This window comes from Lygodium microphyllum, unplaced genomic scaffold (genome assembly GCF_053477565.2).
Source record: "Lygodium microphyllum isolate KBCC unplaced genomic scaffold, Lygodium_microphyllum_v1.1.10 scaffold_251, whole genome shotgun sequence".
Lineage (NCBI taxonomy): Eukaryota > Viridiplantae > Streptophyta > Polypodiopsida > Schizaeales > Lygodiaceae > Lygodium > Lygodium microphyllum.
The window spans coordinates 1-56,217 of NW_028229734.1; the positions used below are offsets into that span (position 1 = coordinate 1).

The 56,217-nt window shown below is 39.2% G+C and overlaps 1 protein-coding gene across 4 annotated transcripts; it reads right to left on the bottom strand.

The window, feature by feature from the left end:
* Positions 1 to 16,227: 16,227 nt before the first annotated feature.
* Positions 16,228 to 28,690, bottom strand: LOC148008226 (uncharacterized). Of its 4 annotated transcripts, none has more exons than XR_015690195.1 (3): positions 28,153 to 28,690; positions 20,592 to 20,696; positions 20,370 to 20,503 (listed from the first exon to the last, which is right to left on the bottom strand). XR_015690195.1 is itself a non-coding variant. In XM_087674388.1 (3 exons), the coding sequence occupies exons 1-2, from the start codon at positions 28,582 to 28,584 to the stop codon at positions 20,685 to 20,687; spliced, it is 444 nt and encodes a 147-aa protein (XP_087530514.1). In that variant the 5' UTR covers positions 28,585 to 28,690; the 3' UTR covers positions 20,379 to 20,503; positions 20,643 to 20,684. The 4 variants fall into 4 exon arrangements, 3 of the variants coding, with proteins under 3 accessions (XP_087530515.1, XP_087530513.1, XP_087530514.1); XM_087674388.1 differs by having other exon boundaries at positions 20,379 to 20,503; positions 20,643 to 20,696; XM_087674389.1 differs by lacking the exons at positions 20,370 to 20,503; positions 20,592 to 20,696 and adding an exon at positions 16,228 to 16,653.
* Positions 28,691 to 56,217: the final 27,527 nt, after the last annotated feature.

The following is a 56,217-nucleotide window of genomic DNA, read 5'->3' on the forward strand; positions in this document are numbered from 1 at the left end:
ATGTGTTAGTCTGCTTGGCTCAGTTAGTGCTTGCTCTTCAAGAAGTTCTCTGCAAAAGCAGGGGAGCATGTCTTATGAAATACAATAATGTCGTTGACAAGCTGCCCAACATACTCCTTCAATGCCGAGTCTTGCACCCTTCCTTGGCTACCAGATCGGCCACCCTGCCTAGATGAAAACTCATCTATATAGACAATCTCCTGCAACACACAAGTTCAGTATCAGACTCACTATGCATGGAGTGTGCTGAAGATATATAAATCATATTCATATGAAACTTAACCAGTAGGGCCTCTAGGGCATCGGGAGCACACACATGTGTTTTTGTCGGGATCGGGCCCCCAGAAGTGCCCTGGCCGGAGGCTCGCGTCTGGGGGCCTGAATCTGCACACACATGTGTTTTTGTCGGGATCGGGCCCCCAGACGCGTGCCTCTGGCCGGAGGCTCGCGTCTGGGGGCCTGAAACTGCAGATTCAGGCCCCCAGACGCGAGCCTCCGGCCAGGGCACTTTTGGGGGCCCGATCCCGACAAAAACACATGTGTGTGCTCCCGATGCCCTAGAGGCCCTACTGGTTAAGTTTCATATGAAACCAAGAACATTACCTTCTCTGCATCATCTATATGCCGCTGTAATGGAGCATCCAGGTCTGCTCCTGCCACTGGGCTGCCCTCGTCTCTCTCCTGGGAAGGCACTGCATAGTCGGGTCGAGGACCAAAAAGGCTTTCCTGCAACCGCTCGAACTCCTCATCAGAGATCTGATACTGTGGCGCCGCATCCTCAATCTGCTCCTGGATGCTCACAATGGCAGAGATGTCATCGATGCTCATGCCATCATAACGAGCCACCTCATCAACATGTGGTGGGGCATCCTGTAAATCAAAATCTATGAAATCACTAGGTGCATCACGCACCATGATACAGTATAGTTCTTCTTCCCTAAGCTCCAACAACTCTAGCACATCCTGCATGAGTAGATATTCCACCCCCTCGATGGTGATAGCATGGAGAGAAGAGAGGGGTGGCTCTTCGCTCGTGGGCATCTCATCAGGGCAGGGAGGTGGGTGCACAATGGCCAAGCTCTGTGCTGCCTCAACACTCAGATCGAGAGTGATCTCCTCAGGCTCCCTCTCAAAGTACTCTAATAGTGGCCGAGAGGGTGCGTCGATGTCCTCGTCACTGTCCTCTTGCACCTCAGTGCACATAACATATATGGCAAAGGCGGCATCCCTCTCAATGAGATCCATCGTGACGTGGTCCTGTGACGAGGTGGGCACTGCTCTAGCGCGGAGATGTTGCCCCACATGCACCAGGGCTCGACTTATCACCTTTGCATGGCTGGATCCGGCACACAAACTATACAAAAAATCCATGGGAACCCACCTGAGAGTGGAGTCGGGAATAGAGCAAGTGAGAGGGTTCACTGCATCACAAAACGATGCTAGTATACTAGAGTCAGGGTCTACAGCGGAAAGCGAGCTCTCTAGACTCAAGGTCACGCAAAACCTAGGGTATATCTGGTCCCCTATGTGCGCGTAGCATGTGGAACTGATCCATGCGGCGAAGGCGGGAGTGGTAGCCATGGCACACAAAGAGAGAAGGAATGAGAGCACAAGTGTAGGGAAGTGGAGAATGAAAGCGAAAATGAGTTTGGAGTTATAGCTTTTATGTGTCTAGGGTTTTAAATAAAGGTTCTTTATAAAGTTATTAATTCTAAAGTTTCAAATTAAAACTCTTACCTTAGTTTCTTTATTTCAGTACTTTAAAGTCACTGTTAAAATTACTCATACAGACAAACGCTTCGTTCTACATTATTATATCCTCGAATATGTTTGGGTCGCTGAGTATATTCAAGTCTAACGAGAGAAAATATATAATTTTTTAAAGAAAATAAATCTAAAAGGCCTTGAAATTCCCTTTGGATCCAATTTAATATTAAAATGTAATAAACGAGCAGCAGAGATGCGCTACAATATATCATTGTGCAAAGACAATATTCTCTAGATTATAGACCTCTAACCTGCAATTTAATTATGATTTTTAACTGCACGATTGAGTAATTACAGTATGTATTATCGCATGCTTGGATCACAGTAAACTAAAATTTAAAGTACTTAGAAGTTCAAAAAAGGTATGTATTCGCTTTTTATAAAGTTTTTTTACAAGGATTCCACTATCTCAAGGATATGTGGAGAAGCACATTGTTTACATGTCATGGATTGCTCACTACGAGTCCTGACTTTTCTATTATCTAACTTGAAATAGAAGTTGTAGAGGGGCTCACTAGACATTAATTGGATTTCTTGTCTCAGAAAATAAATGGGCCAATGACTCTCTGCACTGACTACGAAAGGATTATGACCACTCCACAAGATTACCACATCTACGAGCGCTGTATGTGTGTCATCTCGGATATCTTGATCCAAGCTGATCCACTCCCCTCGCAAAAGTCGCCATCTTCTATATCGAAAGCGAACGCACAGAGTTTGTCTAGCAATGAAATACCTGTAATAAAAACAAAAATAATGGTAAGTGATCAATGCGACTAACATAACAATTCATCTAAGCGAGACCTATGTCAATTAAATCAAGGTATGCAAAGTAGTAAAAAAGTTTTACCTGAATGTAATATCAGATTGGTTGACCCTGCACTCAATCGTCTCATCAAAATGTGTTCTTTTGACTTCCCAAGACTCACCCAATAGCTGACTCATCCATTCCTCGGATGGACACTTGCATTGATAAGTAATCTTTGTTTTCTTCAAAACATCACATGAACCAAACAAATGTGCAAACAATGAGAATGGAATAAACCAATTAAGATGCACATCTTTGGAGCCTGTGGTGGGTTTCATAGCACTATTGATGTCAGATTTTATCTTCGACTTGCAAGCTCCTGACAACTCCAAGCTACCAATGAACCATTCACCACTAGACAATGGCGGCAACGGGACATGCTGCAATCTCTGGCTTTCTACCACATACAATGAATTATAAAAAAAGATATTTTGAGTGGCAAGTTGACTTGTAGAGGTATTATCATAGATCAAAGAACCTATCTCTTCATGCCAAACATGTATCTTGCCGCTTAAACATTCCACATTCTGCCATTCATGCAAAGTCGATGGATATAGAGCTGTCAATCAAACAAGACTGAATTAGAATACTGCAAAGACTTTTAAAAACAACTCTGATACAAAAGAATAATCAATGATAAAATTTAACAACTTACTGTTTTGTTTATAATTTGCAATGTTGTTCTCGTCGTGTACAGAGATTTGTTTATGCGTATAAACATGTTGAATCAACACTTCTGTTACTGCACTTGTGCCATTAAACACTTTTCTGAACTCTAGAATTCTACCTTTCCAATGTTTGCTAGGGTTTGCAACATCCTTGCGCTTGACCTTGAAACTCCCTCGAGTACTTGGGTGCATCAAAATCCAATCCAACTTATAATACTTATCACAAATCCAATTACCGCCATTATCTTTCCTATTGAAGACCTCCACTGCAAGTATGCTACTGATATTTTTCCTCCGTGAAGACATCTGTAACAACCAAATACAAAAGTTACCTATTAACATGTGTATAATTTGCAAATGTTATCTCCAAATGAAATTAAATTTAAATGGATCAATTTAAAAAAGAAACATTGTACCTGTAATTTCTTTCACAAAGATCCCTAGATATGTTGAACAAGAAGTTGACTTATAGCAAGACCATTGTTCCTTCACTGACAGATTCCTGTAGTACAAAAACAAAAGAAATATTGGGTCAACACATACATGTAACTTATATAGGCTTTGTCCAAATGCGTTGAAATTTAACCATGGAACAGTAGTAAAAAATGGCAATATACCTGTGGCTTTCTCTGCAAAAAATCCCAAAGATATTGTAGAAGTTGAGTTCTTAATAAATCATTGTTCTTCACCCTCGGAGATTCTTGGAGTAAAAAAACAAAGGAAAGCTCAGTATGCATGTAACTTGTATACATTTTGTCTAAACGAGATAAAATTTAACAGTGGAGCAACAAAAAAACAAGACAATATACCTGTAACTTTGTTTACAGAGAAACCCTAAGATGTTGAAGAAGAAGTTGAGTGTTCAAAATCCCAAAGATGTTGTAGAAGTTGAGTTCTTAATAAATCATTGTTCTTCACCCTCGGAGATTCTTGGAGTAAAAAAACAAAGGAAAGCTCAGTATGCATGTAACTTGTATACATTTTGTCTAAACGAGATAAAATTTAACAGTGGAGCAACAAAAAAACAAGACAATATACCTGTAACTTTGTTTACAGAGAAACCCTAAGATGTTGAAGAAGAAGTTGAGTGTTCAAAATCCCAAAGATGTTGTAGAAGTTGAGTTCTTAATAAATCATTGTTCTTCACCCTCGGAGATTCTTGGAGTAAAAAAACAAAGGAAATCTCAGTATGCATGTAACTTGTATACATTTTGTCTAAACGAGATAAAATTTAACAGTGGAGCAACAAAAAAACAAGACAATATACCTGTAACTTTGTTTACAGAGAAACCCTAAGATGTTGAAGAAGAAGTTGAGTATTCAAAACGTCACTATTATTGACTGTAAGAGACTCCTAGAGCATCAAAACAAAAGAAATTACATGTCAGAGAATGCACATAACTTGCACAGGTTTTCTCCAAACGAGATAAAACTTTACCATAGAACATCTATGGAAGAGAAAAATATACCTGTAGAGTTTTGTGAAGAGAATCTTAGGGCTTTGGTAAAACAAGCTCTGCTCTCATGAAACACATGAATCTCTCTCTGTGCTTGTGCAAAGCAAATGAAATTTTACAGGGTTACAGACATGGCAAGAAACAGTGAGGCTGTAAAATTTCGTCAGGAAAGAAGAAGCAGGGAAAGAGATATGACAAATTTGAGTTCCGCCTAAAAAAGAGGGGGAAACTGAAAAGGGGAGAAAAGAAAAGTCAAACATTAAAAATAAGAAAATGAAAATTCGAGGCACAAACTTCCAAGAAGTGACAGCTTTGTACTCCCCTTTTCCCTTATTTTATTGCTGAGGGAAGATTTGGTCCAAGATATGGCTAGAAGATTCATGTTACATGAATCTGGAATCCCAGCTCTCTCATTGGTTAGGCCTATATTTGTTTATTCACTCCTTAAGGGGCAAAAAAGAGAGTCCATATTTCTCCTAATGTTAAAAACATAGGAAGATAGGTATTGCCTTGATGAATTCACAATCAAGGTATGAGAAAGAACAAAATATGAAGTTTATTGTCTCTCACGCACCTTGAATGCGGAGTCCACATCATCATAATCAAAGAAAATCTCAAGGTTGGGAGTAAGCTCATCCTTCCTAGCCATGTGAACACCCCCGATGATGGCGGTCTCGTGTTGATCCAGAGGCATAAAAGCTAAGGTAGTTTGGCCAGGCTCCAACTCTCACCACCTTCTTATAAACACATAGACACGTGTGAGCACACACGCACACACAAAGTAAGTGTAAAATTTTAAAATTTACACATCAAATCTTATGTCACACACATGCATGTATGGTAAACCATAGGCAAGGTGCAGCATGGAAACATGTGTTCAAACCCGAGGGCATAAGCACACCAAAGCACATCAAATGTTTGACATCCACCAAGGCTCAAAGGAAGGTAGGCTTGGCAATAAAATATATTATGCGCATGCTTATAAGTTCTCATATATTAATCACACCCGATCTTCTCAGCGTATCTGACAGGTCGTGCTCACGTATGCATCCTCGTGAATCGATTCATGCATTGAACAAGGGCAGATTGTACATGAAATTGTTTGGCTCTCTCTCTCTCTCTCTCTCTCTCTCTCTCTCTCTCTCTCTCTCTCTCTCTCTCTCTCTCTCTCTCTCTCTCTCTCTCTCTCTCTCTCTCTCTCTCTCTCTCTCTCTCTCTCTCTCTCTCTCTCTCTCTCTCTCTCTCTCTCTCTCTCTCTCTCTCTCTCTCTCTCTCTCTCTCTCTCTCTCTCTCTCTCTCTCTCTCTCTCTCTCTCTCTCTTTGTGGCAACATAGTAATTACCCCTAAATATTCACCCTAGTGGAATTTTGAAATTAAATTGTATGTATCTACCATATTTATGGCTAAATTTTTAGTATAGTACAAGGTTTTAGACCTTCCTTTATAACTTTTGAAGGTTTTTTTTTTTGAATTTTTTTGAAATTCATTAACCTACACAACTAAGGATTGCTATAATTGATACATGTAGATTGAGTAGATGTTTGAGGTAATAATAATGACACTCCAAAATGCTAATCAATACACTCATTGTTGCTATATTAATCCATTAGAATGTTAATTCTTCTCTCGGAGATAATAATATGATGTTGAAATGCTCAGGATTGAATTTTTTTATCTTAATTGTTAGAAATAGTTATGATGTTAATCCTACTATTCAAATGAGACAAAAATAAGGTATTAGATTGGATACATACAATCTCATGTCTTGAGATAATAAAACATTCAATGACACCATCAACACAATCTTATTCATGTCGGTGTAATTGTAATTTTAACAAGCATGTAAATGCACAACTTTGTATATGTTCAAGGTGAGCTTTAACCATCTTAGGACCCCTAGGTGAGCACCCCCAACTATTGATCATTCGCATAGGTAACCCTATGTGACCACCCCAACTATTGATCAATCACCTAGGTATCCCTAGGTAAGCGCTCCCAACTATTGGTTAATTGCCTAGGTGCTTCTAAGTGAGGACCCCCAACTATTGACCAATTTTCTTATATTAATATCTTACATAAATACATTCATGTAAACATCCCCTCCCCAATTATTTAAAACTAGGTGTATTTGCAACTATGATTATGGGCATCACAAAATCCTGGTTAAATTAAGCATGTTTTTAGATGTAGGTATGTCATAAATTATTTAGCATACGTTTTGAGGTATTACACATCACTAACATATTTTGTGCAAATCCCTAGTAGATACAATATTTTTTGATATATTATGTCGCTAATATATTCCACACAAATCCCTAACAGATAGACATGAAAGCTTTAATAATTTTTATTTCTCATATGGATGTAAAATGTAAGCTTAACAAGCATATCAAATCACCCATATAACTTTGAATAAATATATGCTCCAGCACCTAAAATACCCCTACATAAGCACCCCCAACTATTGATTCATAACCTTGTGTAAATACATTAGGTAAATAAATTTAGATAAATTTTCCCTCTACAATGATGGATCAATAACCTTAGGAGAAAAAACTTAGATAATCCCCCTTCATCCCCCATCCTCAAGCCCCAATCCTAAACTATAGGTATGATGGGTAGAGTGAATTGAGGTGCAAACTTGAAGTACTCAAATAGATCTCCCTTCAACAATATTTGTATATGTGTGGCATGTTCTCATAATTTCTTTATATAGATGTGATTGAACTTTGAAAGACATGGGATGACATGCTAGAATGAATTATGTGAAAACATGTGTGGCATGTTCTCATAATTTCTTTATATAGATGTGATTGAACTTTGAAAGACATGGGATGACATGCTAGAATGAATTATGTGAAAATATGTGTGGCATGTTCTCATAATTTCTTTATATATATGTGATTGAACTTTGAAAGACATGGGATGACATGCTAGAATGAATTATGTGAAAATATTGATACATAACAATAAAAGGACATGTCTAGAAGTAAAAAAGCATGTATTAGAGTTTTTTCCTTTTATGTGTGCCAATTTGGGTATATTTATTACTTGTCGGATTTTCATCAGTAGAGGTGCCGAGCCATGGTGCAATAGCTAGGAGGATTCAATTGGTCAATTGATTGAAACTCACACACCCACCTCTACCAACTGGGCTACAAGTTGCAACTACATTGATTTCACCCTCATGTTTATTACACTTGTAGAATATTGTAACTTTATTCATTAGGATGCTCAAAGTCATACGAGACCATTTCTTTGCAAGATGGCAAGGGACATTGCAAATCTTGGTTGTCTCACTTGATGTGCCTTATGAAGCATCTCCTTAAATGCATAAAACACAAATGCTTTACAATATTTTCTTAGATAGTACACTATACTTTATTATACATAAATCCCTGGTAGATAGATATTAAACAGTTTATTTAGGTCTTCTTAGGAAAGGAAAATGATGGGAAATTTTTTTAAGCTTGGACTAAGGACTAAAGATAACATGCAAATTTAGAAAAAAAAAACATGTTCCTAATTGCATACATAAAAGATAGAGAATGAGATAATGAGACATTGAGTGACATAATAAACACAATTTTATTCATGTGGATACTCAAAATAAGGTGAATGTACATTTAATCTCAAGAAGCATGTAAAAGCACTCGTAATGTTGACTTAAATTATGCTCCAAATGATGTTTACCACCTTAGTACCCCTAGGTAAGCACAGGAACTATTCAATTACCTTATGTAGATACCTCATGTAAGTAGCTTTTGTAAACACCCCCTCCCTGATGATAGATCAATTAGCTTGGCAAAAAGGTTACACAATCATCCCCCCCAACCATAAATTGTAGGTCAAGGTGCATAATGTGAACCAAGGTAAAATCCTTAATTATTTATTATGGATCTACTATTTTCCATTCCATAAGATATACATTTATTTATATATTTATTTATATCAATTTTATGTTCTCAAAAGTCACACTGATTGCACCATTACGAATGGATATTGTAGTTACAAGGTCATGTGAAGAGAAAGTTGCAAATTGAAAATGTAATATTATTTCCACAGTGGTGAAATATTTATAAAAAACTTTGATGGAACCACTATTATTTATTATACTCATCACTTTTGTAGTATACTCATCACTTCTTTAACAGAGGGAATAGAACATTTTTCACATTTGGTTTTGCTTCTAATCATACCATTGCTAGAGCTTATAGTCTTATACTATAGTTCAATAAGGCAATCAAGCTCAAAGGCAATAGTATTATTTACTCATCTCCATTATATCTCTTACTCAATTACATCTGTTACACTGCAAATAGAACCACTTTCATGACACACCTTTCAATTCCATAATGGCACAAAGGAAGACATATCACACCATTCATAACCTCCTATTTCACAGTATTTGAATCTTTTGTCATACCTAGTCGAGCCACTCTTCAAAATCATAACATCATGGTTAAGGCACACCATTGCCATTAGACCTCCCCTTGAAAATCCTATCGTTTCAAACTTTATCCAAACCACTATTTTTTCCTCTTTCAATACACATAGTGAAGAGCATTGTTATGGCACAAGGAAGACACATTGCACAATTCAAAAGGGCCCCTTTTTCATGGTTTTTAGACCTTTTGTCTTACCTAGTTGAGCCACTCTTCAAGGTCACAACAACGTAGTTTAGGCATATCATAGCCATCAAACACCCTTGAAATCATGTCATTTTGACATTTATCTCAACAACACTTTTTTTAGTCCTATCTCCTAGGAATCTCTATACTCTTTGCCATTTTCCCTTTCAACCACCATCGCTAAGACCAAGTAAACATCTCACAAACAGTATATGTCTAAGAAAGCACTACTAGAAGCCCCAACAAATGGCCCATTAGAAGGCCCAATAGTTGTTAAAGCTACAACCCTACCAACTATGAGGATTACGAGAAAGTCGAGAGATGGTATTACATGTAGAGATGCTTTAGGGAAATAAGAAAGTCTCAAGAAGCAACTCATCATATGATTCCTAGGGTAGCATTTATAAGGCTTGTTAGTAAATTTCTGATAGGATTGCCAATTATCATGGAGTGAAGACCCTCATAAGAAGTGGCAAGTATTAGCTATTCTTGACTTTATGAATGACGCATACATGCTGTTGCTCATGCATAGAGGATCACATTAATGAACAAGGACTTTAGCATGGTAAGCATGCTTAGATCTAATTTGACAAAGTTTTGAAGCACTTTCCCACTATTAATGCCAAGTCCTTTGACATCCTTAACATTACTCCAAATTTGTTAAGGAAAGAGAAAGAGGTGAATGTTGAGGATATCACTCATGAGTATAGCACAAGGACTGCAAATGGGCACACTTTCTTCAACACCTACTCAATATAACCAAAACTGAGAGAAGATAGAAAATGCTCTATTGCTTAGCTATAATGCCTATATTACTATCCATATATTGTGAAATTCATTGCATATGGTTAAAACTTATGATATTAGAGCATTAATGTTTCCTTAGAAATATGGCAACATAACATCATCCAATTGTTCAAAAGTACATGAGAGTACTGATATCCTCGAAACCTCTACAATACATCAAAGAATAGTATTCCTACTCATTCATGAGCAATGTGTATGGAGAGTATGACAATCTATGTAGCCCAAGAATTGCTCCAACATATACATCAAAGTCTCTACTCTAGTAACACTTGCTATATACCATAACAACCAAGAGCAACCTCCAAAATTGTAAAATCTGCAATCAACAACCTGTATCTAGTAGCATGCAAGCTGGACATGCTTGTTTCTAATATTTATCTCACCAGTTAGCAATGCCCTCTAACCTATATATAGTATCTCTATAGTGGACCCTATAATCCTTGACCTCTTTCATAGTTTTGAACATGTTATGCAGAATTGCAAAAAAGACAAAACAGTCTATGTAGCACTTACAGGTCAAAAATAGAGCTCGAAATAGCCTCAGAACAAAAAATGGAGTAGATGTACTATTTTGGGCTTACCCTAAGAATTTGTCAACCCTTTCGTACATGCCTAATCTAGACTAAAATGGAGACGTTTTGGAGACCATGAAAATTTCTATTGGCACTACTAGATGGAGACTCTCTCATGATCAAATACCAGTTGTTGAAGTTTACAACAAGGAGAACACACACACACACACACACAATACTATGTTTGTAGTGTCTCCAACAGCTCTTGTGAGTAGCACCTTATTGTTTTGTTACTAAAAGAATAAAGAATGAGTATGTATATATATAATTAGAGTTAGTGAGAGTAAGATGGCGGCCACGTTGGACTTTACCCCAAGAAATAAGACATTAGCTACTTGATAAGGACATGAATCAACAACATGTGATAATACAATATAAACACATCAAGTTGTCCATTTCAAATGTCTTGTGTGGTGTTGCATCCAATTAGATTAGTATGTACATATTGATCCTAATTTGGTTAAGCACTTATATTCAAATAATGTCACTTTGATACATGAAATGAGAATGGTCTTTTGTGCCATTGGTGTTACTTGTGCACGTTTAAGCTAGGGCAATGGCTCACTTAGTTCATGAGAATATGAATTTGTTACTAGTGGAGCAAAGTCACAACGACTTAGCTTCACTTAAAAGGGTCCCTTCCCCAAAATTGGTTCACAGATAGGACATAATTACATATCAGTTGATATCAATAATACATTGAGTGTCAAGTGGCATTATATGTGAAAGAAATATATATATGACCATATAATTATAAAGTACAATGTCAAAACTAGATTAAGCAACAAATGAAGATTAAAATCAATTATATATAATTTATAAGAGCTTTATTTTTTTAGCATGAGCTTGATATGTTAGCATAGGTATATTGATGATTATATACATCAAAGATATTCTAAATTAATGCCACCATGATTTGTGAGTGTTGTACATCATCCTTATTTTTTTGTAGCATTGTTATATGTAGATCAATATTATTGAAAGATGGAGTATACAATGGCATTGTATGTGAAAGAAATATACATAAACCACACAATTGAACACTTGTAAGTACATTGTAAAACTAAATAAAGCAAGTAATGAATATTAAAATCAAGTAAATATCATTTAGTAGAGCTTTCTTTCAAAGCATGAGGTTGATAACTCGACAAGGGCACATTGATAATGATAAGCATCATAAATGATGTTTTAAATTCTTCATATATATTGATACACCATTACTTGCAGTAACATTAGACTTCATATGCCTTCTTATTCCTAAAATGACATACATGACATGAGTGATTAATAATCTAACTAAAATGATTTTAGAAAGATGTATCATCTATACCACTCTTATTGATGACATTGGGGTCCTTGATACACACTAACTAAGCATGGTAAATTAACAAACTCATGACGTTTCCAAAAGTGTGATTTGTGAGTGTCAACCTCATCTAATGGAGCTATTACATAAAAAGACTAGTTGCATGTTTTATAGTATATCTCTGCATATCACATATCACTAGATGTATGTCCCATAGTACATCTATACATGTACACTTATCGAAATAGTTAAGCATGGTAGCATAGAGAGGTACTCAATGTGACACATCCAAGCCTCCTACACATGATGTCATATGTAAGACATGAACAAGTTTGTGTCTATAATTGTAGTTGTGTTAAAGAAGCATGATAATACTGAAACACATGAACTATATGAAAAGTAAAAAGAAGACAAAAACTTGGGAGCTCCATTTCTTATGTATCTCTTGATTAAGAAATGGACTAAACATAGTTTTCCATGCATACAAGAATATGGTATTCTTGTCTCTACTTTGGAGATAATAGAGTCTATTTCATGGTTCTCCACTCTATTTTAGCCCAAAATCTCAAAAATTTGATATGTTGTGGTTGTCCCAACATTTCTATTTATTGATTAAGCCATCGAAATATATAAAAAAGATGGTGTAAAATTAATACTAAAGGTTTTGAAGATCGGGAGTTCTAAGGACAATATTCTTGCTAATGCAATACCATTTTCATTCTCTTTCTATTAGCTCTCTCATTTTGCTCATTCCATTCTCTTTCTTGATACTCTCTTTGAGTTCTTTTTCCTCCACATTATTTGTGCTTTCTTTTTTTACACATCATCCACAAGCCATCCTCCTTGCTCCATAAGTTGTGGCATCATGTTTGTAACAAAAGTGCAAATGAAACTTAGGGACTCAAAATCTTTACATATTAAACGATTGGGTTACTATGTTTCCCTTATGTAGGGGTTCCAACAAAGTAAAAAAAGCCAAACAAGGGATGTAAAATATCATTGAGTACCCAAGCTATTTAAAAAGCTATGACTCCTATAAAGATCTTGAGAAGTATATGCTTATCATGGTTTGTACCCTTGCATATCTTTGTAGCTTGCTTAAGAGCAACAAAATCTCATGTGATAAACATCTCATAGCAAAGTAGAAATTTTTCAAAAGGGAACTTAGACAATATCGTAAGATATTTTTTGGAAATTTGGAGAGTATGACCACAAGGGTGATTGTGTGATACATGCCCTTCGTCCGTGGCTTTGTCTTACAATTCTTGACAATCTCTTCCTATGGGCTTTGATTATAAGAGATGTAGATGTAGATCAGCTATTTGTGATCCTTTAGATTTTGATGTAGATTGTATTCCCTTTAAACTTGAGATGTAGGTTATTTGACATGACTAAACAAACAATGTTAATGTTACTTCCTAGTGGACAACAAAGTTAGTTAAGAGATACCATGGACTTTCTTGACAACATAACCCCTAGATATAAGTTCAAGGTCAATGGTACTATACAATTGGAAAAGAGGTAAATTCTCCCTAGCTTATATGAGTTGTTTTCCTTCCACTGTTGTAAGTTTTGAACCTTGAATAGAGAAGCAATTGAAAATTTGTTCTTGCTCTTGGTACAATTGTGAATAAACATTTGGCACCAAAAACTAACTAATAGATATCAACCTCTTAGTAAGGTTAGGTATATGGCATACATTTCGAAGAGTAAAGGTAGATCCATTTTGAAAATCAAACTGTATATCACATGCACCAACTATCACATACATATTCATTACCAATATGGACAGATCCACGCATATATACTACTAGCATATGAAAAAAACTACTTCTTATGAGGAGTCATATGAAAAGATGCATCGAAATCAAGAATCTGATCTTGAGCTAGTTCTCTATCTAATGCAACTAGCATATGTGCATGAAGAGGAGAAGTAAATAGTGCTTCACCATCATCATTATCCATAATCACAGCATTAATTTCTTCAATATTTACTGTTCATTTACCTTATTTCCTATCAACATCCTTGTCCTCCTTATCTTTTTGTTATCACATCCATTTATAACATCCTTCTTAATATGACCTATTTTATCACAATGAAAGTATTCAATGTCTTTCTTGGACCTAGAGTGATTAACCATGGTCATTGTTCTTATCTTTGTACTATTTTTTGTCTCTTTCTTCCTATGTGCCAATGCCTAACCATGTCTGCCTTGGTCTATGGATTTCCTACATATCTCTTCGGCTAAGAAACTATCCACAACATCATTAAACTTTGATTCATCACCTGCAGCTAAATTGCTAGTGGTTGTTCTAAAGGTGTTCCATGATGCAAATGATGAGCATAATAAAGAGATTGCCTTAACCTCATCTTAAACTTCAACTTTTGAGCATGGATATGACTAGATATGATGTTGAATTCATTGAGGTGGGAGCGGATAGTAGAGCCCTCCTTCTTGCAACTCAAACAACTTATTCATGAGATATACCTTATTAGAGGTAGTTTTCTTCTCATAAATGTCACATAGCTTCTTTCATGAGTCATGTGTAGTTATCTTATTCACCATTGTAAAATACAATCTACCAAGTGCAATTTAATAGTGGATTTGGCCAACGAATCAATCTTTGACTAATCATCTTGACATATCTATTGGTTTTCCATCGATACCTCTTATGGGTCTTAATTTCTTCTTCTAAATAAGGACATCTTGGATCTACTCCTTCCACAAACTAAGGTTGGTACCGTCAAACTTCACAATGTTATGTTATTTCTTGTCCATTACAAATGATGAAGCCACTTGTACAACTAGAAAAATAGTAAACTACACCACAAAATTATCCTAGTAACAATTCATCCTTGTATTTTGTGCAAAAAATATATTGATTTTATCAAAAATGATACTTTGCAAAGAATTTTTTTCATTAATCCACTTCTCTCATTGGACCTCTTTTCAAGGGTATTATCAAATATTCCAAAATTATTCGATTCATTTGATAGCTTGATGAATGATTGCATTTATTTTCCTTCTTTTTGTAACTGTAGGTTATCCATATAAATTTTGGATGTGTATTTGCTTGTTTTTTATTAACCATTGTTTTCCTTCAAGCTTAATTTACATGAATTTTTATGAGAGAATTTACCTTTATGAATTCTCTGATTGAATATATGGCCAAGATAAAATGTAGTGTATACTTTTCTTTCTTATCTTTCTTCTTTACCTAGTGAATGGTTTCTTCTTGTTTATTGCCTTTGCTAATTGGTTTTACTTGCAGTTAAACCAAGAGCTTACTCAAAGAGTATGTTAGTTTGTATCCTTATACATATATAGTGACTTTTTGCAACTCATGCAATATAATGAAATCATTTCAAATATGTAAATCAAATACTTTGTTTATGGAGGTATATTGAATAGTATATGAAGTTTTCGCCAAATGTTTCATTCCAACAATACTAATGAACAACACACATTCTCTCATTCTGTCTCCCTTAAAAACATATTGGCCTTTAAGTGGAAGGTTTTTGAAAGGCCAATGTAACCGTCCACCCATCTTATTCACTAACCCTAAGTATATGTATACAAACTCATTCTTTTTTTTTGGAGTGATAAGACAATAAGGTGCTACTCACAACTCACAAGAGAGCTATTGGAGGCGCTACAAACATAGCACTCTGTGCGTGCGTGCGTGCGTGCGTGCGTGCGTGTGTGCGTGTGTGTGTGTGTGTGTGTGTGTGTGTGTGTGTGTGGTCTCCATTCTCCTTGCGGCTCCAATATTATTGTCTTACAAAAATCAAGGTACATATTTAACATTTAACACAAAGTGGATAGTCATCCCATTTTACACGATTTATATTGATCTCTCCCTCCCTCTTTTCATAAGCTTTATGTTAGTTACCCTAATTTTACTACATCATTGGTTATCAACCCACAAACCCAAGTTGAAATCTCATTTTTTTTGTCCTAGCTTAAGACCTCATCAACATGTGTTCAACCTACCTAGCTACACCTATTTGCTCTCTCTCTCTCTCTCTCTCTCTCTCTCTCTCTCTCTCTCTCTCTCTCTCTCTCTCTCTCTCTCTCTCTCTCTCTCTCTCTCTCTCTCTCTCTCTCATAAGAAGTACGAGTCACAGTAAAGTAGCAAAAGAAACTACGATATACCAAGCAACTGAATCCTCCAAAGGGAGAAGGCTAGTGTACTAAACAAGATCCACAATTGTGCCTACATTCCCAAAATCTAAGAAATTGAAACAATATATTTATATATGGCTATGCATGAGTGGGATACTTTGCCTTGCTAAAGTCCCAATCAAAGGGACACAACAAACATTCAACCATAACTCTCCAAAGCATTCTCTAAAGGAAGACTTTGAATTTGAAATGAGTCATATTGAGCCACCCTTTCATAATGGTCAATTTTCACTAGGCCTTGCTTTTATAAAGTCCACAATAGCATTAGTTTTAGTCACCAAACTGATGATGGTCTCCAATCAAGAGGTGATAATTTGGTTTACTAAAGGATGCTCCAAATGTAGTTGACCCTCAAGTCTTCAATCTTGCAAAAGATAATCTCAATCAAGTGTGGAAAATAGCTATTGATCTTAAAACTATGTTGGGATCATGTCTAATAAATCATCATACCTGCAAGGGATCCGAAAAAGGCATCTTAGTATGTGAAAATACATCAATATATTGTGAGCTGACAAAGTCACATCTGCAATAGAAACCAAGCCTAGATGTGCCATGGAATCCTCTTGTTTTCCTTCCCAAGAGATCCATTAAGATACAACCAACTCGATATGCATGAAATACCTCCATTGGATGCTAACTAAACTTCTGAAGGATAGTCTTTCATGAGCATACCAAATGGGTCAAGAAAACAAAAGAAGGAACCGAGAGCTGAGAGTGAGTGTTAAGCATGTACCATCATACACCTAAATTCTAGCATTTTTATGCACAGCTCCCCAATCTTCAAGAAATAAATGAACAAGAGACCCAAGGCTAATAACCAGCACATTGACTTGAAATAATGTCCAGCAAAGAGCAATGATGTGTCTCAATATTCAAAACAACCCCACTATCCATGCTTTTTAGAGTACAAACATGGCTCCATAAAATCCGAGAAATACTTGCATACACAAAACCCTTTTCCATAACATGAAATGGATATGCCTAGCAATGTAGCTCAAACTACTCATGGCCAAAGGCAAAATATGCAAATAATAGGTAAGCATAGGTAGCATAATAGTCTATGCCACTTTGAGGAACACGTGGAAAGGCTGTGCCTAAGATTTCCAATAAAGAAACTTAGCTTTCAACTTTGAAAATCCATAGCAACAATTGTTTAGGCTAAACATCAAACACCTAGCAGGATAACCAAATGCTGGCAATATTGTCCCACAAAACCACTACACCACCTTGCCACCCTAAGAGTTGTATCCCTAATTCAATGCAATTGATAAGAGATGATTTAGTAGCATTCGTATAAAGACCCAAAGCTCAACCAAACAAGTCCCAAACATATAATGCCTTTTAGAGGTTTCCTCAAATTAACTTTCAATATCATAAAAGTGCTATAAGCTAATGTTCATCCAACAAAATGTTGACTCTATGAAAGGGATAAACCAACCAATTGCCTAGTCTCAACTAGATGTTACATGGTAAGAACCGCATGGGTAGCAAGGGTTAAAAACAAGAGACTCACATGGCAACCTTGTCTAACCAACCATACAACGGCTCAGTAACACTACCATTGAGTATGACACATAAAGAAGCATCACTGCCAATAATGTGTATCAATTGAGATATGTGTGGCCCAAAATCCATTATTTGCATAAACATCGTAAGAAAAGACCTTTCCACATAGTCAAAAGCCTTCTCCAAATCCAATTGGGTAAGAAGAACCTCTTGATTGGAGCCTTGCACATCTATTTGCACATTCAAGATATCATGCAAAATACTTTTGCCCTTGATAAATCCATACTAATGGGAATGCACAATGGTAGAGAGGTGCTCATGAAGTCAATTAGGCAGCACCTTCCAAAATATCTTATATATATTACCCCTCCAAGAAATTGATTGCTAATGTTTGAGCATCAAAGGGAAAGGGACTCTAGCAATCAACTTACTAAGCCCTTCTATTCAAGATATTGTAAAATTCCATTAGCCTAAATCTCGTGACACATGGTTGTCAAAGACTTCATCAAGTAAGTAGCATATGTCTTGAAAAAACTATTCGTAAGACCATTCCAACCATGTCTTTTATACCTAGACAACACATTCATAACCTTATCCTCACAAATATCCACCTCTAAAACAACATGAATGTCATGAGCATAAAATATTGAATGGGCATGGGCAATCTAATCAAAAGGTGTCCGTTTAAAACCAAGAAGATCCAAAAAACTTCGTCTATACATTTGAACAATGGGCAAGGGATCTATAAGTGCCTGACCATTAGCATTCTACACTTACCATATTCTCCCAAGTGGAGGATGCATGCAAACTACAAAAGAATTTATGGGATTGACAAGAATTATTCTACAACCCCTTTGCCAAGGCTTTCAACTTAGCTTACTGATAAGAGCACAACTCAAAGTGCTTAACAAGATCCACCAAGCGTATGGACAATGGAGCTATGAAACCATCATCCAAAGATTCAAGCAACAAGGAACGGATCAAAGCCAACAATTTCGCAACCGCATGCATATGGTATCTATAAGCAAAGTATGGCAAATCCCATATTGCCCAGCAACCCTCTTAACACATTTTGAATCAATTGTTCAAAAACGATACTTAACATGGAAAGTCGAGCAAAAACTTATCAAACAGTTGTCACATGTAACCGTTGAAAATTGCATAGCTCGAAAAGGAGGAATTGAAATGCAAAGGTAGCTTGCCCAAAGCTGTGTGAAGGGGCTACTCTCTCTCTCTCTCTCTCTCTCTCTCTCTCTCTCTCTCTCTCTCAGACCATTGTTCTGAGTTTGGATACTGCAAAAAGACAGCAATATAGAGCCAGCCTAACATGTTGAGAATACAAATGCAGTTGGGCTATCAAGAAGTAACCCAAGAGGCAGCTTCTTTAATATTTTTAAATTTATCATAAACTACTTACTTTCTTGATTCAAAAAAAGATGGAGGCTGCCAAGGTGCTTAATGTTTATTGATATTATACAAAAGCTCTCAGGAAATGAACTCTGAATAAGCAGTCTCCATTTAAAGTTCCCAACTTTGAGTTCTCATATTGACTGCACAAGTCTAGTTGGCTTATGTAGGCAATTTTGAACCATCTTGGTCACAACCTTGATTTTGAGAAAACTTTTGCTAGAAAGGGCATGCACATGCTGCAGTTGCAGCATATAAAGCTCAGGTAGCACAGCACAAATAAGTCAATAAAATTCTAAGCAGCCTGCCTGCTGACTAAACATAGAGAGAAACAATACCTCTGGAGTATTTTACTTGGTAACATAAGCATGTGCACAGCAGATATCTCATTAATGGGCTAACAAACGAAATGCCAGCACTGCTACTACCGAGTTTCAAACTGCTGTCATCACCCATTGTAGTCTATAGCCTCAATGCAAAAGGCTATATAGTAATGTTATGATGCTTTCTGTTTTCAAAGGTCAAAATGGGACGTGCAGGCTGACCCAGTGTGGTGACATGGCACTCAATCTTTGCCTAGAGCCCTTTTAACACTACTAGACCTCTGGGTTACAGGATCTCAGAAATACAGTCAAACTTCCAAGAACATACAAGGAGTAACAAGTAAGGCTATCCAGCAGCATGTCAGTACGCTTTATGTCTCCGCGTACATGACCTAGAAGAATCACTTAACAACCTGCCTACTTCAAATAAGACATGGACACACAAATAACCAAGCCTGTTTTATCTAATAGAGATATGAAATTAATAGGGCAGATCCTTATACATTGTACAAGATGATAGCTTTCTAAAGGAAACCCCCCCAAGAACGGAGAAAAGGGAATAGAGCTACTAGAAGCCTTAAAAACAAGGGCACTTCCCTTTTTCGCGGTCGTTTTGCCAACCTTGTTCTTTGGTTTCCTTTGACAATTTTTCTCATGCTTGATGTGTTCTTTTCTGATAAATCCCACCCACCAAGTTTCAAACCAGAATCCTCGTTTGTTTCATTGCCTGTCACAAGTTTCTCCCATCCTTCAGTGTCAGACCCTGTTTCACCCATTAGAGAATCACCAAATCCCTCCAGAGATTGACCAAAACCTCTCCACATCGGCATTCCAAACTCTTCCATATCAAATGATGAAATTGGTGTGGCCTTTCCTTTTGCAGATCTACGCCTTTTTTGCTTTGGTTTGGACGAGCGCCTCCACAAATTAGATAAGACAGGACCCACAAATTTTTGGGTCAAGGGGAAGACAGCAAACGCTAACATAAGAAACATGGGGCCCCCCAACAACAATGGCAAAAAAATGACTGTTGCTGGCAACATCCATCGAAGCACTGAAAGTGCCTATTCCAGAAAACAGGAAAGTTAGTATCTCCTGTAGTAAATCATGAAGCGATCCACCCTTGCTTAACAAACCCTGAATTTGACATACCATTAACTGCAGCAAGCCCAACATGCTGAATGAGATGAAAGTAAAACCTGCCTGGCTGTTTTTCAGCTGCTCAAGTTCTTTGAGTAGGCAATCTCAAGTAACAATCTACATGGGATTACAAATTACCATGATTGCTTCAGGCAGATTTCTATTTATGAGCAGATTTCCAGTAAATCAAAGCATAACAACCAGATAATATTGTTTCAGATTGCTAGAACCAATACAAAGCATAGCACAGACCCACTTATAGTTCATCAGAGATTGGTGTCTTATCCTAGTACTGTTTTTACAGATTTACAGGATGTAGACATACATTTGTTCAAGAGAGATGATGGTTGATTAACTAAACATGACTACTCAACTTTTGCTTTGGCTCAATGGAGAGAATGCAAAGCCCAATCTTGGAATGGCCACTCAGCATGGGCAGCATGCTGAGTGGGCCTCATAACGCTGAAAACCAGCAAGAAGAGGACTTTGATGCTCAGTTTAAGAAACACTTGATGGCAGCAGTTGGAATGTTGTCTCACTTACTAAAGATCCTCAGTTTGCTGAATGTATGCATTCAACTGAGAAGGCCAGCAAGGGCAAAAAGAAAAAATCATCTTCTAGGCTTTCGAGAAGCAGAAGTCATCGAAGGTCGAGGTAGCTTAGCCCCAAAATATACCAAATGCTACCAATGACCAAATGTATATATTAGCATTTGGGCAAGGGCAGCAGATGCATTGCAATCGTCCAATGTCTTTTGAACAGCAAGAAATGTACCCTAATGTTGGGCATCCGGTGTACTTTGGTAGCGATTCAGTATTCCATGCAATGGTTGGTCATGGCACAAAATATTTTGGTATGCATGTTCCAGATACCATGCAGCAAGGTATACATGGAATGCATGGTCAAGTGTAACCAAGAATGGCTAGTGGAATGCCTAATCCCATGTACAGCCATATTGGTATGATACCTGGTGCTCAAATGGGCATGTTTGGTAATACATCTATTGGGAACAAAGGCCCTCATGCCTTTAAATGTGCTCGGGTGTGAACACACCTTAGCACTTGTACTTTCATATATATATATATATATATATATATATATATATATCTCTCAAAACCTAAAGTGGTACACTTGTCATTGTACCCACAAATCGTGCACACTCTCTACTTTGCTCTCTCTCACTCTGTCTCGCTGCTGCTAACGACCACTGACTGTCTCGATCTTCGCGCTCTCCATCACTACAAACTGGTATCAAAGGTTCCGCTAAGGTGTTCACGCTCCTTCGGGTTCGTGCGAGACATCTCTAGTGCTTCACTCGCGCAAAATCATCGGGTCGCCATTGATTTCAGGCACGAGTGTGTTGCACTGTCAATCGACACTCCATAAACCCCAAATTTGCACAAACGACAAGTCGTTTTTGACATGGCAGGCAGGCAACAGCAAGCCTGAACCGGGCAACAGCAGGCAACAATTTTCTAGGCAAGCGACAAGTCACAACAACAAGCAACTGGCTGGCGATAGCAGGCAACAATTTTCTAGGCAAGCGACAAGTCACAACAACAAGAAACTGGCTGGTGACAGCTTCCATGGCATCAAGCGGCAATTTTCTGCAAGCCGACAGGTCGCGACAGCAGGCGGCTGGTCAACAGGAGCAGATTCATCTTTTTTTCAAGCATTTTTTCGTCATTTTTTTGTCAAATACTTGCAATTTTTCCTCTTCCACTACTGAGTGTTCACGCGCATAAGCACAAAGGTCAAATTTGTGCAATCTTGGCCCAAAAATTTGGGGCTTTTCCAGATTGAGTGTTGTTCATGCAAAATTAAGGCATCTGCGTCAGAGCCAAGCAGGGGACACGTCAGCAGCACGCAGTACAGTGCCACGTCAACACCTGCAGTCAGACAGTGCAAGCTGCAATCAGACTGTTTTATCATTATTTTATTCAGTCAGCTGCATTTACTGCAGCCGACCTGGTGTAGGCATTCTTTATTTTCTGGCTATAAATAGCCAGTTGGTGGCACATTCAATCATTCATTCAAATTCTGGTCTTGAGATCTGTTGGCTGAGACAGACTGTGCTCGGGCTGACGGAGATCAAGGTCATCAAGTCGGAGACACACACATATATTTCCTCTGCTCCCGTGTATATTTCTGCACTCTTATACAGCATACTACACTGCAGATTTTCTGCATTTACAGTATCCTTCTCTCTCTCTCTCTCTGTTCACTCTCTCTCAGTCTTTGTCCTACGCTTCCGCATTGCTGCACTCTGACAGGTGCCCACACTTCAAAGGTGCTTTATGTGCTAGACTTGGGTTGTCATTTGATGTCAATACACAAGATTTGTACTCTCGGCCTCTTGGTTGAGTTTGATGAGGATTCCTTTCGGATTCTTGATTGTGGATTGAGACAAGTGCTTACTTGCAGTTACGAAGAGAATGGAGTCTACAAACTAAGGTCTCCTTCTGCCTTGACTTCTCTTCTTCTTATCTCTCAAACATAGTCCGAGCTTTGGCATGCTCGATTAGGCCACCTAAATTATGATTACCTTTGAAGGGCGTCTAATGGACTTGTTCGAGGAATGCCGGACATTGTGGTGAGCCAACAGCCGTGTATGTCTTGCATTCGTGGAAAACAACATCATGATGCCATTCCTAGCAACGCTTCAAGGTGGTCTTCAATACCCTTAAAGCCTATTTCTTCAGATCTTTGTGGACCTATTAGGACGAAGCCCCTTAAGGGGAGCTTGTATTTCATATTGATTGTGGACAATTTTAACAGGATAACATGGGATTATTGTTTGCAACTAAAGTCGGAGGCTTTCTCCCACTTCAAGGATTGGTTACTCTTCGAGGAGAACTGAGCATACCAAAAACTGAAGACATTACGATCGAATAAGGGAGGAGAATTTGTTTCTAATGAGCTTGCTAGGTTTTTGCAGATTGTGGTATCCACCAAGAGTTTGCAAACACAAACACACCTCCAAAAAATGGCATATTGGAGTAGGAGAACTGAAGTGTGATTAAGATGGCTTGCACCATGATGAAGCATAGACAAGACACCCCAGTGTCTTTGGGCCAAGGTTGTGGCTACTATAGTTCACATCCTTAATCAATCCCCCACTTCAGCACTTGTTGGTATGACACCTTATGAGGCGTATTTTGGGTCTAAGCCTAATGTTTCTTATTTCACAGTTCTTGGGTGTGACACCTATATCCACATCCCAAAGACACGGTGCGGTAAATTTGAAGTGGCTTCCCGAAGACAAGTATTTGTGGGCTACAACTCACAGTCCCAGGGTTACCAATTGTATGATCTCGTTAAGCGGAATGTCTATACAAGTCAAGATGTCCGAATCATGGAGGTTCCAGCCTCAGAGGAGGGTGAGAAGCACCCTGTGCTTGGAGATTCAGAAGATGGTTGGGCACCAACGATTGTATCTTTGGAGCCAGCACTTCTTTCATGGAGGCGCTCCATCTTCGGATAAAGATACTTCTTCTCCACCGCCTTTCCCGATTGAGCCATCACTGATGGATGTTCCAAAGACTTTAGCAGATGGAACATGACTAGGAGAGATCCAACCTCCTAATAGACTCCATGATTCGAGGATTGAGGAAGTCCCTAAGGAGCAACAGCCATAGGTGGACCACGGCAGTCTCAAAGGATCCAGGCCCATACTACGAAGCTTGTTTGTACTAACTATTATTTGATGACCTATGCCATACAGGATAGGGAGCCCACCTCCGTGAAAGAGGCTTTGCAGTCAGCATTGGAAAAAGGCTATGGAGCAAGTGTTGGATGATATTGAGTAGATATTTTTGCCAAGTGGTAGCCTTCTAATCCCACTTTCCAACAATTTTCAGCCATTAAATTAAATTTTAGAATTAATTTGAAAATTAATATTAATCCTTCTGACCCTGCCCAAAATTAAATGTGCCCATCCATAATTAAATTGGCTAGGCCATTTGCAACTTGGAGTGTTTCCCAACCTCAATTGATCCTTAGATTAGCATTAATTAATTAATTAATGACTAGTCTCTAGTGTCACCACTAACACTTAATGATCAAATGACTATCCTAGGGTCAAAATGACACCAACTAACAACCAAAGCCCAACTAGCATAACTTATCACAACTTTTGCCTTTTACATTCACTAATTCCTCAGGATCCTTGGTCATTAGCCATGAAATAATTGTCATCACATGTGCTTTACAACCTTGCACATTTGATTATTAAATTAATCAAATGTTACTAGCAAAATTAAAATGTCTCAAAAATTTCATGGATCCTAAGTCCCCTCACAACCATGTTGTGAGAGTGCAATGGAAGAAGAACACGAACACAGAGGAGGAGAGAGAGACAGCAGAAAATGAAGGAAGAAAATCTGCACTGACTGTAATGAATGCTGAATACAAAACCGTGGACTGATCAGTCCCTGCACGCAGCCCGAAGCGTCAGTGAGGGCACCAGATCAAGCTGATGATGATGGCAGCACCGAAGACGGAGGAAGATGACGGAGTCGGAGTGTGCACCTGCCAAAGAAGGAGGGAAGATGATAATACAACTAACTGCCAAGTGGGAAATGGCTATAAATAGCCAAAAAACCCAAAAACTGGCCGACCTGAAATTTGAGGCCATAAATATGTCCGACCAGCATTTAATGCTGATCCAACCAGCATTTAATGCTGGTAAAAATCCCAGGAATGCTCAGAAAAATCCCGTAAAGGGTGGACAACGTCTGGCAGGTGAGGCAAGCTGAAGAATGCAAAAACTGCCCCGGGAAATGCATATAAAATCCCGACTGGAGGAGAAAATGCACTGAAATGCAATAAACTGAGTGCTCTAGAATGAGCTACCTCCTCCGTCAAAATAAGTGATAGACAAGTCAGAGCTCCTAAAGTCCTCATCTGACTCAGACTGAGGCTCACAGGCAGGAGATGACAAGGCATGACAAACATGACTGCTAACACATGTCACATTATCCCTGAACAAGCTCCCAAAGAGAGAGTTTCCCTTTGTTTAACAAGCGATTTTACAACCCATTATGCCTGCATTCTATGAATTTGAGCATCAGCTCTACTATATTATGCTCAACTATTTGACCAATTCCATAGCATGTCCACTCACTCTTTAGGGCTCTTGTTACCACTTCTTATAAGGCGCAGCAAGGGAAAGGCAAGAGACAAATCAAAATGAAAACCAATCAAGTGAATCACAAGGGAATACTCAGTCTACTCTCAAACCGGGTGGCTAATGTGCCTAAGAAAAATAGATACTAGCAACATTGTCAAAAGTCTGGCCATATTGACAATGAGTGTCAATCAAAGCCTAAAAGTACAACCCAGACCCAAGAATTGAACCCCCACCCCTCAGTTGGATAACCCCCAATAGGGGAGGCAAGATGGTACCAATAAAATCAAGGACCATGGAGAACTCAGACCCACACTACCACCAATCAACTATCACAACCAATTTCATTCTCAACTCCAACAGGTATGTATGACTCGTCTACTAGACTACACACCTACCTCATCTCTTTAGAGACATCAAAGGATGAGATTTTAGCCCATATTTGCAAGTAACCTCCTAACAAGAAGACCATAGAGGCCCTTAACTAAGCACTTCTTCATTGTTTGGATTGTGGATAATTGAACCACATATCACATGATTCCTATTCAAGACATTTTTGTCTCCCAAGCCCCTATAGCTGGAATGTCTGATGTGGGAATAACTCCTTGGACAAGATCCATGATCTAGGCCACGTCAAGTTTGATATTGAGAAGGGCTAGGGTCTCCCTTCATTGGACAACATGTACTATGTTCCCAAGCTTGGGATAAAGCTCTTATCCATTCAGCAACTTTGCCAATTGGGGCAAGCAAACTTATTCATTGTGGCCAAAAGTCAAGATCATAAACTCTCAGATTGGTTTAGTAATTGTTCGCAATGAGGCACAACCTAGTGGCCTCTACATGATAACTCATTTTCTCTCCCTGCCAACTGTAAAGGGCTATGAGTTTTGTCACTTCTAGGCTTTAGCCACCACACATGAGCCTATGAATGATGAGCGTCTAGGCAAGACAAATGCACACAAAAGAACAATGCTAGAGCTCCTCCATCTCCACCACACTCTAACAGAGCTCAAAACCAGGAGATGACAGCATGATACACAGAATACCAAATAGAATGAACAAGAGGGATGAAGGAGTGTGCACAACTAACTCTATCCACAAAGGATTTCGAAGCATTTGTCCTACTTTTCAAAAATAAAGCCATTTATTTTTGGTAATCAGCAATAACTACTTTTTGGAGCTGTTTTAAGAGAATAAAACAGGGATTAATGAAGTGTTATTTTAGAATTGTGCTTAACAACTAGTTCTTTGTACCAAGTTTGAACAACTATAGTAATCTTAAAGAAGTACATGAAGAGCACCAAGCTTTGAGTCCAATTTGTGTTTCATGTCTCTGAGTAGTAGCATTCTAGCTCCTCCCTAGGTTAAGCATGTTAATTGTTTTATTGCTAATTTCATGATTAAGGTCAGGTCAAGTGCCTTTTAGGATTCCTACATTTCAGGTTCCTAAAGACCAAGGCCCAATTTCATAAAGTGGTAATTTACTTCAACTTCTCCACTAAGTGATTTTGAATGAGGTTATCAAAGGAGGCCCCATCCACCAAGAATTTGGCTAGCTCACCAGCCACAATGCTCCATGAAGGACCAAGTTGTGCTAACCCAAATTTAAAGAATTAGTGCTGCTCCTAGAGATAATAGGATCCATGAGTGGAGCCTCTCGAGTGTCTTTGCACCCTATCCATTTGAATCACTTCTCCTTCTCTACATCATAGCTGCAGGAAACACCATTTCTTGGCCAAAGAAATATCATTTTCATTTCTATCCACGTATAGGTACACAAGAAATGGTTCAAGACCCTCATGACCCCAAAAGAGATGTTTTTATACATATGGTCCATGTGTTCTTCTCTGACAGCCACTTGACTCCCTTTTCCCAAAAGCCCCAAAAAAGCCCAAAGCCATGAGTCAAGTTGAAAGTTTCAAGTTCACTTAATTGAATGATGAATGATTTAAGTTTTAATTGTACTTGAGAGACTACATGTGAGTTGGCACTAGGAAATAAAGCTCCTTTTGAGTGCCAAAAGGACATGAATGAGAAAGGCATCACCACGATGTGGACCAAAAAATGAAGTTTACCTCCATTAGATCCTTTTCCCCACTACTCTACTGCAGAAGTGCATACAACACTCTAGGAATGTATCTCCTAGTGCTCATTTCCATTAACTATGTTGTTGGTTAGGATAAAGGAGGACCTTATAAAATTCTAAATATCCTTCTTATATTGGAGACTACAACAGACAGGCAATGAAAAGTAGAAAGGTGTCGCATGCACTGCTCAAGAAAAACGTTTTTGGTGGAGGACACAAAAACCTTTAGCTCAACATTTTGGAGGGGTTCTTGAATCAAATTGCTTGTTTCTCATGAAGGCAGGTCTCATGAAAGCAGGCCCAATGTGTGTGTGTGTGTGTGTGAGAGAGAGAGAGAGAGAGAGAGAGAGAGAGCTTACGCGTTCCAAATCAAAGAATGGGTTATCATCATCGTCATCTATGTCCTCGTCATAATCGTCATCATCAGAGCCAGACCTCCACCAGCGCCAATCGCCTGAAGCTCTCTCTGTATCCGAAGGAGTACCACGTTCTTCCAGCTCAGGGCCCCAAGGAGGGGTCCGCCTCTTTCTGCGGCCTCTACGGATGCCCTCCACATTCGCATCCCACACGCTGACAGCTCCCCGCTCGTCGTCTGGCTGCTCCACAGGCCGTCTGTAGAGCCTCTCTCCGCCATTACGTGCTTTCGCGTACCAGATCCTCCCACTGGCCGGGTAATAAGAAACCCTAACCGTAAACAGCACAGGCCTCCCGTGTATTTGGCATTTGAATTCCACGCAGGGCGCAGGCGAGTTTGCTCGATAAGGAAGCGCTGTCGACTGGTAGGCAGTCATCTTCTACCGGCGGCTCAACGTTGCGAGGGACCGACTCCCCACATGCATTTTCATAGGCACTTCAGCTGCTCTCGATAAAAATCTTTGATTCCCTTTTGCTCTGCCTAGCGCTAAGGCTGGCAGACTTTCCCTTTTGTCGAGAATATATAAATATTAAGTTGTCATATTTTTCCCCTTTTTTTTAATTAATACGAGCAAGATATATTTAATAAAAGTGAAAAGTATTTACATCAGCCCAACTTCCTTTTTTTAAAAAATAATGCGGTGGTAAATTTTTAATAATCAATAAAAGTGAAAAGTCTATGTATCAACCTAGGCTCTGCAACTCTTGTTGCTGTATCTTTTACTTTACTTTCTTTACATCATCCCAGCTTCGAAAGGGAGGGGGATGTTTCATAGATTAACCATGCACCCTCATAGCCTAGTAAACAGTCCTCAACATGCTATCTTTCTTACCCCGCCCCATCTAAACTTTTACCGTTCCTTGCTTAAATCTATCACAATCCAATGAAAATAACCTTTTGTACCCTTTGAATTTTCTTCCATTTCTAAATTTCCAAATGAAGCAAATGCCCATTGCATGAAGAACATTCCATATGGCAAGTGAAACATCATTTAACCTCCCTTGGGCACCAAAGAGGGTAAGTTGAGAAGATACATCACCATGAAAACCAGCAACCTCGACCCAGTTGGAAATTTTTATTCACAGTTGTCGCACCTCGCTGTAATCCCACAACAAATGGTGAATGGTCTCCTCCTTGTTGCACAATGGACAAAATGGGGAGATACCCCTAGCACTCACAAGCCTCTCATGGATAAGGCACTTGTTCATCAATGCTCTCCACAAAAACAAGTTGATTCTTCTTGAAGGGGTGCACCTCCGAACTCTCTTTTTCCAAGTTCTCAACTTCACTTTAGGGAAGTATCTCTTCTAATGCTCTACCACTTTGAAAGTGTGTCTTTCCTCACAGCACCTAAAATCCTTCCTCTTTGAGGCATCCCATTGCCTCTTACCTTTCTTTGAATGAACATATTTGGAGGGATGATATGCCTAGCCAATGTAAGCTATAGGCCACTCCACTTTTTTATTTTCCATTATTTTCTTGAGCCATTCAATCTCCATATCAGACAATCTCCACTTATTCTCCATTTCCTTGAATGTGGGAAACCCACGTTGGGAGATATCCACAAGTCCCCCCACCTTCTTATTCCCTTGTTGTAAAGACTCCAAGAAATTTTCAACCTCCTAAGGATGGGAGAGAAACCATCTTCAAATGCTCCATATCGTATGTCCAGATAAGTTGTCATAGTGAGCTATCTCCTTTGCCATCATTGCTTAAGGGCTGTAGGATGCCCTTCATGAACTTTCTCCAAACCTCCACTAACTTCCAAATTGATTCAAAATTTGAATTTATAATCTTCAAATTGTGTGCCATAAGGGGGTCCACCCACCACTGGATCCCATTCCATCTACCTCCTGGCAATCAAGCACTTTACAACCAGTGCTTCACAAAATAGTCCATGGCTAATCTTCTTGGAGTATTTTGCCCAAGCTTAAAAGTGATTGGCATGCCTTCTCCTACAGGGAAGGGATGCCCAATCCTCCCATTGGTCTTGCTCGCAATGACAAGCTCCCATGGTATTGCATGCCATGCATGGTTGTGTCACATGTCTACTCCCATGGGAAGGACCAAATATCTTCTCAACTTCCTTCTATACAAAGGAGTTGACAGCTACAATACTTGCCACAAATACAATTGCAAACACCAACATAGAGTCTATAATCATTATTTTACCATAGTGATGCAACCGTGTTAATCCCAATTCTTCACTTTGCTTCTCAACTTTTCCAAGAACCAATGTTTGGTGTTGATTGTCATGCCCAACAAATAGCCTAGGACCATTGTCAATGACTTTAAAACCATAGCTATTGGCCCATTGAGGGGTCTCCTTGTGTCCCAAAAATAGGAGCACTTAAGTAAACTTACTTTGGAGCTTGATGTATAGAGAATGCTTGAAAAACTCCCACCAACACCTCAAGAAGATTCTCTTTTTTTACAATTAGCAAGTTCATGTTGTCATCAACAAAAAACTAGGAGCCAAAATAGTTACCATCCTAAAGTAATAGGGTACAGAGGGAATAACTTTGAATAAGCCAATCAATTCTTCTTAGAACTGAATTTGAGACTAAGGCAAACAACAGAGGTGCAATTGGACAACCTTGCCGCACTAGCCTAAGGGAAAAAGTTTTGGAGAGTACCACATTGATATATATATGCAAATTGAAGCATTCTCAAAAGCCATTTAAGCAAACCGAGCGCCAAATCCCATAAGTTGCAGGATATTGAGATAAAATTCCACCTTATTCTGTCGTAAGATTTGTCTAGGTCAATGCTAACCATTAGAAATTTTTGCATGCTACATGGGGTCCAATTAATAGCACAAGTCAAATTTGACATTGTGTCTTGTATTCTCCTTTGGAACAAAACCCATATTGTCAAGGGTGCACCCACTTAGCTAGGACTACCTTGATCCTTGGTGCCAATAGCTTGGCTAAGACTTTGTAGGAGATGGAGAGAACATTTAATGGTCTCCATTGACCAACCTCAACCATGTTGTACCCTTAGGTATGAGCTTCATCATGCGATGATTGATCTCATGGGGGATTACTATAGTTCTAAAATAACATTTGATAAAATTAATGAAATCCACATGATCCTTCGTGCCATGCAATGCAAATGACACCTCATCTATAGGAAAAGGTCGAATGTTTGATTGGCCACTACTTTTGGAATTCCAATAAGTTGCCCTTTGAATGGTTTTGTCGTTTTGTCTTCATATCAAAAGGAGGAATAAACTCAACACCAACTACATATTATAAATGCTTGTGAAAGACATTTGTAATTTCTTCATTGTGGCTCACTATGCACCCTTGGTCATTTTCAATGTAGGCTATTGATTCTCCCTATGCTTTTTTCTTCAAGGCTTTGCAGTAGAATGGAGTTGACACATCACCCTCTAGATCCCAATTAACATTCATTTGCAATTTTTTCATTGCAACTCACTATGCACCCTTGGTCATCTTCAATGCAAGTTATTGATTCTCCCTATGTTTTTTTCTTTAGGGCTTTGAAGTAGAATGGAGTTGGCACATCGCCCTCATGATCCCAATTGATATTTTGTTGAATTTGTGCTACTTTGATTTTGTACATCTCTTGCTCCTTTAGGAAGGCTTCACGATCCTACATCAACCAAGCCAATATAGGATCATTGGGACAAAGAAACAATACAGAGAAGTGGCCACATATCTTAGAGACTACATCTTGATTCTCTCTACTTTTGCAAGCTTGGCCTCTACCATGTAGCTTAGCCATGTCAATTATAGCTTGATTGCACTTTAGCCAGATTGTCATACGGTCTACTTGCTCATTTTTAACAGTTATCCACACTTGCTTGGCCTTAGCTAAGAATACAATATCATCTTAAATAAAGTATTGATAGTAGCATAGTAATGAAGATCAACAAGTGGGATGCATACGGCCAATTACTTAAGTAAAAGTTTTCTCTTTTTTTTAAGGGCTCCCCCTACTCAGGAGCCAATGTCTACTTTAATTTATGACAATACTATCACCACTACCTTCCTTGACCTTCTTTTTACCATTCTTCCCAATGATCATATCAATTTTGGAAGGCATACCCTTATTATCTAGAGCATGCTTAGCTTCCTCCTAGGGTTGGAGACCCTTCCAAGCCTGTGAAGTGCCCACACTACTTGCAAAGATAATAAGCATCCAAAATGTGTGAATCTTGACATGCTAAATAATATTCCAACCATTAGAATCCTTGAGCTCCATGTACTCTACGAGAGATTGTTTACAGGACTAGAGGTTACATGCTTTGCAATTTTTTTAAAGTGCTCTAACAACCGAAGTGGAGGTAGGCACATATAAAACCTTGCTTAGTGCATGCACCAATACCAAGACCTCATTGTCCAACCTAATTGGTAGCTCTTAGAAAGGCAACCTACACAAGGCATTCGTGTATACGTACATTCTCTTATGTGAAGGAAGGGCTCCAAGGTAGTGAGAAGACCAACTTTCTATTATAGCCTAATGTGCACCCAAGGATCCAATCACACTTTACTTGTGTGAGCTAAGTAATGTAATATCCCCATTACTCAACTCAACTTAACAAAATCTGCACGCACATTGTTTATTAAGGGGTGAACTAAGTAATGGGGACATTACATATGTACCCACCTTGATACCCAAATAATCAAAGATGTTGCATATTTTATTGTGCATCAGTACGTTCAAGAGTAATAACGATTGGGTATATTGAAAACCTTATGTTTATTGATTTTTTTCGTGATATTAGTAGGGCTTGTTGATAGAAAATCATGAAGATTGAATTTTGTTATTTTAAAACATTCTTAAAAACATAAAATGAAGCCGTAGGATTGTAGAGCTTGTCATTGTGATCGCAATGGTTCAAATGCATCCAAATGTTGCATTTTGAATCAAAAGTTATGGCCGTTTTAAGTTTTGTCTTATGTGTAGGAATTTTAATGGGTAAGTTGTGTGAAGTACAAAAGGGATGTGCTTTTGCATTTTTGGAGTCCTAAAGTCGTAAAAACATGGATTCAATTTTAAGTAAAATCTCCCCAAAATACTCAAATGAGGTAGCTTTTGTATTGATTATCGTGATGTAAGTTGCAAATACTAAAATCAAAATCCTCCCCGCTCCCCCCCCCCCCCCCCCCCCCCCCCCCAACTAGTATATAAAGGGAAGGAGGGTTACCACATAAACACGTAGCTCTCTTGGAGGAGACACCACTCTATGGATGAGAATGAAGATAGAGGGAAGATCTCTCTCTTAGCTTTCTCCATCTCTTCAACAATAGCATGGGAGCTCTACCAAAATCCATCAGGCTAGTTCTTGTTATTGTCGTTTTATACTACAAATATAGTTCTAATAAGCTTGACTTGGGAAGATTTCTTGAGTACTACTTATGAATTGGTACATAACCCTCATTAATAATAACAATTTTCCTTATTACTGAAACATGGCTAGCGCTAGATTAAAATGCATGTATTTAGTGTTGCGATTTAATTTTTCGAAGAATGCATGTGTACCAATGTGACACCTTTACATAATTTATTTTTTCAACACAAAATAACTTTTTTTTGAAGCAAATATTTTTGCTCATTGCATTATTTTAATAGAATGTGCATGCACATTATTTATTAAGGTGAATTGAGTAATGAGGACATTACAAGTAAGGCCATATATAAGCCCTTGCCATAAAATGGAACCAGAGGAGCTTTGCTTGTCTTTGGAACGTAGCAATAGACCATCTTTCAAAATCAAGTTCACTAAGCGTTTTGCCCAAAAAAAGAAGTATATGCCAGATTGATGATCAACATACCACTATTTAATATGATCCAAAGAGACATTGATCAAAGCCTGGAAGCTTTTTTTTTTACTAGCCACAACTACTTTAGCCCTTCGCCACTCATTGTATGTATGTTGCTCCTTCCTAACCTCCTTCTCTACACCTCCTAGGGCCACCCTTAGCAACAACTAAGGCATAGTCTAGCTCCATTGAGGAGTCATTAGTAATTGATCTCTTGCCTTAAGCCTTAGTTTCACCATCACTCACCTTCCTCTTTGCTGGGTGCATGCATGCAAAGGAAGAGGGGCCCATGTGTTAAGTCCCCACTCACTTCTTTAGTTAGTTTGAATGAGGGATAAATGTGCCACCCTTTCTAACAATGGTCCCTCCTCTCATCCACTATTCTTCATGATAATGATTTTTCTTCAAGAATACCTAGATCTTTCATTATTACATTTTTTAAAATTTTAAAATGAGACAATAATATCTGGTGGGCTTGCTTTTTCATACTTGTTACCTTTCTTGATTCTTGAGTGAGGTTGGTCACACATCAATACCCAAACAATCAAGTGCATTTGTTACAACCAATCAAGCTGCATGAACGATATGGGGGAAGGCATATCCCCCTTACACACATTGAGGGCAGAGACATGGGCGATAATAAATGTGTCCCCTACCCTATTTTGTATTTTTGTAGGCAAGGGAGATCCCGTGCCCAAGTCCATCCATCATTTACTATCATTGCAATAGTGAAGCCATAACAAAAAATCTATTTTAGTCTAGTCCATTTGGGCCTACCATTTTGTCGGATTCCGCACTATGTGTAAAGGGCTTGCTAATGCCCTCATGTTGCACCCCCGCCCACCTACCCGTCTCTCTCTCTTTCACACACACACACACACAAACACACGCGTGCGCATGCACACAATCATAAGGACCTGGTGCGCAGATTGGTCGCAGATAGCTCACGTGGTGAATCCCGGAAGGTCCCCAAGAACAAAGAACTCTACCTTTTTGCACAAAAAACCATGTAAAAGCATGCACGACAAGAGACAAGAGACAAATTGGGTTCAATCTCCCCCATGCCTTGTGTGAGCGCTTCACAAAGCATGTATTTAATGTATATTTCAATCTTCATGCTCAATAATAGCCCAATTACAAAAATATGACAAGCTTTTAGCTTTTGAGTTTGCTTTCTACAAAAATAGGAAAATAAAGCTAATGGACGGTGCCCATAGAGTCTGGCACACCCAATCTCAATGTCCAAATAGAAATAACATATCCGGGCGCATAAGCGCATACAAAATAATAATCAATAATCGATGTCTCAATAGACATAACAAAATATAGACGTGGCGCCTATCAAAATATAATCCAAAGGTCGAAAACCCGCTAGACTCCAATGCTTTCCTCCGCCACTGCTGCTATCTCTACACATCAACTGAAGCATTCACAATCGTTAGTAAAATAATACAATTAAACCGACAAAAGTGAATACCTAGCAGTCTTCAGCTACATAAATAAATCAACTAGTTAGAAATAAATCCTAACCTTAATTTATTACGAGTGCGCACTCTAAACTCATAAACGTTTATTAATTTAATATGCATTTTGCGGAATCACCCGCTATGGAATCACCCATGTACACACTAAATTAATGAAACGCCCAAAAAGGACAGGCGTCCCCATCAACTTCTCGCACAAAGAATCCTCTTTGTGTATGAGCCCCGGTCATCTAAGTTTACGGAATCCACCGTGGAATATGCCTCCTGGCATCATACCCTCGGGGTGGGATAGCAATTGACCTCAATTGCTATTAGCTCAATGTGGAGCTAAGAGAGTGGGGAAAGCATTTAAGTCTCTAGCGTGCATCCATTGTGCTTCCTCTACAGGATGGTTCTTAAATTTTACTAGATATCTAGAATACCTTCGGCCAGTTCTAGTGGTCATGTAGTCAGTGTCTATGATGGCTTCTGGTTCAAGTATTTCAGTCTCTTCTTCTAGTAAAGGTGGGTTTTCATAGACAGGGTGGATAGGTAATTGGCCTCTAAATGGTCTTAATAAACTAATATGAAATGTATTATGAATTTTTCAATGAGATGGCAATTCTAACTTGAATGCATTGTCATTAATCTTATGAATGATTCTAAATGGTCCATAGAATCTAGGAGCTAATTTGACAACTGAATGTCTATCTACACTTTGCAGTCTACGCTTTTCTATTCTAAGCCAAACATAATCATCAACTTTGAAATTCATGGCTTCTCTTTTCTTGTTGGCTTGTTTGGTATATGATTGTTGGGCTTTAGCAATCATATCCTTGACCTCATCAAAAATACTATTATGCATAACAGCAATATCATCAGCACTCTGTATTCTATTAGACAAAGATGCAACAGGTGTAGATAATCTATATCCATAAATAACTTCAAAAGGTGCTTTCTTTGTAGATGTGTGCGGTGTATTGTTATATGCAAACTGTAATAAATGTAAATGAGTATCCCAAGTCTGAGGTTTAGAGATAGTGTATGCACGTAAAAGATCTAGAATGGTGCTATTTGTGGCTTCTGTTTGTCCATTTGTTTCTGGATGAAATGCAGATGAGAAATCAATCTTTGTGCCTAGATTTGCAAACAGTGTAATCCAAAAATTATTACAAAATCTAAAATCTCGATCTGAAATAATCACTTTTGGCAATCCATGGTTAGTAAAAACAGTTTTCAAAAATAACTGTGCTGCTTGTGATGCTGTTAAAGTTTTCTTACATGCAATGAAATATGCTTGCTTACTAAATCTATCTACAATTGTCCAAATCATGTCATGGTTAGATTTGGTATTTGGTAAACCAGTAATGAAATCCATAGATATATGTTCCCAAGGTTTAGATGGAATAGACAAAGGCATTAATAATCCATACTGTTTACCATGATGTCTCTTTATTCTTTGACAAATCAAACATTCAGAAATGAAATTAGATACATCTGCATCCATATGCGGCCAATAAAAATCTTCAGTTAACATGCGTAATGTAGAAATGATACCTCTATGACCTTGATATGGGGGACAATGAATTTCATTCAAAACAAAAGATCGGAATGGAATAGTAACACACAGTCTCTTTTCAAAAAACATAAATCCATCATTATATGACAATGAATCAATAGGAATGAAATTATTTTGAACTAATTTTTGCCAATCAGAATGAAAAGTAATATCCTGGTGATATGTGTCTTTCATAGCAATCAAAGAATCAAAAGATATGATAGAAATATTGTGAATTGCAGGTCTTCTACTCAATGCATCAGCAACTACATTTTCTTTTCCAGGTTGGTATTGAATGATAGGATGGAAACTTTGAATGAAGGAAGCCCATTTGATATGACGGTCAGAAATTTGGGGTTGGCTAAGTAGATGTCTAATGCTTTGCTGGTCAGTCTTTATCATGAATTCTGAACCCATTAAACAATGCTTCCATTGTTTTAATGCTTGTACAACTGCTAATAGTTCTTTGTCATAAGTGGAATATTTGAGCTCAGAGGGTTTCAGCTTAGAACTAGAATATGCTATTGGATGATTGTCTTGCATTAATACTGCTCCTATTCCTGATCCGCTAGCATCGGTCACAACTAGAAAGAATGGTCTATTAAAGTCAGGCAATTGTAGAACAGGGGCATTGGTTAATGCACGTTTCAGTAAATCAAAGGATTTCTGCTGATTTTCAGTCCATTGATAAACAATTCCTTTCTTAAGAAGTTTTGTTAATGGTAAAGCAAGTAATGAGAAATTATGTACAAACTTCCTATAGAAACTAGCAAGACCAAGGAATGAGCGTAATTCATGTACATTTTTAGGAACAAGCCAATGCAATATTGCATCAATTTTCTTAGGATCAACTTTAATTCCTTCTTTTGATACAATATGACCTAAATATTCTATTTCTGTCTTAAAGAATTCACTCTTTTCAGGATTTGCAAACAATTGATTTTCTTTCAGTAATTGAAAAACTAATGATAAATGCTCATAATGCTCTTTTTCACTTTGACTGAACACCAAAATATCATCAAAGAAAACAATCACACAATACTGATATTTCAGAAAGATACGGTTCATCATTCTACTGAAAGTAGCAGGTGCATTGGTTAATCCGAATGGCATGACTAAGAATTCGTAATAGCCAAATTGTGTTCTGAATGCAGTCTTAAATATGTCGGATTTATCTAGCCTCACCTGATGATATCCAGACTTAAGGTCAATTTTACTAAATATAGAAGATCCTTGCAGTTTGTCCATAAGGTCATCAACTCTAGGTATAGGATACCTATTCTTTACAGTGATCTTATTTAATGCTCGATAGTCAATACACATACGATAAGTATTATTCTTTTTCTTGACTAAGAGCACATGTGCACCGAATGGGGAACTGCTAGGTCGAATTAAGCCTCTATTTAGTAATTCTTCAACTTGACTCTGGATTTCTTTTTGCTCTATTTGATTGTGCCTATATGGTGCTTTGCAAGGTGGTTGTGTGCCAGGAATTAGATCAATCTTATGGTCTTCTGGACGTGAAGGAGGTAAACCTGGTGGTAAGTCTTCTGCAAAACAGTCCTTAAAATATGCAAGAAATTCCTTATGTCTAGGGTGCATATGATTTTCCTTTGCATGCAATTCATTCACCCAAATGAGATATGATTTAGTATTCTTGCGTAGTGCACGTTTTGCTTGAGTATGCGAAAGCAGTGGAAAAATATGAGATGCATGCATACCATATAATGTAATAGATTTTCCTTGAAAATTAATATTCATTGTGTGCGTAGAATAATCTATATTTGGATTATGCTGGTGTCTCCATGGCATTCCTAGAATAATGTCACTTGACTGTAATGGGACAACTAAGAAATTTCTTCTTTCAATATATGAACCAATTTGAATTTCTAAATCTTGAACTTCTTATGTGCCATTGTACCTAGTACCTAAAAATGCAGCTTTTATGCGATAATGCGTAGGTACAGTATGCAATTTTAATTCCTTTACCAATTTTGCTGAAATAAAGTCATGGGTACTACCGTCATCATGTAAGATAGTTCTTTCTTTTCCATGCACCATACATTTCATAGTCAACAATGAATGTGGAGTAGGCATACCTGGTAAAGTGTCGGAAGTAGTAGTAGGATCATCCTCGTCTTCAGTGAAATCCGGCATATCCTCATGCTCGTCTTCGTCCATAGCTCCAATGTAGTTGATGTGTGCTGATGGCTTCTTTGAATGACAATTTGCTGCGAGATGCCCTGGCTGGTGACACTTGTAGCATACTATTGGCTTGGCTTTGGTTACATTATTTGCAATGGCTGGAAGTCTGGGTATATTTGGATTTGCTTGTGGAATAGGCTTAGGATTTGGATTGACAGTGGATGGTAATGCAGATGGTTTAGGCCAATTCTTGCGGAAAGATGGTGATGAAAAACGACCTGGATTAAACCTTCTAAAATTGGAATTGAATTGTTTAGATCCATAATTACCGCTGGCTTGGAATTGCTGTGGTCGTCGATCTCTTCCGCGTAACTTATCTTCAGTGTCGTGAGCTAAGGAGATGGCGTCTTCAAGGGTAGCAGGCTTGAACATGTTCACTTCAGCGTAGTAATGTCCAAGAAGTCCAGACATATACTTCCGCTTATGTGTCGTCTCTGGTACGTCTTCAAGCATGCGTAACTGTAGAAGTGCATTCCAAAAACGCTCTGTATACTGTGGAATAGGCTCACAATCTCGCTGTTGAAGTAAATCCCATTGCTTGATAGCCTTCTCATGAAATTGCGGTGGAAGGAAATTTTGCATGAACTTCTTCTTGAATTCTTCCCATGTAGCAGGACATTCTATACTCTTGCGGACTACAGTCCACCAAAGTGATGCTCTGTCTATCAGATGATTAGTAACACACTTGATTTTATCTTTTTCGGGATAAGTTTCCTCATGGAAATAGTCATCAAACTGGCTAATGAATGATAAAACAGTCTTTCCTTCTCTTATGCCATTGAAAGTGCGAAACTTGAAACTTTGTTTACTTATCTTGGATTCCTTGCGAATGGTTTGTGCTTCAAGGGTGGCGTCGATGGTACGGCGAATCAAATCTTCAGCTTGAGGTTCTTCTTTATCAGTGGACGCTCCTTGTAGCTTTGTCAATTGCGCTTGTAAGGCTTGCCTAGCTCTTCGCTCTTCTTCCAATTGTAGCATGATTAGATCCAGCTTTTGTTCCATGGTAGGCTCAGGTAAGTCGTCTTCAGCCATAGGATCATCCATATGTGGGGTAGTCATCCTGTAAAACTCAACAAACCTTTCTCACTCAAAATCAGTTAGCGGGATGAGCGTAGCTCAAATTTGGGTTACAAGGCTGTGTATTTTTGGGTATTTCTTCTTCAATTTTCAGAAATTCTGCAATATTTCTGTCTCCGTTTGCTGAAAGTACTTCAACGAACTTGTAGATAGGTAGAACAGCTTGCTGCGAACAACTTTCCAGTTCAGAGTTTTTGCATACGAACAAGTCTTCTATGAGTTTTAAGCACTAGTCAGTTCTGATTTAGTATGACTTGTAGAGTTGCAAACTTAGCAGACTTGCAGAGTTGTTGACTTGCTGAACTTAAGCCGACTTGCAGAACTTGATTACAATTGACTTGCGGAACTTAACTTCAGAAGTGCGAGACCCGGAGTTTGCCGACTTGTCTGACCTGTGTAACTTGCAGAAAGCCTTAAGCTTAAGTGATTAAGCTTAAGCTTATGAAGCTTAAGGAGGACTAACAGGCCGTCGTCGATTTCGTGAGGGGGGGGCGTTTTTTGGCCGCGCGATAATTTCGGGCCCATCTTCTGATACGCCGAGGTGATTTGGAGAAGCTTAAGCTTCTTTTAAGCTTTTAAAGCTTTGTAATTAAGCTTTTAGTTGAGAAGATTAAGAATTTTCTCACTGGTTTTCAACGACTTGTTGATGGAAGTAGATGCGTGGTCCTCCGCCTGCAGAGCTTGGTCCTTCGCGATCTGACAGTGGAAACAGAGGTTCTTGATTGCCAGAAGTCTGCCTGTATCGACGGTTCGTGATGAGATTGACTGTAGAGCCCGTTTGTTCCTGGAGCTCCGCCTTCGCCCGAGATTGGTAGCGATTGGAAGCTCTTGATCTCTGCTCCGCTCTGATACCACTGGTGCGCAGATCGGTCGCAGATAGCTCACGTGGTGAATCCCGGAAGGTCCCCAAGAACAAAGAACTCTACCTTTTTGCTCAAAAAACCATGTAAAAGCATGCACGACAAGAGACAAGAGACAAATTGGGTTCAATCTCCCCCATGCCTTGTGTGAGCGCTTCACAAAGCATGTATTTAATGTATATTTCAATCTTCATGCTCAATAATAGCCCAATTACAAAAATATGATAAGCTTTTAGCTTTTGAGTTTGCTTTCTACAAAAATAGGAAAATAAAGCTAATGGACGATGCCCATAGAGTCTGGCACGCCCAATCTCAATGTCCAAATAGAAATAACATATCCGGGCGCATAAGCGCATACAAAATAATAATCAATAATCGATGTCTCAATAGACATAACAAAATATAGACGTGGCGCCTATCAAAATATAATCCAAAGGTCGAAAACCCGCTAGACTCCAATGCTTTCCTCCGCCACTGCTGCTATCTCTACACATCAACTGAAGCATTCACAATCGTTAGTAAAATAATACAATTAAACCGACAAAAGTGAATACCTAGCAGTCTTCAGCTACATAAATAAATCAACTGGTTAGAAATAAATCCTAACCTTAATTTATTACGAGTGCGCACTCTAAACTCATAAACGTTTATTAATTTAATATGCATTTTGCGGAATCACCCGCTATGGAATCACCCATGTACACACTAAATTAATGAAACGCCCGAAAAGGACAGGCGTCCCCATCAACTTCTCGCATAAAGAATCCTCTTTGTGTATGAGCCCCGGTCATCTAAGTTTACGGAATCCACCGTAAAACCTCACGGAATCCACCGTGGAATATGCCTCCTGGCATCAGGACCATCCAATTTAGCCAATAGGCTATGCAAGGACTAAAGAGAAGAAGGCGATGAGAAAGGAAGCTGAGAAAGACTAGAGCTCAAAACCTAAGCACAAAGTGCACATTCAAGGAATGGAAAACCCATGATCACCATCCTATGACAAGGTGGAAAGAGCATTTAAGGGTTACCTTAAGCATAAAGCCATAAGCATGCCCACCATCAACAAAAAGAGCTTACAAACCTTGAGGTATTACTGGGGCACATTAGAAGATTAGCTAAAAAAAGCCATGATAGTAATGCAAGCTCATCGTATCCATCGAGAAGAGGTAATTACTAAGCCTAATAGCTTCAAAGGGAAAGTTGGTCATAGGGGAACATGCTATCATTTGTCCAACAGGCATTAACCCAATAAAACCTCTTAAATCACCAAGTTCCAAAGCATCTCTCAAGCTCAAGCAAGCTACTATCTATCTACACCAAAGTTGCAATTCTTTGGCCATCTAAGAAATGCTTGCTCAAAACCATTATCTCTCTTCACCAACAAGATTTACTAAATTGGCATGAATATAATAAGAATTTAAGGAGTCTCTTGGACCAACTAAAGGAGCTTTGGCAAAGAGGGATGTTGCCAATACTAAAGTCATTACTCAAAGGGATGGAGTCTAAGATGAACAAAAGTGGAGCTAGAAAGCCTGAACAAAAGTGGAGCTAGAAAGCCATAGATAAAACTAAATAGGAGCTAAAAGAAATGAGAGCCCAAGAAGTAGATGCCACACACCTAAATAAGAGGAAGGAGCCCACAATGGCACTCCAACACCACATTATAGCCTCCAAGTAGTCAAAGGCCCAACTCTACTTCACCATTGGAGGCTTTGAGAACATTACAAACAACCAAAGCTCAACCAACTATAGTCATTCACAAATAACCTCATGACCATACAAAGGAAGGGTTTTCTCCATGCAATTTAAGCTAAGTTTGAGTCCATTATTGAAGATCATTTGATCTTCCTAAGACTCTAGTTCTAAACAATCCAAGCCACACTCTACCATAACTCATTTTCTTAAAGTGCTTTAGGATCTAGAGTATAGCAATATTGAGCTTTCACAAATGGGCTTCACTCTAATTGACTAGTAGGTGCTCTTTCAACTTTGCCTTTGTCTCGCCTTTGTTTGCTTTTGTTTTCTGTGTTGGGTACCCAACTTCAACTGTTATCCTCTCTGTACTAAGGAGGAAGAGACTAACCTAGATAAAGAGTTATCTCATCAAACCTACCCCTTGCATTACTCTACCTAAAAAGATGAGATGATGATGATAAAGAAAGAGAGTAACCAAACATTCTAGAAGGGAGCCACCCCACTCTCATCATGTCTAAGACCTGGAGCAAGGTGCCACAAGGAATGAAGTTTTGAGTTAGATTGACCACCTTGCCTACTCATACATTTTGCCCATATCATATGAAATAATGTGCAAACGCTAGAGCCAAATAAACAAAATTCTTAGCATCTAGATCACATAAAGTTAGTCTTTGCTCAAGAAGGATATTGTAGGTTCATCCCTTTGTATGAGCTCAAGTTATACTCCAATTTCACTAAAATACCAAATATATATCCTTCAATGTCAATCCACCTACCTCCACCAACCTCTTTCAATCATCCAACTTCATTCAATTGTCTAATATTTCATTTCTTAATTCAGTAACTAACCCAATTATGCCTTCATCTTTGCTATAAATTATAGACAAGTACACATTGCCTTGACTATCAAGGTAATGTGAATAGTTTGGTAAAGCACATTCACTCTTTTTGCATCCATTTTCAACACAAACAAGTGGTTGGCCCACTAGCCAAGGCTTATAAGTGTGAGGGGATTGGTGGAGGTTCAAGTCCCATTCAAGTACACTTGTTATTTTTCATTGAAAGAGTTATATTTCCTTATTTGAATTGGGCTCAGCAGGAGTTCTAAAAAATTGCCTTCCCTCTCTCTTTTTTGATTTAAATGTGGGAATTGACCCATTAGCCATGGTACAACTCTGTTTCCACACGTACTTCTTCCTATCTACAACCTAGACATCTTGAATGATATGAATGAGAGCTAGTTCACCACTAGCTCTCATTCATTCATAGGAATCCCACTTGATTGCCATGCCATTTCTATTTCTAATTATTTCCTAAAAAATCAATTTCTCTCTAGGTCGTGTTCCTCCTTAAGCACTCTTCCTTTAGGCTTCCTTCTTATCCCCTCAAAACAGAGAAGAAGAAAAAGATAAATTACATAAAATAGATAAATAGAAAAGAAAATAGAGAAAATAGTTAGTTACTTGCACTCCACCAATGCTCACTACACCTAAGAGCCCCTAAAGATTAGGGATGCTTAATGGTCTAATTTTGCTAGCTCCATCCCTAACTCCCTAGCCCCTCTCCCACTTTCACTCTATGGCACATAATAGATACAATACCTCTGAGCTTTCTCAAAAGGCTTGGTTCCCTACACTCACCATACCACATGATGATCCTTATGCTATGAACCAAAGTACACTAGCTAACCAAAGTCTAGTTAAAAGGCATATTTGACCCAAGATAATAGGAATGCATGTGGAGCTCAAGTGGTACGAAGCCATTCTAGCCTCAACCAGTTAACCAAAAGAGGCATGTAAAGCATACAACTAGTGAATCATCCAAATTTTTGAGCTTAGGTGTGCCATAGATCCCCTTATATAGTAGGGAAACACTAATGTGGCCGTAGTCTTGGTCCTAGTCCCTTAAGGTAGCCCAAATCCATAAAAGTAGTTTACTATAATCTATCTCTACATTAAAAATTCTTTTCTCAAAATCTACCAAAGACAAATGATATCTAGTAGGGGTGCAAAAAGAGGATTGTATTAAACCAGCATGTATTTCTTATTAAGAAGTTGTGGAGCCACCTATATGTGCATGGGAAAGTGCAAATTTCTTGTTGTAGGGTCACAGTTGTGATGTTTGATGATGGAACAAGTGCTCCTATTGTTTCAAGATTTTGACCATCTGATGCAAACTAGCTCTCACCTAGTATGTCACTTCTCTCTCAAAACCATTGGCTATCCCCACAAGTAGTAATAGAAACCATTAAAACCAAGATTGTAGTAGACAGATCTTGAGCTCACTTGTCATTGAGTCTCTCACAAGTTGAAGGGTCTCTCACGATCCTTATGCAGTTGTCTTGTTATGCAAGCTCTTAATCCAAATGCGTTTATACCACCATGAGCCTCAAGTTGTCATCATGATAATAATGGATGAAGAATAAGAAGAGAACCACCAAACACTTCACGACATGTCCATTGCACTCTTGTAGTCACACACACACACACACACACACACACACACACGAGCCTCAAGTTGTCATCATGAGAATAATGCATGAAGAATAAGAAGAGAACCACCAAACACTTCACGCCATGTCCATTGCACTCTTGTAGTTACACACACACACACACACACACACACACACACACACACACACACACACGAGCCTCAAGTTGTCATCATGACAATAATGCATGAAGAATAAGAAGAGAACCACCAAACACTTCACGCCATGTCCATTGCACTCTTGTAGTTACACACACACACACACACACACACACACACACACACACACACACACACACACACACACACACACACACACACACACACACACACACACACATGAAAGGTGAGAAGGATCAAGCTTGCCCTTGAGAGCTATGGCGGCGGGAGAGCAAGAACAAGAAAGAGAGAGACAAGAAATGGGAACTCCAATAGTCACAATGTGTGACCGGGCCTTCCTTTATTCAAACTGTCACTAAAAGAATAAAGAATAAAGTGACGGTGATGGGCGCCCGGCACCTGCAATGTGCAGTGGTTGTGACTGTCAGTGTACTAATACACAGGCAGCTAGGCAGAGGCGCCTTTATCCCCAACAACCTCCCACTTAAAGGCGAATTTGCCCTAGTGAGGAGTGAAAAGAAAAAAGAAAAAAAAGACAGTACAACATGTACACGTGTACAACAGGATGAGGAAAGACGTCATCTCATCCCACATCCATCAACCTCCTGAGGAAGGCAAAGCGCTCTGTAGAGAGGCTTTTCGTGAGCAGATCTGCAGGATTCTGGTCAGTCGAGATCTTGACAAGATCAACAGACTTGTCCTCAACGAACCCACGTATGAAGTGATACCTCACCTCAATGTGTTTCGTCTTCGCATGGAAGACCGGATTCTTGGCTAACTGAATAGCACTCATAGAATCCGAATGCAGTGTAGGGATAGCATCAATACTAAGGTCAGCCAAATGGCCTCCTTGCAAGCGTCAATGGCTGCAACATACTCAGCCTCTGCAGTAGAAAGGGCCATGCATTTCTGCACCCTGGACATCCAAGAAACAGCACCTCCAGCATAGGTGAATACATAGCCGGAAGTGGACTTCCTACTATCTGCATGTCCTACATAATCAGAGTCAGTGTATCCCACGACTCCTGTATCCTGGCTGCCATAGCATATGCACATATCTACAGTGCCCTTCAGGTACCTCATGATACCCTTCACGGCATCCCAATGCTTCTTGCCAGGTGTAGCCATATAGCGTGTCACAACACCAACTGCAAAAGCAATATCTGGACGAGTGGCTATCATGGCATACATAAGACTGCCCACTGCGGATGCATAGGGAATCTTGGCCATCTCGGCCCTCTGCTCATCTGTCTGCGGACAATCAGCCTGTGATACCTTCACATAAGAAGGCAATGGATAGCCAATAGGCTTTACGTCCTGCATGCGAAAGCGCTCAAGGACTTTATGAATGTACTCCCTCTGTGACAAGTAGAGGAGTCCCTAATGCCTATCAGGTCTAATGCGCATACCAAGTATGTAGAGTACCAAAATCAATAAAGAACCATCACGGGCTTTCTTCTGTAAAGACACAGATCCATAGCACTCCTGCTATAGCCCTGTGACTGCATAAAGGCATCAAACTTATGATACCACTCCCTCGGTGCCTGTTTCAAGCCATAAAGACTTTTCTTCAATTTGCACACTAGGTGCTCCCTGCCAGGTTTTGCAAAGCCCTTAGGCTGCTCCATATAAATCTCATCATGCAAGTCCCCATGTAAGAAAGTCGTCTTGACATCCATCTGGTATAAATCCAAGTCAAGCTGAGCAACCAAAGCCAAGACTAAGTGCAGGGTGGTCATCTTAACCATAGGAGAAAAGAACTCATCAAAGTCCACACCATGCTCCTGCTTAAAACACTTTGCACCAATCTAGCCTTGTACGGCTTGGGGTGTCCAGGGGTACTTTTCAGCTTGTACACCCACTTGCATGGCAAGGCCTTGTATGCTGGCTTGGGGTGTCCAAGAGTACTTTTCAGCTTGTATACCCACTTGCATGGCAAGGCCTTCTTGCCTGTAGGCAAGGAAACCAAATTCCAAGTCTCATTCTTATGCAAGGAGTCTATCTCAGACTGCATAGCCCTCTCCCAGGATTGATTGTCACCCCTGCGCATAGCCTCATCATAAGTGAAAGGCTCTCCTGCATCTGTAACCAAGACATAATGCATCGATGGTTGAAATCTATCAGGTGGACGTCTGTCTCTAGTAGACCGTCTCATGGCAGGCTCTGCTGCCTGCCCAGCTGCCTACCCAACACCCTGACCATGAGCATCTGCTCTGCAGCTGTAGGCTGTCCAACTAGCTATGCGGGAGCTCTCGGCTCCTCCTGAAATATGACCCTGCGGATCTCAACAACTCTCTCAGGCTGCCGATGCATCTTGTCTTCATGGAAGACTACATCATGACTACGGATGACTTTCCACGCCTGCGGATCCCAGAGACGGTAACCCATCTCGCCTGCATCCCCATAACCAAGGAAAATGCATTTGACACTCTTAGGATCCAGCTTACTTCTCTTGTCCCTAGGCACATGGCAAAATGCCTCACATCCAAAGACATGGAGATGCGCATAAGAGGGAGGTTTTCCAGTCCGTACCTTCTCTACAACCTGGAAATCCAAACCACTAGAAGGTGATCTGTTTATGACATGCATAGCTGTACTAACTGCCTCAGCCCAAAAGCTCTGTGGTAGGCCTACGTGGCTAAGCCTACTACGTACACGCTCCTGGATGGTTCTATTCATCCACTCAGCCAAACCATTCTGGGGGGGGTGTAGGGGGCGGTCAACTGACGCTTAATACCCAATCATATAATTGCTCAAAATCACGTGAGACATACTCACCCCCATTATCTGTCCTTAGGCATTTTAGCCTATACCCAGACTGGTTCTCAACTAATGCAAGCCATCTCTGAAACACAGCCGAGGCATTGGATTTCAGCTTAATGGGATAAGCCCAAACTTTTCGAGAAAAATCATCTATGAACGTAACAAAATACTTTGCACCACCCATAGACTGACAAGACTGGGCCCACAGACATCTGAATGTACCAATGCCAAGGGCTCACTCATGCGTGGCCTACCAGACTTCTTATGCGTAGACCTAGTCTGCCTGCCATAAAGACAATGCTTACATGAATCAAAACATGCATAATCAAGGGGCGGTAAGTACTGCAAACCAGAAAGCATTTTCATTCCCTTCAAAGACATATGGCCCAAATGGGCATGCCAAAGAGATACATGTGGGATAGAACCCACAGACAAAACATGGTCAAGGGAAGAAGCTAATACAATCAAGGGATAGAGGCTGCCAGCCTTGGCACCTCTCGCAATCACAAGTCTGCCAGAGTGATCTTCCATGCAGAGTCTCCAAAACATACATGATATCCTGCGTCATCAAGCTGTCCATCTGACAGGAGACTGCGTATCAAAGCAGGTATATGACGTACATCCTGCATAACAAAACTGCTCCTAGAAGGAAACTGCAGCCTAACATCACCAATGCCCACAATATCAAGAGAGCTATCATCACCCAAGCGCACAGAACCCGAAACAGTAAGGTATGAATGAAACCACTCTCGGCAAGGTGTCACATGAAAGGACGCACCTGAGTCCAAAAGCCAACACTGTGCATACATAGAGTGTATCTTTGTCATCTGTGAAGCACTAGAAGAAGCTGGAAGGATATAATCATCATCATCAACATCCTCAGGCTGCATAACATTGATCTCTTCAATTTTAACACTGGACTTTGCAGGCACTATGCTGCGATCAAAGACTTATCCTGCACTTTGTCTTTTCCCTCATCCATAAGCATGTAAGACATCAAGTACATCCCAATCCAAACTCTGACAAGCGAAGTAACATCCAAGACAGCTCCAGATAATCCAAAATGCATCCAAAGTAGAGCTTCAATGAGCACTCAAGCTCAACGTATGCATAGGGTAATCAACTGGGACATGAGCATGAAGCCGTAGGCAACGGGTATGCATAAACCCAAGGAGCATCACTGACAAGGCATATACCATTGTCAAGCATGAACCATGCCAATGAGTGTGTAATGTCAAAGCTCTTCCAAAAGCATCCGAAATGAAATCCAAGCTCGAAGTCATACCCCGAAGATCAATACTTCATGGCATATATCCAAGACATAGGCCGGAACCAATAGGCATAACCCAAGGCATGTGTAATAGCTTCAGCCCACTTTTATTACAGCCAAGAATGACTATCAAAACTGAGAAATTTCAGCACCAAAATCAGCTCCAAATGGTTGCCAAACAATAGGCATACATTCCCCTAACATGTAGGCATCATACGGGACCAACCATGCATCAAATGACAATGCCGGGCAAGCATAAACATCAAATGTTACTGTAGCACTATTATAAACTGTCTGTGGACTATTATGATAGTCCCAAAATAGTGCTAAATCAGACCATAAGCAATGTCAATGCTCAAACCTTCGATACCAAGCATCAAAGCATGTGCAAATGCCTCAAATGAAGCTTGTTGAAGTGCCCAATGGCCTGGAGCTTGAGGAGTACCCTGTGATGCAGATGGAGAGCAGCCTAGAAACAGGTGCAAACATTGTGCTACTATCCTGGGGGGCCTACAACCCATGTAGCATAAATGGGGTGGAGGAGGGGCTCAAGTAGGTGCCCAAGGGGGCACACTACAAGCCTCAAGAGGTCTTGATCAAGGGCAATGTAGATATAAAGCAAGGGAGATTCAATGGTGGCTGCCCCAAATTGTTCACAGCTTGTGTGACCTGAAAACAATACAAGACCCTGTGGAGAATGAAGCAATACCTGTGATGTAATGCCCTGAAGGTGCCCAAAGGGGCCGGGAAGGTGCTCGGGAAGCTGGGGAGTGATGGGAGCTCGAAGAAGTCGGATATGGCTACCGGGAAGGAGACCCAATGCGACTAGGGAGTCGATGGGAAGCTGAGAGTGCCACGAACCAAGGCCAAGAGTCGGGAAGCCGAGCTCTGATACCAGTTGAAAGGTGAGAAGGATCGAAGCTTGCACTCGAGAGCTATGGCGGGAGAGCAAGAGCAAGAAAGAGAGAGACAAGAAATGGGAACTCCAACAGTCACAATGTGTGATCGGGCCTTTCTTTATTCAAACTGTCACTAAAAGAATAAAGAATAAAGTGATGGTGATGGGTGCTCGCCACGTGTAGTGTGCAGTGGCACTGACTGTCAGTGTAGTAATACACGGGCGGCTAGGCAGAGGCACCTTTACCCCCAACAACACACACACACACACACACACACACACACACACACACACACACACACACACACACACACACACACACACACACACACACACACACAATAGCACTTGAGTGTTCAAAGTAGTAACTTGAAGAAAGAAAGCTCACACAAAGTTGGCACACACTTGAATGACCCATTTCATTATCTTTCCTTCATGTTATATAGATCTTTTGAGGGTTTCCACCCTTTTTGGTTCCTTGGGCATATGGTATAAGGAGCTACATGGGACTCTACTCACAAAAATATTATAATTTGCATGGGAGTGAGCGTGAATCTCAACTTTTATAGATCACATTATTCAACTTACATTGTTGTCATGGACAAAAAAATTGATCCTTCCCATTGTTGGGCATCCCCTTTTTGTATTTGATTTGTGATGGGGTTAACATTACCCCCTTCTAGATGTGTGCTAGTCCCATGGCGCATCTTGGGGATACGGTGTCATGGGAGCACATTGATGATTAATGTTGGTGTAATTATTGACAACATTCAAGATTTTGGATGTTGTTGAGGGTGTGTGGTTGTGTGCTAGCTACGTGGGACAAGGTTGAGATTGATCTGTCATTACGAGGGCTAGTAGGGCTATTGGACAAGGTCATGGGTGGTGGAGGATGTAGAGACACTAATATCGAGGGATCCTTCTTGATGTTTGATGTATCTATGAATGTGCTAATGCTTACTCCTAAGGGATGTGTCTACCTCATGAGTACTATGGTTAGTGCTCGTACTTGTGCAATTGGGAGTTGGGCTGAATTCTGAGTAAAGTCAAAATGTTATTTGTGTTGGCCCACACTTGAGGACCTAGTTGGTGCAAAGGAAGTTGGAGTATGATACTCAAGGAGATAAGTCTATTTGGTGACCTAAGATATCCTACCCTTGATGAGCACTCAATGTATGTTGTTAGAACAAGGTTAGGGGGGTTGAACTTGCTATCTAGCTTGAGGATCCCTAGGTGCAGTGATAGTGTAGTATGCCTACCTAAATTGAGCTTCATTTGCCCCCCCTTTTTTTTCCCCTTTTTTTCCCCATTTGGGTGTGGTTTTTTTTATGAAGGATGATTTTCATTCCTCTACAGTGCTCTCATTAAGCAACCCTTGCAAAGTAGGCATGCCTTTGTTATTCAAAGCCCCAAGCTGAGTGGAGACTATGGGTAGAATGGATGAGTACATTTGGCAAACTAGCTATTCGCCATGTCTTCCAAAATACTTATGCAATAAGACCGAAGGAGCACACGAAGGTGCAATCATACCATGTCCACTCTGTCAATCCATGCATTCACATCAAAGAAGAGGGGTGGGAGTCCATCCTCATAGGGGCTGTGTGGTTGCTACAGAAGTGTGACCACCAATAGTCGAAGGTAATTACAGGTAGTGATGATAAACAATACATCAAGGCAATTACTAAATCTCTAGTGAACTTGTTGAATGAGGAAATAAAGTTTTTGGGCTAGAAAAGATACGTCTTCTTGTACTATGGGCCCAAATGTTAGGAATCTTACGGAAATTGTACCTACCATGCTCTTTCTCACTATAGCTATTATGCCTATGAGGGTACCAATAGTACATAGGATTAGCTCGTTGCTTCATGTGTATGGTAGTAGGATCCCAATCTATGTTTTTTTTCAATTCATTACTCCTTTGAGTGCCTGTAAGTTTGCAACTTTTGTAGAGGGCTTCCATAATCTATTGGTCTTGGGCCAATCTTTTCTTGTCTTAATGAGTAGGTGCAATATTCTCAAGGGGAGGGATCTCCTAAATGTAGAATCCTCATACACTTTAAAATCAATCATATTTGTGGCCCTTTGTTCTTGCCTCTCACTATACCTGTGCATAGATTCTTTTGGGCTCTCCCCTTGCTCTTCTATCACTTGTACGTTTAAAGGGGCATCTGTCACTTTTTGTGGTTGATCTTTCCATATCTTTAGGATCCTCTCATAAGCTTCCCCTCTACTTTGAGGTGGCATATATGGATTGTTGTGGATTTCAAGTCTTATCACTATTGCCTTCTTGGTGGCGCATCATAATTTAACAACTTTGCCTAATACTCGAAAGGAGTCATCACTAAGGGTGGACCCCATGTTTTTTTAATTAACAATTGATGGCCTTCACTTGATGATGAAGAGGTAGGTACCTAGAACCCCATGTCCTTCAATATATGCTCATCATACCTACATGGTGAAGATGGGCTATTAATATTTCTTTTGTCGGCTCATAGGTCAACCTAAATTCTATTGCCATATCAACCTCCTTCATGTCCCTTCTCCTTTGTCCTCATTTTGCTAAAGAAGAAGGTAAAGAAGAAAATCCACACAAGTTTGTACATGTAGTAATTAGACTTTCATACATGAGTTTTAACTTCATGAAAAATAGTAGATTAGATTCTCCACCCTTCTACTTAACTTTAGGCCATTCCACATGAGTATAAGAATAGTTCCTAGCCTTGAATTCTTGCCATTTGTCCATAGGGTTTCACAATTTGAAAAGAAGTTAGCCAACCACTTAGATTTATGATGATAAATATCTCTATCATAGTTGCTAGGTTCCAAAAAAATGAACATGATAGCCCAATAAATTGACAAAAATCATGCACCATGCTTCATGGGTTGACACTCATGTGTCTTTTGGTTTATGCATCTCATCTTTTTTGTTTGGCACATTTTCTTTATGTAGCTTCGTTTGACCAACTTCTCTAACATTTGATTTTTTTCACCTTGTAGCAATAAAAATGTTTTTGTTCAACAACACCACCTTATTCTCTTTAAGGAGTTGGTCAAATGAAATTTACAATAGCAAGGGCATGTGCTTACTACCATTAGTGCTTTATATGCTTAGCATAAACAACAATATTTTGTCAGTTTTGGCAATTACTAGATTCAGTATCATAAATATATTTGTGGATAATAGATGTACAATTCATGATCATAAAGAGGGCAACATTACTATTGCTTTGGGAACCTTATGATATGGACTTTGTAGGATGGATATCTATTCAAGAGTTGCTCAAGATGCATATGTTGTCACTGCCTATTATGCAACAATGCTAAACTATTGCATGCATACTTTGGAAATTTGAATTATGGGTCCTTATTTTGTCTTAGTAGGAAAGACATGGCATTTTGTTTGCAAACTTTGCAGGCTTCTTCAAAATGTATATATGTGTGCATTCTCCAAGTATGGTTTAGGAAAATTAAGAACTTAAATTTATACTGCATTGTAAGTTTGTGGCCTTATGGGGACACATTTTAATATCCATAAATTACATAGATTCATTGTTTGAAGCTCAAGTCAAAAGTTTTTATATTATTTAAGTACTTTTCAATCTATGGCTATGAAATGAGATAGGTTGCACTCTTGATAAAAACACATATAAACCATGGAAGGAGTACATGCCTTAACAATTTGATACCTAAAAAAAGGCATAAAAAATCAATGCATAGTGTGTTATATCCCATAGAAAGTTGGAGTGAGTAAGATGAAAAAAATAACACTCAAGATATGGCATGATGTATGGTGATCTATCATATGTGCTTATTACATATTGAGCATATGTCCCGACTAAGGCTTTGCATATGGTGATGCCTTATGAGGCTTGTCATAGTAAAAATCTATCCATTTCATGTCTGCATGCTTTTGAGGTGTTTGGGTTATGCATCTATGCTTGAATAATAATGCATGTTGTTGAATGACAAGGTCATGACTTTGTTTGCGAATGTATTACTAAAAGAAAATGGTATAGATTTTATTATTCTACTATGATGGAATATATTGTTAGATGTATTCTAATTTGAATATGGATCATCTATTTTTATATTGTGAAGGCAATATAGCTATATAGTTTTCCCTTTTTTTGATAATGGTTCTTTCTCAACTAGAAAGGCTCAAATGTATCCATATATGTTTCCCACTATTCAATTTATTGACAAAATGGATTTGGATGAAGCTGTGCTTGAAAAGAGGGCATCCACTCATAAGTTAAAGTGGTTGCCCAAAATGGATGTTGCAAATCATCAAGGATAGGAAATTAGTTGCTCCTCCCCTAGTAGGACACGTTGGAACTTCTTTACATGTTTCATTTGTTAATGGAAATACTCTTGTTCTTTTTCTTAGTCATTGAGAAGGAAGTAAGCTTATTTAAAGAAGGAAAGTAGAGTTTTAATAGGATGTATGCCATACAAGATAAGTATGATTCCATGTACTCACGGGGGATTCACTAGTAATAATAAGGAGACGTCACCTGCGTGCAAGAAATATATGAAAATACCCCTTATCTACCCCCTATTTATAGGACCTTACCTTATAAAATGTACCTTCCTTCCCTTAAATAACCCCCCTCCTTTACACTCACGTGGTACCATATGGTAAACCCTAGTGGACCCCCCGGGCATGTACTCAAGAATGACACAAAGGGTTTGAACAACTTAAAGGTAAAAAGGCCAATATTAGCAAGAGGGTCTATGTGTTGAAGAGGAAGGAGATGATAGAACTAATTGCTACAAGGCTAATCTTGTTGCAAAGGGATATGCTTACTAAAAGAGGATAGATTATCAAACCTTTGCACCTACTTAATGTAGAACCACCATTTAATGTCCTATTACATTGGTTGCATGTAATGGTTGGAATGTACATCCATTGGATATTAAGCCTTCTTAATGGTGATTTGTGTGAGGAAGTGTATGTTTCACCTTTCAAATCTTTTGTTAAGGTCTTGAGTCAAAGGTGTACAAATTGAATAAGGCTCTTTATGGTCCTAATAGATACCCCAAGAAAATAGTGCATACATATTGACTTGTGGTTTTGATGATGAGATCATGCTTCGAATTAGAATATACAATAGCTCTCTTGGTCAAATCAATTTATAGGTGAAAGACTTGATGCTCATTGGACTAGATGAGACTAAAATTCTAGCCTTACAAAGTTGTTTTATGCTTTGCTTCTAAAATGTCAGACATAGGATTGCTACACTACTACTTCAACATTCACTTTGTTGAGAAAAAGATAATGCAATTATGTTTAGAAAAAATCAAAGTGCTCTCAAAACTCATCGAAAAGGTTTGGATGGTAGTGACCAGTAGGCCCAAGGTAAAAAGAAGACAAGGGAAGAGTTCTTTAATTTTAGGGCATTCTCAATTAGTAAGCATGCTTCTCAATCACTTGAATGCCTATAAGGGATATGGTACAAGGCTCTCATAAAGTAGATGACTACAACCAAGCACAATGCACTCTAATAAAGTAGATGACTATAACCAAGCACAATGCACTCTAGGTAATCTAGAAAAGTGGTTTGAAAATGTCGAAAAATGGAGTTTTAGTTGTAGACCACAAGTATTGTAGTGGATACACTTACCATATGTCACTCAAGGGAGCTAGCTCCCTTCTTCAAGGTCCAAGTCGATACATGGGTAGTTGCTTGGCAATGGGTTAGGATTAGGTCAAGTAGTCTTTGAAGATGAGAGATGTCATATTAGGGATCAACAACCACCGAGTAACAAAATAGGTCTCAAGTGTATGGCAAGGAATATGCCCTTGAAAGGACTCAAA

What these genes read in the sequence shown, in the direction of transcription:
- LOC148008226 (XM_087674387.1), bottom strand. Translation starts at nt 28,584, where the DNA reads ATGACTGCCTACCAGTCGACAGCGCTTCCTTATCGAGCAAACTCGCCT. An exon ending in CATTCTTTGATTTGGAACGC is followed by an intron (nt 20,504 to 28,152) that starts GTAAGCTCTCTC and finishes TTTCTGGAATAG; the next exon opens with GCACTTTCAGTGCTTCGATG.